We start from the raw sequence: 72,089 nt of genomic DNA, 5'->3' as shown, positions 1-72,089 counted from the left end.
GTATATACCTGTATTTTGAAGCACCAAACAAATAAGTATCTCAAGTAACAAAGTCCAAAAAATACAACAATTCAGGCGTTCGACTCCAAACGAACCCAAGCTCCAGGAAAGTCAGCCAAATTTTCAAATTTCAAGAGCCAATAAAAAGCTCTTCACCCCAGCAAAACACATCCCCAGCGGATCAATTCCGGGTATTCAAAATCCAAAATTCAAAATTCAAGAATTCAAGATTCAAAATTTTCGATGCCAAGCTCCGTCCTGAACCAAAGACGGAAAAGCAATACAAGTACAAATCAGAGTCGTCACAGCCGCACGGAGGTAGACTCTGTCCTTTTTTCTAACGCCTGTTTTTTGCAGGTACCGGCGTACAAAGAATGGTCTTGATTGCAGAAAATCTTGACCGTTCTCCGTCCCGAGTCGAAAACTTTAACTTGTGCTTTCCTCACCGGACGCTCAGTCAAAGTGGGGGCTTCTGTAGACACCTAAATCGTGTCTCCCCATTGGGATGATGACGATACCATTATCCTTGCTAGGTGGTTGGAGAAACTCCATGCATAAGTCCTAATTGATATAATATATCCCAAAATCCAAGAGGCAAAGTCCACTCCCCGAGACCGTTCCCATTCCCGAACTCGGTAAAAAATTCAATTTTCGAAAACCAATTTCAAAATCCAAGTACAATCTCACCCAATGGACCATTCCATTGGTTTTACAAGGCCTTTTCCAGTCGAAATGACACTAAGAAATCAAAATTCGGGTGCCGACCCACAAAACCGAGCAAGTCGGGCCTTGTCCCGTAAAACATAATTCAAAAACCGAAACGGCTTATTTTTAGACGCAAATCAAGCCTAAATCCCTAAGAAATCACTACGTGCCAATTTCGTACAATTCGTACAAAGGTACGCCCACTACAAGCCAAATACAAGGACGACATCTTCGTCCTTGTTTGGCAGCTTCTGCGCCACGTCAGCAGCGCCTGGCGCAGCTGCTGCCCTGGACGGTGGCGTCAGCTGGTGTTTAGCCTTTCATTTTCCTATTTAAACCCCTAATTTTCAGCATTTTAGGCAAAGAAATGAAAAATAGAACGTCGTAATTCAAAAATTGCCACTCAAATCAAAATACAAAAGCTCTTCAAAAATCCCATACAATCTCAAAGTTCTAAGCAATTGGGAGCTCCAAAAGGAATTCTAACCTAAACCTAACTAGGTAGTTCCGAATCCGAATCCTAATCTACTATGTTTCCTTGATTTCTCTTTCGAAAATGATTAGTAAAGTTGGCACGTTTATTCTTAAAAGTGTCACTTACAACAATCATACATTTTTACAAAATCCACACTTTATGTGGTTCAAATACAAAATTTCAAGATTCAATGATGTTTAAGGTTGTTTGTAATCACTTCCTTAAACTGGAATCATCTTCCAAATATGGAGTAATCAAAGGTGAGGCCTTTCTAATGTTTAAAGGTCTAATCTTTGAGATTCAAGACTCTACTTTTCAAATTTCAAGGTTCAATGATGTTTAAGGTTGTTTGTAATCACTTCCTTAAACTAGAACAACTTCAAAATTGGAGCACATCAAAGATGAAACCTTTTCAACATTAAAAGATCTAATCTTTGAGATTCAAGACTCCTCATTTCAATATTCAAGTACAAGTTTCAAGATTTAATGATGTTTAGGGTTGTTGTAATCACTTCCCTAAACTAGGATCTTTTTAAAATAGGAGCATATCAATGATAAAGCCTTTTCAACATTAAAAGGTCCAATCTTTGAGATTCAAGACTCCTAAGTTCAATATTTCAAGTTCAATATTCAAGTTCAATATTCAAGATCAATATTCAAGTTCAATATTCAAGTTCAATATTCAAGTTTAATGTTCAAGTTCAATATTTCAAGTTCAATATTTCAAGTTCAATTTCTATGTTCAAAATCTAGGACACTTTAGGATGAGCAACTTGTCCTAAAGTCGAGATTTTTGGTTTTGAATCCTTGTCGAACGCACTTATTCTTAAGGAGTCGTTTGGCGTTCGGATCTCATATGCCAAAGTTCAATTTCAATATCGCACCTTTCAATTATGCACTTCAATATCGCAATTTCAATAACGCTCTTTAATTACGCACTTCAATATCGCAATTTCAATAACGCCTTTAAATATTTCACCTTTCAATTCCTCACTTTCAAGTATGCAACTTTACTTGCCTAGTCCTTCTAGGCAATGTGGTTTCCCACCTAGTCCTTTTCTAGGTGGTGATGTACTTTACTAATTATGCACTTATTTTCTATTGTGATGTTGCTTTACTTGTTTATTGCTTTCATCACCTCACATGCTTAATAAAATAAAATACAAGGTTACACCACGCTTAACGAAGATAATTTCTTGGATAAACTGATCTTAGGTTCCCTTAAATTAAATCTAAAGCAAAGTGGTCACGATACAAAGTAGAAATTCTATTTGTTCAAGTACTAAATCCAAACCCACATAGTGTCATGACTAGGGGTATTCGAAAATGTTTTCTGCCATGCATTTGAATATAATTTCTAAAGCTCGCGGAATAAGCATCTTGTTCCCTTGCCCGGATCTCACCCATCCATTTCTAAGATTCAATGCCTTATCCGATATAGAGTCAACTTTGGTCTTTCCAAACGAGACCCCTAAAAAATTTTTGGTGACGGCTCCTTCAAAATCCAAAAATACAAAGGTTCTAAAGCCGCTCTCGTAGGGGAAATACAAAAAGCACGAGAGGAACCAAAATAACCCCCTACACACTTATTGACTCTTTTTCGATTTTTGTTTCTTTTTACTTTTTTTTTGACACAGTTGGATACTAGTCTCGTGGGCTCATTGGCTCGACTTATTGGCTTGGACTTGACTTTTCGGATTTTTCCTTGTGGGCTCATTGGCTCCACTTATTGGACTCTTTTTCAATTCTTAGAAATAGCTAGCTTAAAGGGATGCAGGAAGTGCACTAATGGTAGTTTTAGGTGAAAATTAGGAAATTAAAAACTTCCAAGAGAGAACAAGATAGACTCTTTTCAACACATAGTTTGACAGCCGGTAGAATTATCGAGTGCTTCATCAAGTAAGAACTCAAGCAACAAAGATTAAAATATCCCTAAGCGCCCTAACCCGCACATAAAAACATCCAATGGAAATACCTCTACTCATTCACCTGAATATCCTAAGTTAAGGAATCCACATAGTTTCATCTTCAAGAATCATTCCTTGGGCACGAATCAAAATATTTACGAAAAACTAACAAAACAAAAAAATGCATGAATAATGTGAAAAGAAAATGCACAACCATGATTGAATCCAAATATAAAACTAATTATCATCTGCACCATTTATTCTCAATTACACCAAATTCAACTCCCACAACTACAATGTATAATCACAACATTATATACCAAGTACAATGCACATTCTCCTCAACAAGCAACCAAATTTTGGCAAAAGAGGCATATCACTAATAGCTTAGTACATAGGGAGAAGAAAGAAAGAAGTATTAATTGATTTCACGCAAAATTCTTCTTCTTTTTGCATTCATATGATGTGTTTATCGATTTTTAGCAAAAACACCAAAATCTCTTGTAAAGCCGAAATTGGAGTGGAGAGATCGAAGGTACCTAATCGAGCATCGTATTCAAATGACTTGTTAGTTGAACTCATCATTAAACAATCTAAGTCAATGCATCTCAAATGAAATCATCGTTATTAATGCTAAAATAAATAAAAATAAACAAAGGAAAAGAAGAAATAAAATAGAAACAAACAAGAAAGTGCCTTTGTTTTCGGTGCTAGACCCTGGCTAGGAAATAATTCGACAAACTCCTAAGTAGCTTGTCAAATGCAATAGAACACATTTCAGAAAATAAAAAATAAAATATAAAAATAAGAATAAAATTTATGGTGAAAGAAATAAGGATATACATTAATTTATACAACTAGCTTTTGAGCCCGTTCAAAGAACGGGAGGTTTTATAGTGCTTATTTAGTCTATATTTTAAAGTTCTAATTTTATTGAGTTTGTGATTTAAGAGAGAATATTTGATTTACATAGAGGTAAATTTTGAAAGTTAAAAGAATACATTAATATTGAGTGTTAATCGGGAAGATGGAGTGAAAAATGTTGAATGGATATATTGGTGAATTGATGTTGTATGAGAAAAATGGAGTGAAAGAGGCAATTGAAATTGTATAATATATCAAACAACAAAGAAAAATTAAAATAAAATTCCAAATAGATGGAGGAAATAGTGGATGACACGTGTCATTTAATCAAATGTTTTGACACATGTCATCTAATCAAATTTGGTTTACCTTTTTAAATACTAGGTATAGATTTTCTAAAATAAAAATTAAAAGATCTAAAATGAGTCCTAGATTTAAAAGAAGATGGAAAATTAAAAGAAAAAGTATCAAAAGAGTTTGGGGACTCTTTTAGTAAATCAAAAATAATATTAACATCAAATTCACCAAAAAGAGAATTATTACTTGAAAATTGGTTATCCAGATCATGCATAGGAGTGCAAAGAGGTAAAGGTGAAGTGAAATTGGGGAGAGAAAGGGGAGGGAGGTTAGGATATGAGAGGATAATATCAAGAGTTTTCAAGAAAGGGAAATGATGAGGCTCAAAAAACAGATGCTTAAATGGAAAAGAATCATATATCTCCTCATTCTCAACTCTACATAACTCCAAAGAAGACTCTTTCTCTATTTCACAACCTTTTCCTTTATCTTCAACAAATTTCTCAATGTTTAAATTACTCTCCTCGACTTCATTTTCATTCTCTATAAAACTCAAATCATCATCTTCACCTACTGATTTAGAATATTGGTTCAAAGATTTCAAAATTGATTGGATGTGGGAATCTATCAACCTTTGTTGTTCGACTATTTCCAACAAACTATCATTAAAAGATTCAACTAACTTATCATTACGCTCGTTAATCTTAGTTTGTGCCTCTATAAAGGTTGTTAAAACATGTTCTAATCTTGAACCCGATGATTGAGGTTCATAAGAATTTTGAAAGTCAACTTGGGGAGAGGGTTCATGATATGACATATAATGCTCTTCATAAGAAAAATATGACAAATCATAAGAATTCATGTAAAAATTAGGAGAATTTTGATAATATGCATCACCAAAACTCGCAACATGAGGATCTAAAGTGTTATAGTCATACATCCCATCATGATCAAATGAACCATCTCCATCTCGGTTATGCCACTCCATGAATTTAATCAAAACCAACTTCAACCACAACTTATAATATGAAAGAAAACGAAATGAACAAAAATATTCACAAAACCTAGACTCATCAATAAATACTTAGTCAATGTCAACCAAAGTCCCCGGCAACGGCGCCAAAATCCTGATAGGGCCGTCGTCAAGCCTACCAAAAAATAAAAACATAACTTAGTCTCTCTAATGGGTAGAAAGGCAACCAAGGGTCCATCCACAAGGACAAAGGGGAGCACCGATAAAATATTGACTATGATAAGCTAGGCCAAGTCTTTTTCTTGGGGTGGTGATTTTTGGTTAAAATAAACAACAATTATAAAAAAGGCCTTGGGAATGGGTATCCACCAACACAAACCAAGCAATAAAAATGAGAAATACTAAAAGGGGATCAATTTAGGGGAATCGTTCATCCAAGGGTACTTTAAATACTCTTTTAAGCTAGTTAGATTGGCCTAATCTCCAATCAAAGACCTATTTTCATGGCTAAGACATTCAACTAAGCATTTACATAGACATGATGAACATAAACAATCAAAGAAAGTCCCCTAAACAATGTAGTCCCTATTTTCACGGTCCTCCAAATCTAATGATATATTTGAGGCAAACCCTTAACTTCATCTTTCGATCTTTCACTAAGGGTACCTAAATAATGTCTTTATGATGGCCAATCACGCAAGCATTCATGAAATACCAAATCAATCAACCAAATTCATTACAAGTGAAAACCCCATGTTCAATTTATAGGTTCATAATGCATCAATGGCTTCAACCAATTCCCAAGTAAAACAACTACTCACAAATCATTCTAAATAGCAAGAACAAAGATATTACAACTAATAACATGAAATCTATACTAATCTAAGACAAAAAAAAGTGATTTAAAAGTGAAATAATACAAAAATAAGTAAAATAAACAATAAAATAAGAGATAAAGTTAGAAGTTCTCATTGATATTGCATGGAGTCTTCATATCTTCAAGTTTCCTTCTAAGATTCTTCAAAATCCAAGCATTCAACAAGTTTTTGTCACTTTCTCTCTCTAGAAAATGAGAGTTTCTCTCTCTAAAAACCCTAACCTGAGCTAAAATCTTCTAATACATGGCTCCCCCCTTTCAAAATATCGTACAATGACTTTTTATACCAAGCAACATAGTAATATCCGTCAAAAGAAAGTGTTTGCAGAACAGGTCGTCGCGGCCGGGACGGGGTGTCGCGACCACGAAGGCGAATCTGGGAAAAAAATGCAGAAACTTCCAATAGAAAAATCCCGGCCGAGGTAAAAGATGTCGCGGCCGTGATGCTTTGTTGCGTCCAGAATGTAGCCTGGTCGTGGCCGGAATGGAACTTTGCGAAGAATCGTACATACCCTGCTTCAAACTGCCATAACTACTTCGTTTCTTGTCCAAATAACGCGTGTGACCACTCATTAGAAATCTCTTGAAATGATATTTCATCTCCAATTTAAATAACATGAAAATATTACGTAAGAAAATAGTAATGGTATTTTTAGTTTGGCTGTTGTGCACAAGCCTTGCAAAACTCTTCCAAATAGCTTTATTTCGCTCTGTTGTACCCTTTCATTCTTTGTGCTTAGCGTGAAGACTTTTAAGATACAAACCTACAAAATTAAACACAAGAGAGAAGTACCAAATCCTAGAATAGTGACAAAATTAACTTAAATTTACAAAAGACCTACAACTATAACAATTATCCAAAACTAAGCAAAATAAGGTAGAAAATATACAATTAGGATGAAAAAAGGATAAAAATGGGAGAAAATAAACACTTAATAGTTGAAAAAACTACCACTTATCACCAAATCAATTGGAACTCCCAAGTGAGTCGACAGAGTAGGAACTAAATCCACCTGAAAAGTACTTTTGAAAATTTGCCTCATCTCTAGAGGCGTGTTCGGGCTTACTTTGAAATGAGATTTCTGCAGATTCAGTTGTTGTCCCGAAATTTCATAGAACCTACCAATGATATTTTTAACCTGTATACAACTTGCCTCAGTAGCTTTGAAAAACAAAAGAGCATCGTCAGCAAAGAACATGTGAGACACTTGAGGGCATCCCCTTGTGATATTAATTCCTTGAAATTGATTTAGATCAGTTCCCATTTGTAGCATTCGACACATAATATATCCATGTGGAACAGGAATAGAAATGGGGACAAAGGATTACGCTATCGTATGCCGCAATTAGGCTTAAACTGTTTTGATGTATCTCCATTGATTAGTACTTTGTAAGAAACTGTAGAGATACACTGATGTATTAAATGGGAAGGAAACCCACAAGCCCTTAACAGTTTCAAGATAAAAACCCAATGAACCCTATCATAAGCTTTACTCATATCAATCTTAACTGTGGCAAGGTAACCAGAACCTTTCCTTCGATGATTAATCTTGTCAATTATCTCATGACTTACCAGAATATTTTCTGACATAAATCTTCCAAACATGAAAGCATGTTGCGCCGAGGAAATAATAGAAGGAAGAATGGATTTCATTCTTGTAACCATACATTTCGATGCACATTTATAAATTGTGATGCAAAGGCTGATCGGCCTCAAATGCCCCACTTCTTCCGAAAGTTGATTTTTTGGAATCATACCAAAAATAGAATGGTTCCATTCTTTCAGAAGATAACCAGAAGTAAATAAACTCTTAATTGCATCACAAACAGATCTCCCTACCTTGTCCCAATGGAGTTTGAAAAATTCCGCTGTAAACCCGTCTAGACCCGGTGATTTAGAATTCCCTAAGGAAAACATCGCAGACCTAATATCTCCATCCATAAACAGTCTGTCAAGCATAGTAGATTGAGCCTGCGAGATTCGAGGAAGACCTAACTCTCGAATAACCATATCGAGGTCATAGATGTGAATAATTACATTATTTGAATGAAATATTACTTTTCAAAGGTCAACCAGAAGACCCTTAACCTGATCTTGACCTTCAATCCAATCACCATCTTGATTCCTGAGTGTAAGAATTTCATTCTTTTTGTCTAATTTTGACTTCGGTATACATCAAGGAGATCGGAATATCATCATCCTTTATCCATCGATCTTTCAACCTTTGTTTCCAAAATTTAACCTTTAAGGAAGCTTGCGAAAATGCCTGATACACTTTATCAATATAAATCCTTGCCTCACTTAAATTTCCCACCAAAGCTCCTTTATTTAAGAGATTTTCATTCAATTCCCTCCAATTTACTCCCCATAATTTTTTGTGAAGCAAACACCATCGCTTAAATTTTGAAACGAATGGACATTAATCGCATGGATAAAACGTACATAGGCGACCCTTGGAATGGAGTTCTCCAAATATTATTGATCATGTCACACACCCCATCAAATTGAAGACACCAATTTTTAATTTGGTATGGTCTATTTTTCCTCAACTCAATCGAATCATTTGAAAAAACAATTGCAGCATGATCCTAGGCTACAAAAGAAAGGTTTAAAATTTTGCTATCAGGAAAGGACAAGAACCACTCATTTGACATATACTCGCGATCAAGTCTTTCCGAAATTAAAGTTGGGCCATGTCTGTCAAGATTTGACTTGGGAAATGTTTTTCGATGAAGGATCTAGGAGAAGTAGAGTACATACTGGGCATCAAGATCTACAAAGATAGATCTAAAAGGATGATTGGACTTAGTCAAAGCACTTATATCAATAAGGTGCTTGAAAGGTTCAATATTGATGACTCCAAGCGAGGCTACCTACCCATGTCTCATGGAATGACTATAAGCAAGACGTAGTGCCCAAAAACACTAGATAAGCGTAGACGAATGAGTGGGATTCCATATTCATCTTTGATTGGTTCAATAATGTATGCTATGATATGTACACGCCCGGATGTTGCGTAGGCATTCAGTGCTACGAGCAGATACTAGTCATACCTGAAAAGGCACAAAGATGATTTCTTGGTCTATGGCGGAGATGATGAATTAATTGTTAAAGGCTATACGGACGCAAGTTTCCAAACCGACAAAGATTATTTCAGATCATAGTCTGGGTTTGTCTTCTGCCTCAACGGATGTGCAGTAAGCTGGAAAAGTGCTAAACAGAGCACCATTGCGGATTCTACAACTGAAGCGGAGTACATTGCTGCACATGAAGCAGCAAAGGAAGCTATTTAGCTAAGGAAGTTCATAGGTTAACTTGGTGTAATCCCCTACATTAAAGGACCAATAGCTCTATATTGTGACAATAATGGAGCTATTGTACAGGCAAAGGAGCCTGGACACCACCAAAGAGTCAAGCATGTACTTCGTAGATTTCACCTTCTACGAGAGTGAGATAAGCAAGATTGGAACTGATGACATCATCTCAGATCCATTAACTAAACCTCTACCGGAAGCGAAGCACAACTCGCACACTGCAGCTATGGGAATCAAGCATGTTGGAGAATGGCTTTGATGTCCTTAATAAATGTTTTAAAGTTTTAGAGTTTAATACTTTGTAAAACGTTTTGGTTAACCATTCATATAAATGAATAGAATTCATTTTTCCATTTAATTTTGTGGTTTATTAAATGATGAGTCCTTTCAATTTGACGATATATTCAAGATAGACTGCCAGGACCAGTCATGTGACTAAGAAATGTCTATCAAGTGAACTTGAATGTCAAAAGTTGAAAATGGTCCCTGGTCGGAAGTTTTATATAAAGATGGACGCATAGAAAACACTAGACGACTAGAATGAAAGATGACTAGTAGTTTTGTTTCTTGAACTATGTGGACATGGCAATGTTGCAATAATTTGCATAGATACTTACTTGAGAAGATTAGTATCGGACAGACCTATGAAACTTTACTGTAAGAGATGAAAATCTGTCATAAGCAAATTTCATTACATTATTAGACATTAATCCTCAATACCTGAGTGATTTGAGATTACTTGTTTGAGAACTGGTTACTTTGACGTTGTCAAGCTTCGCACCGTAAAAGGAGACTATAATGGCAACGCTGAGGTAATCACCTATCAAACGAAGTATAACCTCAAGATCACAAGATTGGGATTTTCCTCCCATAAATCAGGATGAGATGCTGAAAGTTGTACAAGGCCACTGGGAGAGCTAGAAACTGAAAAATGCATGGCTGTGCTCAGATGAATCATATGCTATAATTATCTTTTATTTGATCAGTTGAACTCTGAAACTGAGAAATACCTCTAAACATAATAAGGATGACTACTCTTACCTTATGTTCATAAGCAGGCATAGAGCGACAAAGGAATTACGAAATGCACACTTGTCCTTAAGGACAAGTGGGAGACTGAAGGAAATAATGCCCTTGGTCCAAGTATACATTTAATGCTAAGTCTAATAAATGCGATTCAGTATTAATTAACAAGTTAATAATTCACTGAGATCAGGTGAACTGAATGCCTAGCTAGAGGCCGCTTCAGTTCAATTGGAATTAATAATATTAATCCACAACTTACTCTTGACTGAACCCGTAGGGTCACACAAATAGTACGTGAACGGATCAAGTATTTAAGTGAATATATTATTCATTAAGTACTCAATTTATAAACATTCGGAAACGACGGATCTCAGTTCTAGTGGGAGCTGAAATCGTCAAAAGGCAGAATAAAGAATACTCCGGAAATGAGATATTGTCGGAAACGGAAATATGGTTCATGACGGAAATATAAATATTATCCAAGTCGTAGATGTTGTCGGAAACGGAAACATGGCTCGTATCGGAAAATATTATCGGAAATAAAAATATTGCCGGAATCGGAAATATTGCCGGAAACGGAAATATTATCGGAATCGGAAATATTTTCGGAAAAAGAAATTATTTCCGGAATCGGAAATATTGTCGGAAACGTAAATATTTATTCGAAACGGAAATGTATTCCGAAATCGGAAAACGAATCGGAAGCTCGACGAGCGACAAGCCAGCAAGCGAGCCGGCCAATCGCTCGACAAGAAAAGGCAGCAGCCATGAGGCCGCGCCCTGCGAGCAAGGCCGCAACCATGAGGCCGCGCCAAGCTACAAGCAAGGCAGCAACCCCATGGGCCGCGCCAAGCTGCAAGAAAGGCAGCAGCCCCATGGGCCGCGCCAAGCTGCAAGCAAGGCAGCTACCCCATGCGCCGCGCCAAGCCTGCGGCAAGGCAGCAGCACATGGGCTGCACCCAGCTCGCGTGCAGCAGCTGCGAGGCCTGCGAGGCGTGGGCCGCAGCGCCGTGGGCAGAGGCAACTCGCGCAACCCACATGGGCCCTTGTGGCTGCGTTGGGTTGTTTCGTCTTGGGCTCCAAGAAAGTTCTGATTGCTTAATTCCCAAGTAATCTTGGATTAAGTATTCCTAGTTTTACTAGAATTCAAATAATTAAGACTTTAATTATAGTTGCAATTCTAATCGAATAAGAATTTCAATCCTATTAGGTTTGGTAATTCTATTCCTAGTAAAACTCAAATTCCTTATTTCCTACACTATAAATATAGGGCTAGGGCCTCATAATTATACACATAAATTGAATTGAAAACATATTCTTTTTTCCCATTGTGTTCAAGGGAAAACATAATACAAGCCTACCCGAATACATAAAACCTTAAGTAAAATCCTTATTGGTTGAACCTAAGGCGGATCCGAACGTGCTGTGGACTTTCCACGGAGGAGCAACATTTGGGGCTCTAAAGACTTGTTCTTGTTCGGTTCGGGAGCAGCTAGGGAAGGCACGCATCACATTGTATGTCACCTAAATTATGCTAATTGACTATGTGGCAATTAATTTGGATTCTGACTAACAATTTGGATACCATCAATCCAAACCTAACAATTTGGATACCATCAATCATTAATTTGGATTTTTCCGCATGAATTATATTGTTGTATTATTCATAACCTAACAATTTGGATACCATCAATCCTGGCAATAATAATATGTTTTTGTTTTTTTAAATTACCAAAAATGTTATAAGTCCAATTAGAAATGCTATCAAGAAAAACCTTTCTTCCATTTAGAAAACTATTATTCCGGAATTGACAAAATAATTAGAAAAGTCCGGATGGGACAACCAAACTTCCTTACATCTAAACGGGAATGGGCCATTAACAGTGGAATTAGTAAGAGTAATTAAAAGCGGGGCATGATCAGAATAAGTTCTAGGAAGATGATGAACCTTTGTGTGAGGAAACGACTCCATCCAAGGAAAATTCGCCAAAGCACGATCCAAACGTTCTAGAATTAGCTTCATTCCTTCTCTTGCATTGGTCCAAATACAAGGGCATCCGTTATAACCAATATCCACTAGCCCAACATCGTCTATAAAATTGATCAGATTTCTTCCTTAGGAGGAACGAAAAGGTCTACCTCCCATTTTTTCAGATTGAGAGGTAACCTCATTCATATCCCCTAAAACAAGCCATGAAGTATTGGGGGGTGGAAAATCAGATTGCATGTTCCTCCAGAATTGATTTCTTGCTGAGGAAGTACTCGGAGCATCCATGGCAGTGATAAGACCCTCTTTACCCATATTTTTAAAGTGAAATAGAGCATGCAAATAATTTGTATCTGCATCGAATAACACCATATCCACTGTGTTCTACTCGTCGTATTTGGTTTGGTATTGCTACCGCACATGACTTTCATTCAGTCATTTTACCCCTTCTTCATTCTTGGACTTTGCTTCTTAATATTGTGACTTTTCTATGCTGTGTCTTAGGAGACATTCTCACCTGTGGTAAAAATGGCTACAATCATTCCAAAAAATCCAGATACCTCCCCTTTTCTCCACTTGTCGGATAACTCTGAAATCATTGTACTTTAGCTCCATCTAACTTCCCTACCTCTTGGACCACCATATTTAGTTAATAAGAAAAAAAAATGTCTAGGTGCTGGTTGCTAATAATCTCCTTTGCATGATCCATAAACAAATTCCTGTTGGCTCGCCGAACATTCCACATGCACACCTTCATTCGTAAATCTGGTCTGGTAAAAACTATGTTGAAACGGACCGGATTATTGGGGTTTGATGGTTTTCGAATCAAGTAGCTCTCCCAATCCCTCCAAAAATGTGTCGCTTCTGTTAGATGAATATCCTCCAAACAAACCGGAGTGAGGTGGGTGAAAATTTGTCTTTGTCCCAGAACCGGATTCCAATACTTGGCTTGAATCTGCAACCCCACCACTTCCTCCCTCGTTACGTACATTGCTGTAACGCTGAAGGAAATAATGCCCTTGGTCCAAGTATGCATTCAATGCTAAGTCTAATAAATGTGGTTCAGTATTAATTATACAAGTTAATAATTCAGTGAGATTAAGTGAACTGTATGCCTAGCTAGAGGCCGCTGCAGTTCAAGTGGAATTAATAATATTAATCCATAGCTTACTCTTGACTGAACCCGTAGGGTCACACAAATAGTACTTGAACGGATCAAGTATTTAAGTGAATTAAATACTCCATTTATGGATATTCGGAATCGACGGATCTCGGTTCCAGTAGGAGCTGAAATCGTCAAGGGCAGATTATGAATACTCCGGAAACGATGATATTGCCGGAAACGAAAATATGGATCGTATCGGAAATATAAATATTATCCAAGTCGTAGATGTTGCCGGAAACGGAACCATGGTACGTATCGGAAAATATTATCGGAAATGGAAATATTGCCGGAATCGGAAATATTGCCGGAAACGGAAATATTTTCAGAATCGGAAATATTATCGGAATCGGAAAATAATTCCGGAATCAGAAATATTAAATATTTGTTCGAAACGGAAATTAATTCCGGAATCGGAAATATTAAATATTGTTCGAATCGGAAATGAATTCCGGAATCAGAAACTTAATCGGAAGCGCGTCGTACGAAATAAACATCGGACGAGCTTGCTAGACGCAAGGCCCAGCACGAAGCCAGGCCTGCGCCTAGCAAGCCCATGCGCGCAAGGCAACACAGCAAGCCAAGGCACGCAGGCCCAGCCAAGCAGCACGCAAGGCCAGGCCCAACGCGCGGGGCAGCTGGCGCGCCCAAGGCAATGGGCTGCGCAGCGCTGTGGGCCGAGCTACTCGGTGCGCGCGCGCGTCCAACACCGCTCGTGGGTTGTGCGTGCGTGTATGCGTAGAGTTCGTGCATACGTCGAATCCTTAATCAATTAGGATTAGATTAAAGATTAAATTTCCTAAAGTTACTAGAGTTAGTTGTTTAATTAAACAATTACTTATTAGTTTTAGTTAATGTCTAATTCAAATAGGATTAGATTAATTGAAACCTAGTAGACTTCTAATTCCATTATTCCAACCCTATAAATATGTGATGGCATTCACAATTTATAAACATATAATTCAAGTATTCACATAAGTTTTAAGGATTAAAACTAACATTAATTTGCCACAAATTATTCGAATAACTTAAAACCTTAGGTGCAATTCTAGTTAATTAAATCTAAGGCGGATCTGAACGTGTTGTGGACTATCTACGGAGGGACGACACTTGGAGTCCTAAACTTGTTCTTGTTCGGTTCGGGAGCAGCTAGGGAAGGCACGCTTCATAAGTATGTATCCTAAATTATGCTAATTGTTATGTGGCAATTAATTTGGATTCCTGGCTTTATGGTTTTTCTGCATGAAATATATTTGATTTATATGTATCATAACCTAACAGTGGTATCACGAGCCTCTAATTAATTCCATAATAAATTAGTTAACATGGTTAGATTATATAAATTTGCAATGAATTAAAGGGGTGATTAATTTCGATTTTTGTAATTAATTGCAAATTCGTGCGATTATTTAATTATATGTTCGCAGAATTTTTGGCAGTTTAGTCAATAATGGTCGGAATCGTATAATTTTATAGTGAATTTCGCATGTAAACGGCGTTTTAAAATTTTGACTAAAATCAAAGATTTGACGCCGAACCCAGAATTCCCAAATTCGAAGCCTAACTATGACTTTTCGGAGGTTTTAGTTTTTTGAACGCAAAATTTGTAATTTTTAAGATTTTAAATTAAATATTTGCGATTCTTGTTTGTAAATCTTGAATCTATGATTGACCTATTGTATATGTTTAACAAATTTAATGCCTAAGCTTGTTAATTATACAACCTAATTTGTAATTGTAATTAATTTGTTGAAATTCGAATAATTTAGAATTTGATTTGATTTTCATAATTAATTAGCAATTTAATTAGGAATCCGTGATTAAAACCACCATAAAATTTGTTAAATTTGGAAAATTTTAAAATTTTATGACCTAGATTTGAATCCATGAATATAAACTTAATTCGAATAATAAATTTTCGATTTTTTGCCCTAAATTTATGAAATTAATATGATTTATTAATTCGTCTTTAAATTTAAATTAAAAAGTTTTAATTTTTATGAAATCCGGTCATGAATCTTGCACGCACAAAGCAATGGACGTTAAGTGTTGTATAGTGCGGGCATACGACGACGAGCAAGGGAGCTCGTCGCCCATGCGGTACGTATGCAGCGAGCAAGCGAGTGGCACGCGAGCACAAGGAAGCAGCCCTGCCTTGCGCCGAGTGCTACGATGAGCCATGGGCAGATGGGGTGAGAGGCAAGGCAAGCGAGACAAGGCGTGCGCGCGCGAGAGCGAGAGCTGGCTCAACCAGCGATCGCTGCTCCGCGCCAACGAGCGCTGCCTCGCCCAGCGAGTGCTGCTACGCCACAGCGAGCGAGCTGCTGCTGTGCCTAGGCGTGGCTCGGCTTGTTACGTCGAGGCGTGGCTATTGCTCGTGCCTTGCTGTGCGACCAAGTCGAGAGGGGCGATGCTGCCTCGTGGACTCGATGGGGCATGGGCGCAAGCCCATGGCCTCGTCTTGACCCGATTGATACGCTTTGAATTTAATTTTGATTTTCAGTAGGAGAAACGATTTTAACTAATTTTAAAATTCGTAATTTAATTTTTTATCGGAATATAATTTGTGAGGGGGTCGAAAAAGCACGAGGCTAATGCATGACCTCGTCCCTCGTGGGCGTGACGTCGTCAGATCAAGTGTAGTTAGATTTCATGTGAGTTTACACCCAATCGACTAGTAATATAGGAGTCGCCATTCAATTTTTAACGACAATGAGAAAAACTGACAAAACCCGGTTATCGTGACATAAAGGGAGTGCAATTATGTTCGACCACGACGGCCATAGGTTCCCTTGTGATCCCTGGTGTGGGGATCGCTCAACGTACACCCGCAGGGCAGAGATTGAGAGTTCGGGGGACTGTAGCTACCGAGAAGAGTGCTCACCGATAATACTCCATAGGCAGGTTATCCTTACTAGTTCAGCATAAATAATCGAAGGGACATGCGTTAAACTTATTAAACTATTTTGTATTGATTTTAGCAATATGCAACACATAATACTAAATCGATCATGATTATCTTGTTTAGATTGATTTAAGGTACCTAACATGATAATTCAATTGTCCAAGGTAATATCTTATTAGGCGTGATAGATCAATAAATTTAGTAGTTTGACAATTTTATAAAAGGGTGATGAAAGCGATTAAATCATACAAGGGACACATTACAACGCACCCTTGAGAGGTGCGTTGTGGTTCTCAGAAAACTAACCACTTGGCTTTTCTATTTCTCCTTTTATTTAACGAATCTCGGGATTCTAAGAAATGTTCCAGTATTTAGGCTTAATTCATCAGCTACTAGGGGCAGGATGCATTCTGTTCGACTTTTGGGTCGATTGCGACAGAACGCCGGATCAAGTTCGCAGCGTGAGGCTAGGCTTAAGGCTAGAGTCAATACTCAGGTTATGGAATTGTGTGTGTCCTTTTCACGTCGGTTTTGAGGCTGTATTTATAGGAAAAGAGTGTGTGGAAAGATAGATTTTGAAGATACGAATCCAAAAAGAATCCTGAGATAAAACCGCCCCAGGCATTTTCAGCACCCAGGGCTGGGCGTTGAAAATGTGATATGGGCCGATTTCTTGTCAGATTTGGACTCTTAGAACGCGGAGCCTTTGAGATTTATCCGAGTATTTTAGTGCGTATTAACTTTATGACGGAATGCGTCTGGGCCCGTTACGAACTCTAGGTTCGTTAGGAATTTAATTAATACGTAACTCTTATTTTCGAATTATACCAGAAATGCAAATTCTATCTCTTTTAGGATTTATGTTGGAGTGCAACACCTAATTCTGAGAGGTTTCTTTTAACAACTACCTTTTACGGCAGTTACCATTCTTAGCAGGTTTCTATAAATAGTAGTTTTGGCTGAAATGAAAAGGGTGATTGAGATCCGTTATTTTTTAGGATATGCGTTGCCAAGTGGAGATTTATGTTCTCATCATCGAACCTTCCCTTTCGGGAATGGGGACAGAAGTAGGTGTCTACAGTTAGCCCCCACTTTGACTGAGTCTCGAGATGAGACGATGGTCAAAGTACTAGACGGAGTGCGTCATACAAGCCATGGTGTATGTGACCTGTTTTGCGAGGGTCTCACGAGCCCCCGAGTGATAACATTTGACTTAAGGATCATCACTTGAAGTGTTAACACATTCCTCACGTGTCATTGGAATTTGTTAACTGATAGTATAGAAACTTCCTCACTTTGTCATTGGAAGTATCTAAGATGTTTTCGAAATCAAAGCTATAAAGTGTAACTAGGCCTGGCCAAGCCCAATCACGAGGTAATAAGTTTAAAGATTCTCATTTTTAGGGTTAGCTAAACGAGAAAACCCCCTTGTTTTTATAGGATGTAAAACGAAGGAAAAGCCAGCACATCGCTCTTTTTTGGAAAAACGGAAAATCAATCCTTTGATTTTTAGAAAAGGGAAACCATCCTTTGATTCTTGGAAAAGGGAAACCATCTATTGATTTTAGGAAAAAGATAAACCATCCTTTGATTTTTGGAAAAGGGAAACCATCTTTTGATTTTTAGAAAAAGATAAACCATCCTTTGATTTTTGGAAAAGGGAAACCATCTTTTGATTTTTGGAAAAAGATAAACCATCCTTTGATTTTTGGAAAAGGGAAACCATCTTTTGATTTTTGGAAAAAGATAAACCATCTTTTGATTTTTGGAAAAAGATAAACCAGGAAAAGTTATCGATGCAGCGACTAAGGACCTGCGCGGTTAGTGGCGCAGACCCCGCCCGCTGAAGGTGGGCGAGCATGTCCGCTGAGGGTGGACGCGCCGTCCGATAGAAGTGGACGAATCTATTTTGATGTTTTGAAAATAAGGACCTACGCGGTTTGTGACGTAGACACCGCCGGCTGAAGATGGCGAGTCTTTTTTGTTTTTGAAGAATTTATTTTCTTTTCATTTTCGAAAATTGAGGACCTGCGCGGTTAGTGACGCAGACCCCGCCGGCTGAAGATGGCGAGCCTGTTTTTGTTTTTTGAAGAATTTATTTTCTTTCGAGGGATGCTCGGATTTAGTTGCAACCTGAATGTGGGTTGACAACGTGCTTAGACGGACCATTGTCTCGTGGTCATCATCTTTCATGGTTTTGAGCTAGTCTTTACGGCTCAATTTTGCCACTACCTGGGTCCTTGATCAAGGGACTATGTATAAGTATCAACGGTGACCTTTGTCTTGAGGTCGTAATCCGGTTTTATCTTTTGAGATTATCCAAACACGAGACTTCGTACAGCGTAGTCTGGGAATATTGTTTTAACTTTGCATACTCTCTTTTGAAATATATATTTGCTTTCGAGCCCCCAAGCACTCGTGCTTGACGGTCATTTCTTGTCAAAGAGGTTCCTTAGGGATACGCATTTTGTAATGTCCTTGATCGCGTTTGGGATCGTGCTCGTAAGTGCGAGCGATCTTTGTAGTGGTGTGCTACTCTTAACAAAGTCGTGAGGTGCGACTTTTAGTAAAGAAATCGGCAATTTTCTAGTCGAATGGATACAGCAGGGCCCTATAGAAGCCAGGGCTTCTTTTGGGCCTGTGCTCATTTTCGGCGCCCAGGCCTGGGCGTTAGAAATAATTCACGCCCAGGTGGGGCGTTGATAATATTGTTTGGTCTGGTCTTTTGATGACACAGTTGGCCTCCTGTTCGTTCGTTTATTTCACTTGGAAATTCTACGTATTCTCTTCTCTTTTGTTTTTCTTTATTTTTTGGAACATAGAATTTCATTAGAAATCACAATGAGTTGAGTGATCGTGACGATTTCTCGAGAAGCCGTAGCCGATTCGTGGACTACAGTGTTTGTGGCTTTGGGGCGATTATTTAAAGGAACTGTCACTCGTACAGTTATTGCAATAGTTGGGAGAGTCTATATGGCCCGAGGAACATATCTTGAGGCGTAAGACTTTAATCGTTCTTGTTGTTATTTTGAACGTATATTTTTTTTCTTTTGAACGCGTTCGTGAATGTTCAATACTTAGGATGATGATACGTATGTGAGAACGAGCGTTCATAGAATGGCCATTGCGTGCGGTCCATTAATCAGTTCGCTTGAATCATTTTTTTTTTGAGCAATGACTGATGTTGAATAGTTTGCTTAGAAGCTTGATAGGGTTCAGGCCCATGCATGAAGTGGGCTCAAGCATCGCGCCCTTTCGATCGTTCAAACACTTGTTTTGAGACTTTTTTTTTTGTTTTGCCATGGTCGTTTCGTAGCTTGGAGTCCCCAAGCATGCATGTTGGGATGCTTCCTTTTGGCGTACGATTTTTGTAGGTTCTTTCGTGAAAGATGCCTTGGGGTCCCGCTCGTGTAGGTGCGAGCTATCCCTTCCATGGTTGTGTGGCTTGCATTTTGAATTTGGGCGATAAGGAGTCTTTGCCTCTTTTACACATGCTCTTGGTCGTGCCCGCATTAGTGCAATATGCCTTACTCTTTTTTTTTAGACTTATACCGTGGGATGGTTGAACTTATGGTGCGACGTAGGCTTGTGTGGCCTAACAGTGTGTCTTAGAACATTCCTCCAGGTGTTGGGATATTATTATTTTTTGCATTGGAGTACTTCATCACGCCTCGTTCAGGTGCTCGAACAAGTGTAGCACCTTCCGCGTGGGTGTGCACGGCTTATTACTTCGTTCGATGCGAGGATTCATAGATGTTTCTTTCTTCTTTTTTTTTATCCTTGTTTTTTTTCTTTCGCTTTTTCTTTGGAGCGACGTAGACTGTGTAACGGGCGCTTGTAGGGCGAGCGTTATGTGCAGTAGTTTGATCGGAGTTTTGGTGACTCGCGATTTTCAGTTACCCTTGTTAGTGGGGTGACTTTATATATTCTAAGTAGCGCTTAGAATTTGGGAAGGGGTTGTAGCCATTCTAAGGTTCGTTTTACACGGTCAAACCTTAGGATTGAGCCCCTGTGACGTGTGTATAGCATTAGCGTCGAGAATTTGCGATAAACTCGTCATTTCGAGCATTTTTAGAGTGTTTTTCTCAAGCCCCCAATTGTAGCTACGGGATTGGCTTGGTACTATAATGCTTGGCATACGTTTTTATGCATTCATGGTGACATGGATCATGAATAGTTTGAACCAGACTCGTTTAGTGCGAGGTACGTTCGAGTAGTGATTTGCTACTTCTCTTGTAAATGTCGTATTGTGCGACATTTTCCATGGTCAAGGTAGTCACATGTTGAAGTGTGCCTTGACCAAAAGCTAGGTGCCTTTCTTTACCCATAATTATATTTAGAAATCTTTTTGACTCACTTGCAACATCGAGATAAACGCATACTTAGCTTAAACCAACGACACTTTATTATGTTCGAAGAAGTCTTTGAAAATTATTTGAAATCTGAGTCCTACTGTGTACACTCCGAGGTGTCCTAAGTAAGTTGACTTATAGAAGGGTTCGTACAGGATTACATGAGTGAATCAAAATACTGTTACGATTTTCGGAATGCTGTCTAAGGATTTGCTGGAAGCCAGGGTGCAGGCGTCAAGATATTACTTGTGCCCGTGTGGCACATGCTTTAGGCTTTTAGGGACATCTTTTCCAGTATTGCAGGAATATAAACCGCTTTCAAATTGACTTAGATTTACTTGGTGTATGTCTGCACAAAAGGTCAAGGTATACTTAGTTCTTTCCCTAGCTCTTTCATTTCAATTTTTAGCCCCCAGTTGCTATTATGTCTTCTCATTAATGATGCTTTCAGATTTCGATTTTAGATGCCCGTGTCATATGTCTGAGTAGGGTGAGCCTTGGTTAAGTGCCAAGTCCTATTGACAATGTCTGATTTTTTCAAAGGGGATTCGCAAGCATTTTAATTATCATGAACGGGTGCCCTGAGTTCGAAGGAACGATGGGGAAATGCCGTAGAACAATCCTCTTTATTGCAAGCTTACTGCCTTTACTACTTGTTGGCGATTATGACTGTGTCTAGTGGTGAAAGAAGGTCTTTAGGTGAGTTAGTTTGCTTTAGGGAGGGTCAAGTCGAGTACTTTAGAGGTCATGGACGCTCGCGCTAGCCCCCATTCAATTGAGTCAAAGCGATCTTTTGAGCATTGGCTAAGTGCCTAGGAGTGTGAGTGCACCTTCTGGCAAGGGTACGTGCCCTTATCATTTTTCGATGTGTGCTTCATTTTGGCATCTTGATGACTTGGATTCTTCTTTTGACTTAAATTTTCTTTCGACTTGGATTTCAAGTAATTAAATTTCAATAAGAGACTCTATTTTTTAATCTTGTTATTCTATAGGCTTTAACATTTTGCAAATTGGTTGGACCGAATCATGGATTGCCTACGTATCCGCCTTAAATAGATTTAATTTGGAATCAGGTCTTGCGCAGTTCTTAGCCAGAAGATGGTTTCTTAGAATGCCGATTTTAAACAAGTACGTTCGAGTGGAATCGTAATGTTTGAAATAGGGTAAAATAAGTGTACGAAAATTTTGGAGCGCGTGTATTTTGCGTATTTTATACGATCTTCTACCCCCAAGTGTTCGTTATTCTTCCGCATGTATACAGGAAGATATACGAACACTTTTAGGAATTCGGAGTAGAAAAGTGATAAGCAAGAACGGCGCCCAGGGCTGGGCGTCATTATTTTTGGCGCCCAGGTCTGGGCGCTGAAAATGTGTTATGGGCTGCCTTTTTGTGCTGCTCCTTTTCGTTTTGTGCCAAATATTTGCGAATCTTTTTTGTGCGCTAAATGCTTCTTTTTTTAAAACGGACTTTAAAGGCGTTTTGCAAAGTTTCTTTTTTTATTATTATTATTTCTTTTTTTCTCTTTTTTTTTTTTACATTAAGCGTAGAATGTACTTTTCATTTGTCCTTTTTTATTCGTGACTCAAGACGGCTTGAAAGATGGGTTGAATGAGATAGGATAATTTGTATAGGTGTTAGTCAAGCATGAGGATTGGAAAGGGTAGAAGACCGTAGAACTTTATGTAGTTTTTGTGGTATGATTTGGATTGGTTGACTCAATTCTTTTCCTTCGCTTACTTGGGTAAATTTCGCACTTTGGGAGGTACGGGCTAAGTATTTCATGGCTCATTTTTTTCGCTCTCCCTTTTCTCTTTCTCTTTTTTCCTTTTTTTTTCTTGGGATTTCCCCCCTTTTTATTTGGGCTAAAAGGTAGATGGTTGTGGTCTTTGAGTCACGAGGCGAGACTTGAGTGAGCCTCGTTTGGTAGGCCTATAGTGGACCTTTAATTTTAGTAGGCCTAGGGTGGACCTTTAAATTGTCTTACTTTGCAAGCGTATTTAGTCGTTTCTCAAAATGTGCAAATAGTGTAGATTCAAAATGGTGTTTTTACTTTATTAAAATTTAACGAAAGAATTACATCGAAAATAATTTTTTTGCTTCTTTTCAGATTCCAGTTTCCGGGATTTAATTGGAAGTTGTGATTTAGACTTGAACTTTCATTAATTTTTCTGATTATAACCCGTGTATGAGTACAAGGAGGTGGCCTAGACTCAAAATAATGACGAGGCGTAAGCTTATAATACTTGACCAAGCGACTTTCAGACTTAGGCTAATTAGACCATAACTTTCGTTGGTTAACACTTTAGATTTTAACCCTTGGGTGTTCGTTTGTCATGCGCCATTTTGCTTAGTGTTGGCAAGGTAGTTAGTTGGGGAGATCGAATTTTCATTTTTGCAAGACTAGAATCATTAGTGCGGCTTCCCTCTTAGTGTGTATTGCTTTACCCCGATGGTAGCCTTATGGCATGCCGATTTGGGTATTTTCATGGTTCGTCATGTTGCATTCATGGAAAATCTTATAGTCCGTACTTAGGAGTATTTCAAGGAGCGAGTGTCTCGAGAGGACTATGATAATCGTGACCCAATGTGATCATAAGCCTTGAGGCCATTAATTTTTTGCCAATGGTATTGACACCTTAGGTTCACTTTGGGGGTTGTGCGACTATGGAGGAATGATTTTCAGAATGTGACTGTTTCCATTTTGCAAATACTATAATATATTCTTTTTATTGGTGAGAGAGAGTATTGAGGCCGTAGATTCTTAGCAAGGGATGACAATTACATATGGGTGCTTATTGATTTAAATGTTAGGAAGGGAGACTCAATATGGTTTAACCTTTTAACTTGCAGAACGACACCAAGCATTAGGACCGATTCTATGTATAAGACAACTAAGACTTAGGATTTAGATTGTACTTTGGCATAGCCTAGTCTAGACTCGGATTTATTTATTTTTTATTCGAACGTTATTTTTCCTTGAAAACTTTATTCGAACATCATTTTTGAATACTTTGCCCATGTGACATTCAAGGTCATTTAATCAGCGTGCTCGGTTTTGGTGCCGAACATTGTCGTCATAGGAGGCCTAATGACGACACAAGGAGTTGTTTATTTTATAAGTCGTTCTTAGAATCGAGTGCCTTTTTTCCTACGTCCTCGTAGCAAATTTGTTACCAATTTTTTATTGCTACGTATATTTTATGCGCGGGTACCGAGGCTGCTGTGCCAGACTAAAAGGCCAGGCAGCAACTTCAGCGCCCAGCTCTGGGCATTGAAAATGATTGGCGCCCAGCCAGGGGCGCTGAAAATGCGTCCCTGACTGGTACTCGTATTCTGTTCGCGTATCCTTTTTTCGTATATACGACTTAATTTTGCGTGCTCGCCTAATAACGTCCTTTACGCGTTGTGCAGCGTTGTGGGTTCCGTTACAGGTTGTCCTGGGCGTCGCTTATTTTTGTGGCGATCGCCCGGGGCTACGGAACACGTATTTTGGTATAATTCTTTGGCCAATTGGTGTTTATGAATGTTTGGGCAATTTTTAGGGTCGTTGGTTCTCTAGTATTATTTGTCACACACAATCTCAACACAATCACATAATTCGCTACACATAACTAGCATTACAACATGAAGCAAGAATAATATGTCACGTAGTTTATGATAGGCTTCTATGGGTAATATTTGCGTCGGCTTGGTACCGCTTCTATCGTAGATCCAACACATTCCCCGGTCGAGGTAGTGCATTCAACAGACGAATTTCGTCCCAAGAGGCCAATCACGATGTAAGCCAAGGGGGCATGCACCAATGAGAGGGATCTAGTGGGCGAGCGATTGGGTTTGGGACAGGTGTACTACTAGCGAAAGTGCCGAGTGGACAACATTCGAAGCGTATGCACCCCCCGAGTGGCGATGGGTATCCTTAGTCCCAACTCCCGAGATGAAACACACCAAGAGAGCCAAGATTCGTTATGCGGTTCTGTCCGTTCACATTAATATGCCGATTTTCAGGTCGTCCCAACTTGATAAGGAAATAAACGCGGAGTAGGATCGTTTCACCCTTCGGCTATTTTGATTACCTACGAGCACGAGTATTTCATTAACGTTCCCTAGTGGAGTCGCCACTATGAGGGGGTCGAAAAAGCACGAGGCTAATGCATGACCTCGTCCCTCGTGGGCGTGACGTCGTCAGATCAAGTGTAGTTAGATTTCCTGTGAGTTTACACCCGATCGACTAGTAATATAGGAGTCGCCATTCAGTTTTTAACGACAATGAGAAAAACTGACAAAACCCGGTTATCGTGACATAAAGGGAGTGCAATTATGTTCGACCACGACGGCCATAGGTTCCCTTGTGATCCCTGGTGTGGGGATCGCTCAACGTACACCCGCAGGGCAGAGATTGAGAGTTCGGGGGACTGTAGCTACCGAGAGGAGTGCTCACCGATAATACTCCAGAGGCAGGTTATCCTTACTAGTTCAGCATAAATACTCGAAGGGACATGCGTTAAACTTATTAAACTATTCTGTATTGATTTTAGCAATATGCAACACATAATACTAAATCGATCGTGATTATCTTGTTTAGATTGATTTAAGGTACCTAACATGATAATTCAATTGTCCAAGGTATTATCTTATTAGGTGTGATAGATCAATCAATTTAATAGTTTGACAATTTTATAAAAGGGTGATAAAAGCGATTAAAGCATACAAGGGACACATTACAACGCACCCTTGAGAGGTGCGTTGTGGTTCTCAGAAAACTAACCACTTGGCTTTGCTATTTTTCCTTTTATTTAACGAATCTCGGGTTTCTAAGCAATGTTCCAGTATTTAGGCTTAATTCATCAGCTACAAGGGGCAGGATGCGTTCTGTTCGACTTTTGGGTCGATTGCGACAGAACGCCGGATCAATTTCGCAGCGTGAAGCTAGGCTTAAGGCTAGAGTCAATACTCAGGTTATGGAATTGTGTGTGTCCTTTTCACGTCGGTTTTGAGGCTTTATTTATAGGAAAAGAGTGTGTGGAAGGATAGATTTTGAAGATACGAATCCAAAAAGAATCCTGGGATAAAACGGCCACAGGCATTTTCAGCGCCCAGGGCTGGGCGTTGAAAATGTGATCTGGGCCGAGTTCTTGTCAGATTTGGACTCTTAGAACGCGGAGCCTTTAAGATTTATCCGAGTCTTTTAGTGCATATTAACTTTATGACGGAATGCGTCTGGGCCCGTTACGAACTCTAGCTTCGTTAGGAATTTAATTAATAGGTAACTCTTATTTTCGAATTATACCAGAAATGCAAATTCTATCTCTTTTAGGATTTATGTTGGAGTGCAACACCTAATTTTGATAGGTTTCTATCTTTTATGACTTTGCCACTTTTAACAACTACCTTTTACGGCAGTTACCATTCTTAGCAGGTTTCTATAAATAGCAGTTTTGGCTTAAATGAAAAGGGTGATTGAGATCCGTTATTTTATAGGAGATGCGTTGCCAAGTGGAGATTTATGTTCTCATCATCGAACCTTCCCTTTCGGGAATGGGGACAAAAGTAGGTGTCTACATAATTTTGAATAATTTAATTATTATAAATTTTATTTATACTAATTATTTTACTAAAATTAAAACCTTGATTAAGTTTAAATTAATTAATTTAGTAAACTGAAAATAAATTAAAGGATTCAAATAATAATTTATATGAGCTTTAAATTTTAATTAAATTTGTATGTTTCCGGTTAGACTAGGAAATACAATTTTATGTTTAAAATTAGTAAAGCATGTAAATTTCTTGGTTTAAGTGGGAGCATTTTAGTCATAAACTCTTAATTAGGTATACATTCCTTTAAGGTTAAAACAACTCGATTAGAATTAATAAGGATTGAATAATTGGTAGATTATTGGAAACCTTGATTAATTGCTGCAAATATTTATGTGATGCATAATATGTTCTACTAACCAGCTATGTGAGCCATTCATTGATAAATGAATGGGTGAATGGTATATTGTAAATGTACTGTTTTGCAGGTTATGGAAAGTGACTAGTATGGGCCCAAATAGGATAGAAAATATGGTCTACGTACCATTAATTTGAATGTAAAATTGGTCTAATGCACCAAAGTTTTTAATTTAAATATGGTCTGCGTACCATCAAATAGTTTTAATTAGTTTAAATTATAGCTTATCCTATTTGAAGAAAATGGCACCTTCCATGGTGAAATTCAAGACGGAGTTTCCAATCCATTTTCAAGACGGAGTTTGAAGTTGAAGCTTCAAGATGAAGTCGGGTCATACTAGATCACATATATATATCTTATGCATGCTTTAAGTTATTTATTGCTTTTAAATATGTCTTAAATATGCATGAGATTATGGCTTGATTATGTTGCATGATTAAGGATTTTAGTTCACTTAAAGTCTAACCAACATAGTAAGAGCCTTAAGTTCCAAACTTTAAAAATTGAGTTAAAAGGTGCCATACCAAAATAACACTTACTTGGACAACCTTTACATCAATCTTAGTAATAGTTTTCGCCTTAGCGAGGTGTTACTTATTGATCCTAAAGGCGTAAGGTACACAAATAATTGTGAGTACATGTTAGTTTTGGTGAAACGATATAAGTAAGGAGTCCTTTTATGTCGTGGCAAATGAGATAGGTTTACCTAATAAGTTCTTAGACGTACCTATCAACCAAGAGTAGTTTCTAGACTATTAGCAAAGGCTTTGCTTACCTAAAATATTTTAGAATTGAGTCTAAATACATAATTTGCTTAATTCTTCAATGATTTAAGGATCTTAGATTCATTTTATTCACACCTGCCGGAACAATAAATTCGAATAAAATGCCAATGACTTGTTCAAATTGCATGATTGCTTTAACTTTCAAGTTATTAATCATGATAAATGTTTAGACTTTGCATGCTTCAATGTATGTTTTAATTATTGTTTATAATTAAATATCTTGCACTGCAATAAATCCTTTTAGAAAGGTAACAGTAACTTTCCTCGATTGGTAGTGAATCCAAGAACGATTCACAGAAATGAGAGAAAATGAGTAATTTAAATGTACGTTTCTTATAGTGACTTTTATGGTTGTTTTCGAGTATCAAAGTCGAATGGAAAACCGATTGGTGCTTGTGCATTCAAAATACAATGTAGTTTTGAAATCATAAAGCATTGAGTTTAAACGCTCAGCTTTACCAATGGTTAACAACCTAATATCTTTATCCATTTAATTCTCGAATGAGTCTGGTCCTTAGACCTTCGAATAGATCGATGGTTAGAGAACTTTAGAAGCTTCTGGTAAGATCATCTAGTTGAAGGAAAATATTCAACATAAATTAAATGGTAAGAACCTTGTTGGAGTAACATTGGACATGTCTAACAAAGTATAAAAGTCAACACTAGATAATTCAATTCTTAAGACTATAAGAAAAGGTACAAGAAATAGGAAAACAAGGAACAAATGAAAGGAATTTACGATTCCGTTTCTACCTATAAGTTTATGTTTAAAGAGAAGTGTCCTAGCAATCAAACTTCCTTGGTATCATATACCGCTTGAGGTTCTGACTTCGGTAATAAATCAAACAATGGAAGCTAGGCTACACTAATGGCCTACAAGTGGGAAATGAAGCATGGCATTGCTACATTAGTTGTAGGGTCATCTAGTTTGTTTTAAGTCCTTTCAGGGGTGGAACTTAATGGCTATTTTGTTCCATAATCAGCATACCTAAATTTTTGTTTCCAAACACAGAAAGACTCACATCCAAGAAAGACAAAAACAATGTTTGTTTGTTATTTGAATGAAATGGTCATTTACGGGTTCAGTCAATATGCTTGATTAAAACAAACAACTCTTTCACAATAAGAACTTTACTAGGTTCAAATCAAACCCTTGATTTGAGTTCCACTAATCTTTGGCATTGTTGCTTAGACCATATCAACAAGTTAACATTCTAAAGCTTTATTTTGATGGACTTTTGAAAGTTGATTGATTTCTAGATCATTCAAGACAAGCTAGTCTTATTTGTTGAAAGTAACAAAAGAGATGAACTATTGTTAGAACGCCTAGACAATAGAGTTCAAAACTAAAGAAAGATTTTATGACTTTATTATATCACCTGGATTTGAGTGAATATTGGTTTATTTACTCAATGTGATATAAGTTTGAATCTGTTTGGCTAGTTCAAAGATTCAAAAGTATAAAATCCACTTGGAAAGAAATCATAAAGATCTAGGTAAGATCATGACGATGATTACTTTAAATGATCATCAATGATTGTGTGTTGTAATTTCACAATCTAGCTCCATAAGATATGGCATATCTACGTTGGAATGATCGAAGTCAATTGGTACTTGATTCGATCAATGATGAATCATAAAGACTTTTCCTATAATTTCTAAACAAAATGCTCAACTACCACCAAACTTAACCAAATTCGTCAAAGCTATTGAAAAGTAATTTCAGAATATTTTTTCAATAATTATATATATCTATATATATATATATATATATATATACTATATATATATATATATATATAGATATATATATCTAAAGAGTTGCTAAACTCAGTGGGAGCTTAGTGTTTGTTATTCGACAAACTAAGGCCCAAACATAGATATATGTTTAATTGTGATTTGTTCAAATGAGACACAAAGGTATTGTTTCTACCACGAATTTTTGAGAACATAATGTTTGTTTGCTTGAAATAATGTCCTTTTGGAGATTCATTTCCAAAATGACAAGTGGGAGAAAATAGACCACGAAAATCTTCGAGGCGAACAACAAACATAAACGGACATTCCGGAGGATTTTCGAAGTTCTTCAGAAAACCCAAACACCTATTCTTTCAGGACTTTAGAAGTGGCTTTAAAGAATAGACATCTCTTAGAAGACTTTACAAGTTCTTCAAGGAGAATAGAATATTCAAAGGACTTTCAAGTGTCTGTTGATATTCTATTGTTTGATGTTCTATACCCAAGTAGGCATAGAGTTCAAGTCACTGAAACATGAGATTCTTCTATTAGATAGTGAAGAAACATAGAGTTCGGATCACTGAAACTATGCGATTCTTCTATTAGATAGCGAAGAAACCCACAACTTGCAGTCAAACTGTTATCATGTAGATTAATGAGTTTGTGACTTGTAAGAAAGCTATGACGAAACCTAGATTCCCTAAAATGGTTAGAGGCCATATATAGACTTAATGTTTAATTGGTTAAAGGCCATAAAACATACTCAATGTTTTGATGACAAAATTGAAATTTTGTTGATTTGCAAGAATGATTTACATCTATTGGTTGCAAATTGGTTTTAAAGATAAAAACCATCAAACATGGAATTGTGTTCACAACACAAAGCTAGATTAGTTGCTAAAGGTTACAAGCAAATTCACGATGTGGATTGTGTTGAAACCTCATGCATAATCATAATGCTCAAGTCTATAATTTAAGCAATGATTGCATATTGGTAAATATAGCAATTGGATGACAAAACATCTTCCTCAATCAAATGTTGGAAGAAACTATGTACATGGCATGTCATAGGATTTGTGGATTCAAATAAATGCTTAAAAAAGGAAAGCTAGCTTATGAAATCTAAGTACATATTTAAGCAAGCAATTGGGAATTGGAATTGTATTTTAGTGAAGCTAATAATTATTTTAGTTTCATAGAATGTACATGATTCTTATAGATATATAAGAAGTTTAGCGGGAGTACATAAAACTTAATTGGTCCTATGTGTATCATAGACATATCTCTGTATTATGAAATAACATTCAAATGCTAATGACTTAGATTTAAAATTATTCATCAATGATGGACCAAGGCGAAACTTAGTACATAATGGGAATTAAGATCTATTTACAAAGATCTTATAATCACTACTACAAAAATGGGCAAAGAGACCCTTAATAAAAGATCTGTTGGTCGACATAACGGGTCTCTTTAATATAATAGATCTAATATTATAGGTAACGACTCTCTTATGTGTCAAATGGCCCACTTAAAATTAGAGGGAAAAATACAAGAGACCGGTTATCTAATTTAACGGGTCTCTAGTATATAAAAATGGTCATTTCCTTCATGAAAAATAAAATAAGAAAAACAAGAGACCCTTTATTTAAGTTAACGGGTCTCTTATGCATCAAGGACCCACCAATCTCTTGTTAAAAATAATGTAATAACAAAGACCCGTCATTTAACCTAACGGGTCTCTATTTTCATTCTTTTGTCTTAGCGCCAAACTTTTGCCAAACTCAATTTGGCAATTTTAACCTAGCTATTGTTCTTTGCCTCTTTCTTCTTCCCTGGACATACAAGGGCGACATAACCATTGGCGAACTCACCAGTCACCATCACCGACGAATCTACCACCGGAGAACTACGTTACGATAGACGAATTCACTACCACCGGAGACCGTACTATCATGGCTAGCGAACTACACATTTAGGTTTTTTTTCTCATCACTCTCTTTTTCCCTTCAATTTTTTGTTTCAAATTTCTGAATTTCGTGTGGTTTATTCGATTTTCGAATTGAATTTGTAATTTCTGCTACAAGTTAGGGTTTTTTCTGAATATTTCAACTCCATTTTCAACCACGAAGCTTGGTTTTTTCCCCTGAATTTCTAAAGTTTCAATTGATGCGATTTTGTGCGTAAATGTTATGTAAATAAAACTTTGGGGGTTAGGTTTTCCAGTTTTATGGGGAAAGTATGATTTTTTCAAGAGCACACTCGTCTTCTTAGCTGATGTTGACAGTGGTAAACTTTTAAGAATTTTATCATTCAGAATAGTTGGCAGGTTGCTGATCAAATATTGGTTAGAATGGATGAGAGTTTGTGTGTAAATGTTCAGGAATGTTTTTTTTAGTAGATTTGATTTGTTGGTAGAGTTTATTGACGCCATTGTGCACAACTAAGAGATTGAACCAGAAATTTGGCTAAGTTATATTATGAGAGAAATATGTAGGTAATACAAAAGGTGCAAATAATTATTATGATCAAACTGTTCATCTTTAACTATCATCTTTAACTATGATGCAAATGAATGATGTCCTTATTTTTCATATAATCAGAGTCCTGCTCAAAAGTTAGTGGTACTTTCCTTCACAACCAGTAGTGTACTGGGGAATTCTGAAGTTACTGAAGGTATGCTTGTGATATTAATTGGTTTTATTGGAATAATTTTGTGCTATATCATGAAGAAGGCATGAAGAAGCTGGAAATGCCAGTCATCTTTTGCCTTGTTATTTCTCACTGTAATTATTTACATCACTAATTAGAGAAGAAACGGAAATGGTGATGGTGCTAGCCATGGGCTATGCAGAGTAAAGGGGGTAAAAAAATGTGTTTAGGCAATGGTCATGTGTTGTAGTTAATTGATTTACAGTGTTGATGGTTGTTATTCAGATTTTTTTGGGTTTGAGGCGGTTCATGTTTTTGTTGCCACATCATTGTTTGCTAATTTAACGACTCTGTGTTATTTTTTTTAACCTTTTGAGGGTGAGTGGAGGTTGCGGTTTATGTTTTTTTGTCATGCTTAATTTTGTTAGTTTTATTGTTTGATTTAAAGTCTACTAAAGTACTAATTCCTTATTGCTACTGGTTCTACAAATGCTGGATTTGTACCCAGCTTGAATCAAACGGAACTGTTTTGTTGTATCCTATAATGGTCAAATGCTGGATGATTTTGTTTCCAATTCCCTAACCTCTTTTACCAGGAAGTGTATTCTTGTTTCATGCCATCTTGTTGAAATGTGTTTGTTAGCTTTGTAGTTTTGACCTCTAAAAGAGCCTTGCTATTTGTTTTTAGTGATCATGTGCAGCTTCATAAAAATGTTCAAGAATACAAAAAATAAAATTTTGGTTTTTCTTGGAAATGTTAAATCGAGTTGCTAAACTGAAGTGTATGCAAACACCTAGTTACCTCCCTGTATTTTGATGTGAGGTTGATTACAAATATTTGAAATTACTTCAGTTTTAGAAATGTAGTTTTGGTGTCATGTGATCATGTCTCTGGTTATTCCTACTGAGCATATCGTCCTGAGTTAATGCAGCTTGAAGAGAATAAAGTGGAGAGTATATAGAAGGCAGCAACTGAAAAGTTGCTTCAGGAAACGATTGAAAAGCACCAGACAGAGCTCGCAGGTCAAAAGGAATATTATACCAATGCTTTGAATGCAGCAAAGGAATCTGAAGCTTTAGCAGAGGCACGGGCCAATAATGAAGCCCGAGCTAAGTTGGAGGGATGTCTAACGGAATCCGTGGAACGTGAAACAATGCTTGTCCAAACGATCGAGGAATTAAGACAGACATTAAGCAGTCAGGAGCAGCAGGTTATTTCTTAACATCATTATTAAGTTTTCATCTACAAGATGATAATTATTGTCTTTGCCATTTGATATTGTTTGAAGATAATATGTTTGTTTTTTCCTTGTTATATCGTTTAGGCAACCATGAAGGAGGACATGTTACGCAGAGATATTGAGGACCTTCAGAAACGTTACCAGGTGTGCTATGATTTATTTTTTACACTTTTTCTTGCTCATGTTAGTGTCGTTTACTGGCCTAATTGGAATGTCTGATAATATTGTCTGATTGTTCTTAGGAAAAGTGAGCGCCGATGTGAGGAACTTGTTTCACAACTGCCTGAACACTTCAATCTCGGCTTCAGGTTTCTATTCATCTTCTACATTTGTACAAAAATTTATTGAGCTTTTTCTTATGAAGCTTGTTGTACAGGAAGTAGAAGCCAAAGCTGCTTCTGCAGAGGAAAGACAGCTATCAATAAATGAGCGTTTATCTCAAACTCTTTCCCGGATCAATGTTCTTGAAGCTCAGGTAACGTTCCTATATATTACTATAATAAAAAAAATATGCGTAGCCTTTTGCTTATCATGAATAGAAAATGGTGGCTTATGCTATTAAAACTTGTAGATTTCGTGGCTCAGAGGTGACCAGACACAGCTAAATAGGTCTCTTGAAAAAGAAAGACAGAGCGCAGCTAAAAATTGGCGAGAGTACCTTGCAGCGAAGGAAATAGCTGATACTCACGAAGGTCGTGCAAAATAGCTTGAAGAAAAGATCAAGGAGCTTAAGAGAAAACACAAAAATGAGTTGCAAGAATCCCTTGCCCACAGTGAACTTCTACAGCAGGTTTACTTCTGGTTATGATTAGCATGTACTCTCATTGCATCTTTAGTGGTGTTGATCACAATCAGTTGTGTTGATGTGTTTATGGATTATAATAGGAGTTCGATCGGGAAAAGACATCTAGATTAGATTTGGAAAAGGCTGCCCATGTACAGTCTTCATCCGTGTCATATCACAATCCAACATTGAAGAACAAATCGACACATGAAAATGGTATTATGCTTTTATTTATCCGTAAAATAGTGTCCGGTATTATTTGTTTTCTAACATTGATTATTTCTGCAAGGAAGTTGACACGTAAACTTTCAAGCGCTAGCAGTGTGGGCAACATGGTAGAAAGCTTCTTCTTGTAAGCTTCTCTAGACTCTTCTTCCTCTTTCCTAGAACGGATAAATTCTGGAGAGTCTACCATGAATCCTTATTACCTGAAGAGCATGACGCCAAGTGCCTTTGAACCTTCCCTTCGACAAAAGGAGGGAGAACTTGCATGTTATATGTCTCGCCTGGTATGAGTTCTACGAACCAGCATTTTTTAGTTTTGTACTATTTTCCTTTTTTCCCTCCCATTTAGTGTTGCAGATATCATCTTAATATGCTTGGGTTATTAGATCTTGAATCATGTCTTTTGGGCTCCTCATACAGTCACAATAATGCCACATTATCTTGTTTTATACAGTACGATTTCACTGGGAGGTATAATTTAGTAAAGTTCATCAAGGAAGTTCAAGCACAAGGGTTATACATTTGCCTCAGGATTGGCCCCTACATCGAAAGTGAATAGAGTTATGGGTCTGTATATACTATTTACACATCTTGCATTAGCAAACTGAGAAATTCTGTGTTTTTTCGGGCTAGAAATGGATGCATTGTTGTGATGTTGCAGGGGATTTCCATTTTGACTGCATGACATCCCTGGAATTTCTTACAGAACAGACAATGAGCCGTTCAAGGTACTTCCGAGTGCTGATGCTGCTTGTTTTCAGTCTGAAAAAACTATTTTGATCAGTTGTCATTGGTATTTTTCACTTACAATCTGTTAATTATCCTGTCTGTAGTTCTATATGCAAAATTTTACTATGAAAATAGTGAACCTTATGAAATCAGAGAGTTTATATGCTTAACAAGGCGGCCCAATAATACTGTCACATGTAATGCGTTAAACTAGCATTTCTGATGATGAGTTTTTGTCTAAAGTTACCTGTAAATTTACAGAATATAAATCTTTAAATAGATTGAAAATGAATATCAAAATGTTGAAGGAGATTTTGGCAATAAAGGGTGTTCTTATGTACGCTGGCGTATGGATGTTGGACTTCGGACTGGTGTTCCTTGGGTGATGTGTAAGCAAACCGATGCTCCTGAAGTCCTGATCCCGTGGTTAGTGTTTTTCATTGTCAATAATTCTTGTCATTTATCCTTGTAACGAAGAGAAGAATTTGATTGTCTTGTTCATGTTTTGAATTAGCTTGATCATTTTAGAACGAATTTTTACTTAACAGATCAATACGTGCAATGGGGTGAAATGTGGGGAGACATTTACACGACCTAACTCTCCAAACAAACCATCAACATGGACAGAAATCTGGACATCTTTGTATGTGTAAATTGTGAAACTCGATTAGTTATTTTGCTTCTTCTTTTTGTTAGAAAAAGGTATACTTGTGATAAAATTTCTTATTAACTACATAAACTAACTGTCACTGAAAGCCTGCTCAGTAGTTTCCACAAATTTTATTTTACACTTGAGGTAGAGATGTTGGCTTATGCTAATATTCTGAATTTTGTTTCGTTTTAAAATTCTGATTCCAATTTTTGTTCTGACTTTAGGAATTTCTTTTCCTGCTTGCTCTATATGTGGATTACCATTTGGCTTTATGGTACATGCTGGAATTTTTAGGTAGGTCTTGTAATCTCTGGTTTTAATTAGCGTGTAAGCTGAATGAGTGTAAGTTTGGACGAATAAGCTGTTTATGAGATCATGAGCATCAAATGAGTGTCGGTTCTCTATTTGTTGTGTGTGTTACTCCCTCTTTTTCTTTTTTTTCCGTTTCTTTTTCTAAACTTGGAACATATGATAATTTGCCTACCTATATTCCTATACCTACAAAAACTTGTCAAGTGTTTTGGAGGTTATCATTTTCTTAATGTTTTCTTTTAAACTGTGTTCTTTGTATCACCGCCTGTGTGTACATATCGCCTTTCGGTAACGGACATTCTATTTTAAGTTATTGTTAGAGGCTCGGAGCTTAGGCATTCATGCATTATTAAACAAGAGTCTAGCTCGAGTGACATATAACATTTTGATGCTTTTTTTGCATCAGTCAAGATACTTAATTGGATTTGTAATTGCGGCTAAGCCTGGAATTACTACGTCTTAGAAGTTTTCGTTCAAAATTAAGTTGGTCATCACATCTGTCTGGTACAATTTGGCGATTTCTTCTTGTAGTGCTATATATACTAGCACAACAACCTGCATTTCCAGTAGATTTGCAGAAGAAGTTCTACCATGGGGTTTGCAAGCAATATCTTTGGCCTCTCTTTCATTACATGTTGCCTATGTCCCCTGATCACGGGTTCCATTTTGAGTGAGGGCCTTTGGCAAGCCTATGTTTCAACAAACAAGAAGTTTGCCGACAAGGTCTGATATATTTAACCTTGAGGATGACCTTGTTTCGGTTCATGAATACCATCTGATACTGCTACAACTTTTTTGGTCTTCTGATTGCACCTTTTCACTTATTCAAGTTTCTAATTTTCCTCAGGCAAATCATGCCAGTGCATCAGAAGCTCACAACTGCATGACAATACTTAATATGGTGTTCGCTCCTGTTTCCTTGCAAATGTAAGATGCAACAAAGGGGTGTATGGATATCGATTCAGATTAGGTAATTCTTCCTCAATGTATTTGCCAACTCGAGGAGTATAAAGAATGTCCTATGTTTGGACATTGTTTGAATATGACAGGAGTATTAAACATGTTATATTTGCACTTGCTTCAGGGTTGCTCGAATGCTAGTTGATGATATTGTAAGGTTACCAATTGTTGCAGTGCTTGAAGGATTCAAACTGCAGAAACAACCCCATGGAAACAAGTCAATATTAGATTGTACATTTGATGCCTTTCCTCAAGCTTTGTGTGGGGCCCTGTTGGCTGAAGTATTTTTCACTACCATAGAGTTTCGAGGCTGGTCAGTTCTTGTATTAGATTACAGACTTGCAGAAATTTTATTCTGTGGTAATTGTATGAATAATTTTGGAATTACCAAATTGTTTAAATATATGCTGATTTTTTTTAGGCCGTAAATGGTCTGTTTATGCTGATTTTTTTTTAATTAAAATTGATGAAAAAGACCCGTTAGGTATAAAAAGGGCTCTCTCGAGTATATAATAAAAAATAGTAAAATATTCAAAGAGACCCCCTATCTAACATATGGGGTCTGAAATTGTTAATTATAAAAATGTTAAAAAATTCAAAGAGACCCCATATCTTACATATGGGGTCTGAGCTTATTCTAAAATAAATTAATAAAAGGTTCAAAGAGAACCCTTTTCTTATATATGGGGTCTTAATTTGTTAAATTAAAAATATTAAAAAACTCAAAGAGACCCCATATCTTACATATGAGGTCTGAATATTTTTAACAAAAAGATCTCACATCTTACATATGGGGTCTCTTTTCCATCTAAAATGTTTTCTGCCAACTTTACGTAAGAGACCCCTTTCCTTATATGAAGGGTCTCTAACTTTTAACAAACAGACCCCCTTTCTAAGAGGGGGTCTCTTTTAGAGGAGGTCTCTTTGCCATTTTGGACGGGTCTCATATGCCATTTTGGACGGGTCTCTTTGCCCATTTTTTAAGTAGTGAATATTGTTTTAGATTAAGTAATGGCATTTACTAAATCAAACACGAAATACTCCATTGGAGATATTCGACCCATATGAATAAATCTAAGTAAAGAATGTTTTAACTATGTATAAGCATTTACTAAGTTAAACATAAAAGGATCTAAATGAGATTCTTCCGATATTATATGTCAAAGAATTTAGCTGGATTCAGTATCTACTGAAATTGAATGAGCTAAAGTTACATGAATAGAATTCAATTGGGAATTATTCTGCAAAAGAATTTATCATGTATAACATAATATGAGGATCGCCAAAAACTTATCGTATGACTTTAGGCATGACAAACATATACCAATCTCTATTGGTCTAAGTAAAGATCAAGTAGATTGAGATCAAGAAGAACTTATGGTACTTGAAAAGGTACATAGGAATAGTTCTTGATTAAAGGAAATAAAGATATTATAAATATTGATGATACACGCATAAACACTGGTAAAGGATCAAGCAAGATCCCTTTGGAGTTAACCATTGGCAAGAACTAGCTATATGCATCGTGGTTTGAAATGGCAACATGGATTGGAGACCATGAGTTGTTGCGTGGGAAATTAAAATATTAATTTCTATGTTCTATGATACAGTTGGAAAGTCTTCCACATATCCGTCAACTGCTTGGATAAGAAAATCCAAACAAAGCATCACTAGCAACCTATACAGTTGAAGTAAAAGTAATTGTTGCCTAAGAAGCAATGAAACAGAGTTGTTTATGTTAAAGAGTTCTTCATTGAACTTTGGTAGATCACATGTCTGCTGGCTTGATGGTTCTTCATTGAAAAATGCGTAGAACCACTCTTGAAGCAAGAAAGAATAGATCACAAAATAAACATACTCAAAAGATCTGATCATCCTATCTCAAAAGTCATTCGATGAAAACGATATTAAGATTGGCAAAGCATGATAACTAAACCTATGCAACAAGTGAGAAGCAACACTCACATTGTAGCACTGGAAATCAAGCATAGCTTTGAATTCCATGAACTGTTTTAAAGATGGGTTTGAGGCCCATGGTTGTAAAACATTAGGGTTGAACATTTATCATATATGAAATGTATTTTCATATTCCATTTAATCTTGGTTTAGTATTAAATGATGAGTCCCTTCAATTTGACGATATATTCAAGATAGACTGTCAGGACCAGTCATGTGACTAAGAAATGTCTATCAAGTGAACTTGAATGTCAAAAGTTGAAAATGGTCCCTGGTCGGAGTTTTCTATAAAGATGGACGCATAGAAAACGCTAGACGACTAGAATGCAAGATGACTAGTACTTCTATTTCTTGAACTATGTGGACATGGCAATGTCGCAATCATTTTCATAGATATGTACTTTGAGAAGACTAGTATCGGACAGACCTATGAAACTTTACTGTAAGAGATGAAAATCTGTCATAAGTAAATTTCATTAAAATTATTAGACACTAATCCTCAATACCTGAGTGATTTGAGATTACTTGTTTGAGAACTGCTTCCTTTGACGTTGTCTATCGTCGCACCGTAAAAGGAGGCTATAACGGCAACGCTCGGGTAATCACCTATCAAACGAAGTCTAATCTCACGATCGCAAGATTGGGATTGTCCTCCCATAAATCGGGATGAGATGTTGAAAGTTGTACAAGGCCACTCGGAGAGCTAGAAACTGTAAAATGCATGGTCGTGCTCAGATGAATCATAGGCTATGATTATCTGTTTATTTGATGAGTTGAACTCTGAAACCGAGAAATACCTCCGGACATAATAAGGATGACAACTCTTACCTTATGTTCATGAGCAAGCATCAAGCGACAAAGGAATTAGGCAATGCACACTTGTCCCTAAGGACAGACTGAAAGAAATAATGCCCTTGGTCCAAGTATGCATTCAATGCTAAGTCTAATAAATGCGGTCTAGTATTAATTATACAAGTTAATAATTCAGTGAGATCAAGTGAACTGTATGCCTAGCTAGAGGCCGCTGCAGTTCAAGTGGAATTCATAATATTAATCCACAGCTTACTCTTGACTGAACCCGTAGGGTCACACAAATAGTACGTGAACGGATCAAGTATTTAATTGAATTAAATACTCCATTTATGGATATTCGAAATCGACGGATCTCGGTTCCAGTAGGAGTTGAAATCGTCAAAGGCAGATTATGAATACTCCGGAAACGATGATATTGCCGGTAACGGAAATATGGATCGTATCGGAAATATAAATATTATCCAAGTCATAGATGTTGCCGGAAACGGAAACATGGTACGTATCGGAAAATATTATCGGAAATGGAAATATTGCCGGAATCGGAAATATTGCCGGAAACGGAAATATTGTCAGAATCGGAAATATTATCGGAATCGGAAAATAATTCCGGAATTAGAAATATTAAATATTTGTTCGAAACGGAAATTAATTCCGGAATCGGAAATATTAATTATTGTTCGAATCGGAAATGAATTCCGGAATCGAAAAATTAATCGGAAGCGCGTCGTACGAAATAAACATCGGACGAGCTTGCTAGACACAAGGCCCAACACGAAGCCAGGCCTGCGCCTAGCAAGCCCATGCGCGCAAGGCAACACAGCAAGCCAACGCACGCAGGCCCAGCCAAGCAGCACGCAAGGCCAGGCCCAACGCGCGAGGCAGCTGGCGCGCCCAAGGCAATGGGCTGCGCAGCGCTGTGGGTCGAGTTGCTCCATGCGCGCGAGCGTCCAACGCCCCTCGTGGGCTGTGCGTGCGTGTGTGCGTAGAGTTCGTGCATACGTAGAATCATTAAGCAATTAGGATTTGATTAAAGATTAAATTTCCTAAAGTTACTAGAGTTAGTTGTTTAATTAAACAATAACTTATTAGTTTTAGTTAATGTCTAATTCTACTAGGATTAGATTAATTGAAACGTAGCTAGTAGACTTCTAATTCCATTATTCCAACCCTATAAATATGTGATGGAATTCACAATTTATAAACATATAATTCAAGTATTCACATAAGTTTTATGGATTAAAACTAACGTTAATTTGCCACAAATTATTCGAATAACTTAAAACCTTAGGTGCAATTCTAGTTAATTAAATCTAAGGCGGATCTGAACGTGCTGTGGACTATCTACGGAGGGACAACACTTGGAGTCCTAAACTTGTTCTTGTTCAGTTCGGGAGCAGCTAGGGAAGGCACGCTTCATAAGTATGTATCCTAAATTATGCTAATTGTTATTTGGCAATTAATTTGTATTCCTGGCTTTATGGTTTTTCCGCATGAAATATATATGATTTATATGTATCATAACCTAACAAAGGCGATCTTGATGCCCCATGTCTTGACCTTGTGTTTCGAAATGCAAGTTTACTATGGGAACCCCTTTTGAAAGAGGCGGCAATGGCTGTCTTTGAGTTACCGGAGTTCGATTTGTTGGAATAAACTCCCAATTCCTTCGACCCATATTTTTCCTTGGGCCCACAGCTATCGGAGTATAAGGACCCTTCGCCTTGCTGAATTTCTGCGGATGAGGTGGAGATGAAAATGGCTGGCCTTGTTAGTTCAATGAGTTGAGGGTGGTCAGACCGCTCCTTAGTTCCTCTAAAGTCGCCGGTCGAATCCGAGTTATAGTGCATGCATTCATCGGAGATGTTGGAAATAGGTTTAGGGTTCGTGGAGGTTTCATCCCCCAAGGATCTTCTGGTAATTTCTCCGGTATATTCACCGGTATTTGACAATAATCCTTCCTTTTCCTGAGCTGAAACGGCCGCCGTTGATAAGTGGTTATCTGAGTTTCTGATGACTCCATGCATGATATTTTTTGCGGAGGATTGGGATCCATAGGGACAGATACAGTAGAAGATGAAGAAGGATTGTGAGCAGAGGAGAGAGAAGAAGTAGAAGAAGAAGTAAGAGAAGGAGAGAGAGTGGAGATGAAAGCAGTGTCTATTGAAGAATTTAAAGGCACCTTAGAGGAAGTTGTAGGGTTTAAAGAACAAACACCCAATCATGGAGAGGCCATTTTCTCCGAAACTTGTGCCACGTGTGATAAAAAACCTTCCCCCTTCTCGCTGCAGTTCCTTGTTGAGGTAGACAAAAAAAATTCTTCATTATTGTGCTGTTGTTCAATCTGAGAGGTTGGTTCTGAAGTGTGTTGTGATTGGGTAGAATCCGAAAGCAAGGTTCCTTTCCCATGCGATGGAGCATTAACCGAAAAATGTCTTGAGCCATTAAAGCCCGTATTTTTATTTCTTCCATATTCATTATTACGCGAGTTGTTCAAAATTTCTCTACTAAATCTTCCTCTAGAATTATCTACTCTTTGTCTATTGTTGTTGGAAGTTCTCTTATTGACCACCAAGGTCCTTGGGCCATAATTTTGATTATCTATTTGATTTTCTGCACTTTCATTATTATCATTGCTTGTATAAAAATTGGGCACTCTAATTGGACTTTGATCTCCACTTCTCCCTATTTCGATTCCACTAATCTCTTTAGATCCTTCTGAATGTGAAGGTGGTTTTGTGAGGGGGTCGAAAAAGCGCGAGGCTAATGCGTGACCTTGTCCCTCGTGGGTGTGACGATTCTTTTTATTCAATCAAGTGTAATTGGATTTCCTGTGAGTATACACCCAATTGACTAGTAATATAGGAGTCGTCATTCAGTTTTTAACGACAATGAGAAAAACTAACAAAACCCGGTTATCGTGACATAAAGGGAGTGCAATTATGTTTGACCACGACGGCCGTAGGTTCCCTTGTGATCCCTGGTGTGGGGATCTCTCAATATACACCCGCAAGGTAGAGATTGAGGGTTCGGGGGACTGTAACTACCGAGAGGAGTAATTCGCTCGTCGATAACTCCAGAGGCAGGATATCCTTACTAGCTCAGCATAAATAATTGAAGGGACATGCGTTAACTATTAAACTAATCGGAGTTGATTTTAGCAATATGCAACATATAATACTAATTCGATCGTGATTATCTGATTTAAATAGCATTAAGGGACCTAGCATGATAATCCGATTTCCCAAAAATATTACATTCGTTAGGCGTGATAGAACAATCATATTAGGTTAGTTTAACAGTTCATAAAAAGGGCGAGGAAAGCAGTTAAATCATCGAAAAGGAACACATTACGACGCACCCTTGAGAGGTGCGTCACGGTTCTCAGAAAACTAACCACTTTGACTTTGCTATTTCTCCTTTTTATTTAACGAATCTCGACTATGGGACAGGATACGTTCTGTTCGATTTTTGGATCGATTGCGACAGAACGCATGAACAGTTTCGCAGCGAGAGGCTTAGGCTAAGGGGTTTAGAGTCAATACTCAGAATATATTATGTGTTGTTGTCCTTTCACGTCGAAACTAAGGGCCTATTTATAGGGAAGAGTTCGTGGAAAGATAGAATTACAGAGTTCTAATCCGCAAAGAATTAGGAAAAAACACGTCCCAGGTAATTTCGGCGCCCAGCTCTGGGCGTCAAAGATTTCGGCGCCCAGGGCTGGGCGTTGAAAATAGAGATCCATGCAATTTCAGCAGCCAGGGCTGGGCGTCAAAGATTTCGGCGCCCAGCTCTGGGCGTTGAAAGTGATGTCTGGGCCGAATTCTTTGTTAGATTCGGATTCCTGAAATCCGTAGAGTTTGAGATTAATTCGAGTCTTTTAGCGCGTATCAATTTTGTGACGGAATGCGTCTGGGCCCGTTACGAACTCTAGGCTCGTTAGGATTTCAATTAATACGTAACTCTTATTTCCGAATCATATTAGGAATAGGATTCTCGCAGTTTTCTATCTCATTTAGGATTTATGCTGGAATGCAACACCTAATTCTGACAGGTTTCTATCTTTTATGATTTTGCCACTTTTAGAAACTACTTTTTACGGCAGTTACTATTTTTAGCAGGTTTCCATAAATAGCTGGTTTCGGGTGAAATGAAAAGGGGAATTGAGATTCGTTTATTTTATAGGAGATGCGTTGTCAAGTGGAGTTTTTATGCTTTCATCATCGAACCTTTCCCTTGCGGGAATGGGGACAAAAGTAGGTGTCTACAGTTAGCCCCAACTTTGACTGAGTCTTGGAGTAAGACGATGGTTAAAGTATTAGACGGAGTGCGTCACACAAGCCATGGTGTATGTGACCTGTTTTGCGAGGGTCTCACGAGCCCCCGAGTGATAACATTTGACTTAAGGGTCATCACTTGAAGTGTCGACATATCCCTCACGTGTCATTGGGATTTGTCAACTGATAGTATAGAAACTTCCTCACTTTGTCATTGGAAGGATCTAAAGATGCGTAGAAACTCCCTCACTTTGTCATTGGGAGTAATTACAGATGTTTTCGAAATTAAAGCTGTAAAGTGTAATTGGGCCTGGCCAAGCCCAATCACGAGGTAAAACGTTTTTAAAGATTCTTATTTTCAGGGCTAGCTAAACGAGAAAACCCCCTTGTTTTTATAGGACGTAAAACAAAGGAAAATCCAACAAACCAATCCTTTAATTTTTGGAAAAAAGGAAAACCAATAAAAGTTATCGCTGCAGCGACTAAGGACCTGCGCTGTTAGTGACGCAGACCCCGCCCGCTGAAGGTGGGCGAGCCTGTCCGCTGAGGGTGGACCCCCCGTCCGATAGAAGTGGACGAATCTGTTTGATGTTTTTGAAAATAAGGACCTACGCGGTTTGTGACGTAGACCCCGCCGGCTGAAGATGGCGAGCCTGTTTGTAACACACCCAAAATTTGGACCTTTTATATAATCAAAAACCCTGTTTTTATATCATAAAACAATCGTCCAAACCTTGGGAGTGTCACTGCTACATTTATTCTCCATAGAAAATAAATGCAAAGCAACAAAACAATTTAGAATCATTAAAGTCAAAATTAACTAAGTGGTCTAAAAGGTGCCCCATAAAAACTACAACCAATTCCCATAAAATGAATAACAAAAACCAACTTAAACTTAAACTGAAATAGAAATTGTCTCTTGACTAGGTGGTTATTCTAAGCGTCTCCTCACTCGTAGCCAAGTACCTTTACCAACCTGCAAAAATAAATAGAAAAGAGACAAGAGAGACGAACTCCCAAAAATCAGATAAACTGAGTAATTCCAACTCCATCCCGTAAAATAAATAATTTTAGTTTGAAAACATTTTGAGTACATAAAATAGACAATTAAACAACAAGTACCAATTTAATAACTCCATTATTAAACTTATCACATAAAGATCAATATTAATTAAGTGAGGGAAAAAGAACGCTAAGGGTCGCGCGTAACCCTTGAGAATGGCCAAAGTAAGATGAGTACAGAATGTCCCTAGTGTGCACACCCCTCACTAATTGACTATGGGTCTCCGCGACCGCGCACCAATAGAATTAGGAGGAAGACTAAGCAGAAGGTTTAATACAGAATAATAGAAACCTACTAGAAGCCTACCGGGTCTCCACTAAAGTGCACCGATAGAACAACATCTAGAAGGGCAACCTGTTCCTTACCCTTACGGGCTTTTCCCTCGGAGATTACACTTTACGTAATTAATATTTTAATAAGGCCAAAACACATAATACAAGAGAATTATTACCGATATCGCAGTCCAACATTATCACTTCGTTCGACCAAAATAGACTACATGCTAATACAATTCTCAACAATAACGTCTATTCAAATTTGTCCAAGCGACGAACTATATTAAGGGATTAATATGTTGCAGCAGCTCATCACGACCATCAATGCATACCAATAACATATGTCTGAGTTAACTAATACAATGCATTCTGTAAAACATGACCACTAACCCATTTTTTTATTAACGTATTTATGGTTTTTTTTTTAAATTACACTTATAATAATACTAGTACTATAACGCATGTCCATAAATTTTAATCGTATAGTTTATATAAACAATAATTAGTCTTCCTAGCACATAATAGCACGTAGATATATCCAAAATATTTTCCTGACGGGATATAAGGATGATGGACATCGAAAATTACCTTTAAGGTGTGTACTCCGTACTAAGAATATGCTTGAGTGAGCCCTATGTAGCATTCGTCTACAAGAATCCTATCAAGAAATCCTAAATTAGTACGCGACTATTACTCAAAACAACAATTCGATTTAACAGTAACGTTCCTATCTTGCTCATACAGTCCGATTGCCAATTCCAATTCGAAAACGACAACCCCACTTAATCTTTAAACAATATCTTTTTCTTTTTTTTCTTTTTTTTTTAAGATCAAGTACAAAAAGAGTAAATTTCAAGATGTAAAACATTTGTAAAATGAAACATGAAAGACGTAAGCAAAACTAATGATGATGGTTTACAGAGGTTAATTATTCATGGCTGCTATAGTCATATTAATTCATGATAGAAATTAAGTTGAAAGAATTATCATGATCTTACCCACAAATCAGAATTTACGATTGAAGGAGGATGGAGATGATGATGGTGCTGAGGTGATGATGAGTTGATGACGGCAAAAACTTTGAGGGAGAAAGGTTATGTGAGAGTATGCAACACAATTTTGGATATAAGAGTCTATTTATACTTTAGGTCAATATATATTAGGGTTTTAATATTCTTAATTAAGTAACTAAATAAGTACCAAAAATCAGTTTATAAATATAAATATGTTACTCAACTAAAATAAGAAAATCAATTTAAATTACTCAATTTTTTTTATCAAAATACACAAAAATTTGGGATATTACACTGTCCGCTGAGGGTGGACCCCCCGTCCGATAGAAGTGGACGAATCTGTTTGATGTTTTTGAAAATAAGGACCTACGCGGTTTGTGACGTAGACCCCGCCGGCTGAAGATGGCGAGCCTGTCCGCTGAGGGTGGACCCCCGTCCGATAGAAGTGGACGAATCTGTTTTGAAATTTTATTTTGTTTTTTTTGAAAATAAGGACCTACGTAGTTTGCGCCGTAGACCCCGCCGGCTGAAGATGGCGAGCCTATTTTAAATTTGAAGACTTTATTCTTCGAAAAACTGAGGACCTGCGCGGCTAGGGACGCAGACCCCGCCCGCTGAGGGTGGGCGAGCCCATTTTGAATTTCTTATTTTGCCTATGTAGAAGAGCTTTTGGTGATTACAACCTGTTGGTGGGTCGTAATATTTCCTGATTAGATGTGTCCTGTAAGTGGGTCCACACTGTGTATATTTTTGTTTAATATATTTTTTTAGATATCCAAACATGATATGGTGCGTGGTGCAGTCTGGGAATGTGATTTTGATTGCGCGCTCCTTGTTGGAGTCCCCTTTTTTGCGAGCCCCCAAGCGTTGGGGCTCGTCGGTTATTTTTGCATCTTGTAATCATGTTTGGGGTCACGCTCGTATGTGCAAGCGACCTCCTATAGTAGTATGCTATTTTTAACAAAGCCGTGAGGTGCGACTTTCAGTGAAGAAATCGGCAATTTTCAAGCCGAATGAATATGGTAGGGCCCAAAAGAAGTTAGGGCCTTTTGAGCCTGGATTCATTTTCGGCGCCCAGGCCTGGGCGTTGAAAGTGTTGTTTGGGCTGGTCTTTTGATGACACAGTTGGCCTCTTGTTCATTCGTTTATTTCACTTGGAAGTTCTATGTATTCTCTTTTCCTTTTTTTTCTTTTTTTTTAGAACGTGATGATTTTCTTGAGAAGTCGTAGCCGATTGGTGGACTACGGTGCTTGTCGCTTTGGGGCGATTATTTTAAGGAACTGTTGCTCTTAAGGTGTACAGTTATTGCAATAGTCGGGCGAGTCTATATGGCCCGAGGAACATACCTTGAGGTGTAAGACTTTGATCGCTCTTATATTTTTTTGAACGTGTTCGTGAATGATGATATGTATGTGCGAACGAGCGTTCATAGAATGGTCGTTGTGTGCGGTCCATTAATCAGATTGCTTGAATTGTTTCATTTTTTTTGAGCAACGACTGATTTTGAATAGTTTGCTTAGAAGCTTGATAGGGGTCAGGTCCATTCATGGAGTGGGCTCAAACATCGCCCTTTCGATTGTTCGAACATTTGCTCCGAGATTTTTTTTATTTTGCTATGGTTGTTTCGTAGCTGGGAGCCCCCAAGTATGCATGTTGGGATGCTTCCTTTTGGCGTACGATTTTTGGTAGGTTCTTTTGAGAAAGATGCCTTGGGGTTCCGCTCGTGTAGGTGCGAGCTATCCCTTCCATGGTAGGTAATATTTTGCTACTTTTAATCCTTAATGTAGAAGTCTTGTGTCTTGCATTTTGAATTTGGGCAATAAGTAGTCTTTGCCTCTTTTACACGTGTTCTTGGTCGTGCCTGCAATATGCCTTACTCTTCTTTTAGACTTGTACCGTGGGGCGGTTGAACTTATGGTGCGACGTAGGCTTGTGTGGCCTAACGGCGTGTCTTAGAACATTCCTCCAGGTAGAGCTGTCAAAAATCGACCCGACCCGAAAACCGACCCGAACCCGACCCGGAAATACTGGGTCCTGAACAAGATTATGTGACCCGTAACCCGATTTTATCCGAACCCGAACAACCCGAAAAGGAATGGGTCAAAACCCGACCGAACCCGTTTTAGACCCGACCGATTGAAAATCATTGTATTTATAGTAATAAATGAGATTATGAGAAAATTTAAGCATAAAAGACACGTTGTTTTTACTATTGTTCTGTGTAATATGATTTTAATTTGAATTATACGCCATTTTATGATTGAATTTGACAAAATATAAACTTTCGTAGGAAAATTGTTAACTTGTGCCAATATTTTGTATATTTTTCACCTAAATTAATGAAAATATAATGCGCGTTTTAAAATCTCTCAACCCGTTGGGTCGACCCGAACCCGAAAGTTCTGGGTCTTGAACAAGCATTTGTAAACCCGAACCCGAAAGTGACCGACCCGATTCAACCCGAACCCGAAAGTAAATTTTTACAACCCGACCCGACCGACCCGTTTGACAGGTCTACCTCCAGGTGTTGGGATTTTATTTTTTTGCATTGGAGTATTTCATCATGCCTCGTTCAGGTGTTCGAACAAGTGGAGCATCTTCTGCGTGGGTTTGCACGGCTTATTACTTCGTTCGATGCGAGGATTCATAGGTGTTTCTTTTTGTTTTTTATATCTGGGCAAAACTTGGCTAGCAGAAAGATTCAGCGCCCAGGCTGGGGCGTTAAAGATATCGGCGCCCAGCTCTGGGCGTTGAAAATGATTCCTGTGCAGAACTTTGACAATATTTTTTTCTTTCGCTCTTGCTTTGGAACGGTGTAGACTGTGTAACGGGCGCTTTATAGGGCGAGCGTTATGTGCAGTGGTTTGATCGGAGTTTTGGTGACTCGCGATTTTCAGTTACCCTTGGTAGTGGGGTGACTTTATATATTCTAAGTAGTGCTTAGAATTTGGGAGGGGTTGTAGCCATTCTAAGGTTCGTTTTGCACGATTAAAGCTTAGGATTGAGCCCCTATGACATATGTATAGCATTAGCGTCGAGAATTTGCGATAAAATCGTCATTTCGAGCATTTTTAGAGTGTTTTTCTCAAGCCCCCAATTGTAGCTACGGGATTGGCTTGGTGCTATAATGCTTGGCATACGTTTTTATGCATTCATGGTGACACGGATCATGAATAGTTTGAACCAGACTCGTTTAGTGCGAGGTACGTTCGAGTAGTGACCTGCTACTTCTCTTGTAAATGTCGTATTATGCGACATCGCCATGGTCAAGGTAGTCACATGTTGAAGTGTGCCTTGACCAAAAACTAGGTGCCTTTCTTTACCCATAATCATATTTGGAAATCTTTTGACTCACTTGCAACATCGAGATAAACGCATACTTAGCTTAAACCAACGACACTTTATTATGTTCGAAGAAGTCTTTGAAAATTATTTGAAAATTATTTAAAATCTGAGTCCTACTGTGTACAATCCGAGGTGTCCTAAGTAGGTTGACTTATAGAAGGGTTCGTACAGGATTACATGAGTGAATCAAAATACTGTTACGATTTTTGGAATGTTGTCTAAGGATTTGCTGGAAGCCAGGGTGCAGGCGTCAAGATATTACTTGTGCCCGTTCGGCATGTGTTTTAGGCTTTTAGGGCCATCTTTTTCCAGAATTGCGGGAATATAAACCGTTTTCAAATTGACTTAGATTTACTTGGTGTATGTCTGTATAAAAGGTCGAGGTGTACTTAGTTCTTTCCCTAGCTCTTTTCATTTCAATTTTTAGCCCCCAGTTACTGTTATGTCTTCCCATTAATGTTTTCAGATTTCGATTTTAGATGCCCGTGTCATATGTCTGAGTAGGGTGAGTCTTGGTTAAGTGCCAAGTCCTATTGACAATGTCTGATTTTTTTTCAAAGGAGATTAACAAGCATTTGAATTACCACGAACGGATACCCTGAGTTCGGAGGAACGATGGGACGATGCCGTAGAACAATCCTCTTTATTGCAAGCTTACTGCCCTTACTATTTGTTGGCGATCATGACTGTGTCTAGTGGTGAAAGAAGGTCTTTAAGCGAACGACTATGTCTAGTGGTGAAAGAAAGTCTTTAAGTGAGTTAGTTCGCTTTAGGGAGGGTCAAGTCGAGTACTTTAGAGTTCATGGACGCTTGCGTTAGCCCCCATTCAATTGAGGCAGAGCGATCTTTTGAGTCTTGGCTATGTGCCTAGGAGTGTGAGTGCTCCTTCTGGCAAGGTACGTGCCTTTATTATTTTTCGATGTGTGCTCATTAATTTTAGCATCTTGGTGACTTGGATTCTTCCTTTAACTTAAATTTTTCTTTCGACTTGGGTTGCAAGTAATTAAATTTCAATAAGGGACTTCTATTTTTATTCTTGTTATTCTATAGGCCTTAATATTTTTGCAAATTGGTTGGACCGAATCATGGATTGCCTACGTATCCGCCTTAAATAGATTTAATTTGGAATCAGGTCTTGCGTAGTTCTTAGCCTAGAAAATGGTTTCTTGGAATGCCGAATTCGATAAGTATGTTCTGAGGTGGAAACATATCATTTGAAACGGTAGAATAAGTGAAGTTTATTATTTTAAATCTGCTGCCTTGCCGTAAGCCAAAATTTTGTTTTATATATTTTTTTTGAGTACATGTATTTTTGGTGGTACGTATATCTGAATACGTGTTGTACCCCTCCAAGTGTTCGTTATTTTTCCGTGCATGTGCGGATAAAATGACGAGCCCTTCTGGACAAAATTTGGCAAGCAGAGAGAATCAGCGCCTAGGCTGGGGCGCTAAAGATTCCGGCGCCCAGCTCTGGGCGCTGAAAATGATGTCTAGGCAGATTTTTTGGTTTTGTGCCAAATATTTGTGAATCTTTTTTTTTTTTGTGCGCTAAATGTTCTTTTTCTTTTTAAATGAATTTTTAAAGGCGCTTTGCAAAGTTCGCTTTTTTATTATTTATTATTTTTTGTACTTTTCATTTGTCTTTTTTTTATTCGTGACTCAAGACGGTTTGAAAAACGGGTTGAATGAGATAGGATAAGTTGTATAGGTATTAGTCGAGCACGAGGATTACATCAACTAAGGACAATGAATAGCATGGGGACAGCTCAAGGGTATAGGATGTGTCCACACAAGTTATATGGTCATTATGCTAATGGTGGCGTAAGAACAGGTTCGGGCTTTGGAAATAATGGGTATGACGCACGTGTTAATGGCCGTGCATGGTTTGCGGTTGACAACAAGTTCAAGAACAAGAGTCGAGGTAATGGTTTCTTGGGTTATGGCGACGAGAACATGGATGGGTTAAATGAGCTGAACAGGGGCCCCAGAGCGAAGGCGTCTAAGAACATAAGGACTGGAAAGCGTAGACATCGTAGAACTTTATGTAGCTTTTGTGGCATGATTTGGGATTGGTTGACTCAGTTCTTTTCCTTCGTTTATTCGGGTAAATGTTGCACTTTGGGAGGTACGGGATAAGTATTCTATGGCTCGCTCTTTTCGATTCCCTTTTCTCTTTCTCTTTTTTCTTTTTCGCTCGAGATTTCCCTCCCCTTTTTATTTAGGCTAAAAGGTAGATGGTTGTGGTCTTTGAGTCACGAGGCGAGACTGAATGAGCCTCGTTTGGGAGGCCTATAGTGGACCTTTAATTTTAGTAGGCCTAGGGTGGACCTTTAAATTGTCTTACTTTGCAAGCGTATTTAGCTGTTTCTTAAGATGTGCAAATAGCGTAGATTCAAAATGCTATTTTTACCTTATTGAAATTTAACGAAAGAATTACATCGATAATAATTTTGGCTTCTTTTTAGACTCCAGATTCTAGGATTTAATTGGAAGTTGTGATTTAGACTCAAACTTTCATTAATCTTTCTGATTATAACCCGTGTATGAATACAAGGAGGTGGCCTAGACTCAAAATAATGACGTGGCGTAAGCCTATAATATTTGACCAAGCAACTCTCAGACTTAGGCTAATTGGACCATGACTTTCGTTGGTTGACACTTTAGATTTTAACCCTTGGGTGTTCATTTGTCATGCGCCAATCTGCTTAATGTTGGCAAGGTAGTTAATTGGGGAGATCGAATTTCCATTTTTACAAGGCTAGAATCATTAGTGAGGCTTCTCTCTTAGTGTGTATTGCTTTTACCCCAATGGTAGTCTTATGGTATGCCGATCTGGGTATTTTCATGGTTGGTCATGTTGCATTCATGGAAAATCTTTTAGTCCGTACTTAATAGTATTTCAAGGAGTGAGTGACTCTAGAGGACTATGATAGTCGTGACCCAATGTGATCCTAAGCCTTGAGGCTATTGATTTTTGCTAACGGTGTTGACACCTTAGGTTCACTTTGGGGTTTGTGCGACTATGGGGGAATGATTTTCAGAATGTGGCCTTTTCCATTTTGCAAATACTTGAACTAAATAATATGTTCTTTTTATTGGTGAGAGAGAGTATTGAGGCCGTAAATTCTTAGTAAGGGATGACAACTGCATATGGGTGCTTTATTGATTTAAATGTTAGGAAGGGAGACTCAACATGGTTTAACCTTTTAACTTGCAGAACGACACCAAGCATTAGGACCGATTCTATGGATAAGACAACTAAGACTTTAGGATTTGGATTGTACTTTGGCATAGCCTAGTCTAGACTCGGATTTATTTATTTTCTATTTGAACATTCATTTTTTTCTTGAAGACTTTATTCGAACATTTATTTTTTGAATACTTCGCCCATGTGACATTCAAGGTTTAATTAGCATGCTTGGCTTTGGTGCCGAACATCGTCGTCGTAGGAGGCCTAACAACGACACAAAGAGTTATTTATTTTTTAGAAGTCGCCTTTAGAATCGAGTGCTTTTTCATACGCCCTCGTAGCAATTGTTTTTACGAAAAGTTGTTTTTTTTTGCTACGTATTTTTTATGCGCGGGCACCGAGATTGCTGTGCCTGACCAAAAGGCCAGGCAGCAACTTCAGCGCCCAGCAGTGGGCGTGAGAAATTTCGGCGCCCAGCCATGGGCGCTGAAAATGCGTCCCTGGCTGGTTCTCGTTTTCTGTTTGCGTCTACTTTTGTTTATGCGACTTCGATTTTGCGTGCTTGCCTAATAACGTCCTTACGCGTTGTGCAGCGTTTGTGGGATTCGTTACAGGCCATCCCGAGCGTCGCTTATTTTGTGGCGATCATTCGGGTTTGCGGAACACGTGTTTCGGTATAACTCTTTGGCAAATTAGTCTATGAATGTTAGGGCAGTTTTTAAGGTCGTTGGTTTTCTAGGATAGTTTGTCACACACAATCACATATTTCGCTACACATAACTACATTACAAACATGGATTTGAGAATTAAATATGCCATGTAGTTTATGATAGGCTTCTATGGGTAATTTATCTGCGCCTGGCTTGGTACCGCTTCTATCGTAGATCCAACACATGCCCCGGTCGAGGTAGTGTCTTCAACAGACGAATTTCGCTCAAGAGGCCAACCCGCAAGTGCAAGCCAAGGGGGCATGCAGGCGAGAGGGACCTAATGGGCGAGCGATTGGGTTCGGGATAGGTGTACTACCTGCACAAGTACCGAGTGGGAAACATGCGCGGCGTATGCACCCCCCTATTGGCGAAAAAAGGTATCCTTAGTCCCAACTCCCGAGGGAGCCGAGATTCGTTATGATGTTCTGCCCGTTCACATTAATATGCTGATTTTCAGGTCGTCCCAACTTGATGGGGAAATAAACGCGGGGTAGGATCGTTTCACCCTTCGGCTATTTTGATTACCTACAAGCACGAGTATTTCCTTCACTATCCCCAGTGGAGTTGCCACTGTGAGGGGGTCGAAAAAGCGCGAGGCTAATGCGTGACCTTGTCCCTCGTGGGTGTGACGATTCTTTTTATTCAATCAAGTGTAATTGGATTTCCTGTGAGTATACACCCAATTGACTAGTAATATAGGAGTCGCCATTCAGTTTTTAACGACAATGAGAAAAACTGACAAAACCCGGTTATCGTGACATAAAGGGAGTGCAATTATGTTTGACCACGACGGCCGTAGGTTCCCTTGTGATCCCTGGTGTGGGGATCTCTCAATATACACCCGCAAGGTAGAGATTGAGGGTTCGGGGGACTGTAACTACCGAGAGGAGTAATTCGCTCGTCGATAACTCCAGAGGCAGGATATCCTTACTAGCTCAGCATAAATAATTGAAGGGACATGCGTTAACTATTAAACTAATCTGAGTTGATTTTAGCAATATGCAACATATAATACTAATTCGATCGTGATTATCTGATTTAAATAGCATTAAGGGATCTAGCATGATAATCCGATTTCCCAAAAATATTACATTCGTTAGGCGTGATAGAACAATCATATTAGGTTAGTTTAACAATTCATAAAAAGGGCGAGGAAAGCAGTTAAATCATCGAAAAGGAACACATTACGACGCACCCTTGAGAGGTGCGTCACGGTTCTCAGAAAACTAACCACTTTGACTTTGATATTTCTCCTTTTTATTTAACGAATCTCGATTATGGGACAGGATACGTTCTGTTCGATTTTTGGATCGATTGCGACAGAACGCGTGAACAGTTTCGCAGCGAGAGGCTTAGGCTAAGGGGTTTAGAGTCAATACTCAGAATATATTATGTGTTGTTGTCCTTTCACGTCGAAACTAGGGGCCTATTTATAGGGAAGAGTTCGTGGAAATATAGAATAACAGAGTTCTAATCCGCAAAGAATTAGGAAAAAACACGTCCCAGGTAATTTCGGCGCCCAGCTCTAGGCGTCAAAGATTTCGGCGCCCAGGGCTGGGCGTTGAAAATAGAGATCCATGCAATTTCAGCGGCCAGGGCTGGGCGTCAAAGATTTCGGTGCCCAGCTCTGGGCGTTGAAAGTGATGTCTGGGCCGAATTCTTTGTCAGATTCGGATTCCTGAAATCCGTAGAGTTTGAGATTAATTCGAGTCTTTTAGCGCGTATCAATTTTGTGACGGAATGCGTCTGGGCCCGTTACGAACTCTAGGCTCGTTAGGATTTCAATTAATACGTAACTCTTATTTCCGAATCATATTAGGAATAGGATTCTCGCAGTTTTCTATCTCATTTAGGATTTATGTTGGAATGCAACACCTAATTCTGACAGGTTTCTATCTTTTATGATTTTGCCACTTTTAGAAGCTACTTTTTACGGCAGTTACTATTTTTAGCAGGTTTCCATAAATAGCTGGTTTCGGGTGAAATGAAAAGGGGAATTGAGATTCGTTTATTTTATAGGAGATGCGTTGTCAAGTGGAGTTTTTATGCTTTCATCATCGAACTTTTCCCTTGCGGGAATGGGGACAAAAGTAGGTGTCTACAGGTTTAAGATTATTGCAATTTTGTTTCAAATGGTCTATCTTTCCACATTCAAAACATAAAACATTTATATTTTCGTAAATTATATTTTTCCAATCTCCTCCTACTCAAACCTTTGTAATTAACGGTTTCCCAAGATCTATCTCAATACAACCACGAGCATATCTAGCTCGGGTTAACTTGTCCGTAGCGTTATCTACCCTAATAGGTTTACCTGCAATTTTAGAAATACTAAACAAAGCATCCGTATCATAATATTCAACCGGAAGCTCAACAAATCTAACCCAAATTGCCATTTTGTCAAAAGTGCTAACCGAAGATCTAAAGTTAGGTCTCCAAGTATTAATCATTATGTAATGATCCAAAATAAACCATAGCCCTCCAAATAAGGCTCTTTCATAATATTCCTCTAAAGAAAATCTATAGAAAAAAAACTCATTTTCCTACATCAATAGTTTCCAAAGATCCTTTAATCCTCCACATAGATCTAACCTTAGTATCCATATAGGCTAATTTAACATTAATTCCCAAACATTTTCCCATAAGAGTAAGTTTCCATGGAGACCTTAACTTTGCTAAGGTATTCTTATCAAAATTAATAACTAAATTACTGTCAGGAGCAATATCCTCTTCTTCCTCATTCCATTCCTTCGATGTTATTACAATTTTTTTTGCTTCTTCAAACCATTGTGTAGATTTTGAAACCGCTTCTCGAAAAGAGTTTGAATTTACCTTATTTTCTATGGAGGCAATAGGCTGATGTTCCTTTGATTTTGAGCTCTTGACATCATTCACTGCAAGATGAAAATCTGTGTTTGCTACTGCTTCCCTTGGTTCTTGCATGTCTTCATCCGGACGTTGACTATAGTTTGGATTTGGGGACGGCGTCTCCTCCATTTTTCCTAGGGTTGTGAAGATCACAAGAGTGACTTTGCTTTCTTTTCTCTCTCAATACTTTTCTCTCTCAAGAAATTTTTTTTGCTCTATAATACTAATAACTAGAATTGTACATTTTGGGCCTTTTCCCTTCAGGGACCCTGGGCGGCCGCCCCTCCATTCACCTCTCAGGGTCGGGCTTAATTGGCCATGTCTAGTTCACCTTAATTACTTTAGAACCTTATTATTATTTCACATCAGATTAGATCAGAACAGAAAAACTATATTCATATATATCAGATCAGAAAAAATAAGTCCAGATCAGATAAGTTCAGACCGAATTATTATTATTATTATTATTATTATTATTATTATTATTATTATTATTATTATTATTATTATAAAATAATTAAATCGTTTACGTAAAGTTCGATGGGAGCCTAACAACTAACTGAGCTCCGACACCTTATTATTGTTGTTATTATTATTATTATTATTATTATTATTATTATTATTATTATTATTATTATTATAGGAAAACACCAAAACGTTACAAGCTTAACAAGCTACAAAGATCAAGTGAACTACAAGAAGTTGGAGGGGAGCCGAGATACAATCTGGGCCCCCACTCCTCTAGATATGGCGAACCCGATCCTGCTGAAAATGTGGGCAGCTGCCCGTGCCCCAATGTCTTGAGCCCTGGAGTACGTCTGGACCCGCTTCAGCAACGAAACGGCCCCTTTCTCTAATCCCCAAAAGAAGAGGAGGAAAAAGGAAAGAAACCGTAACCCAAAGCCCTACATCATGCCGCATACTTATCCTGCTTCCGCTGCGCTGCAACCGCCACAACCTGACCCGGAACGAAGTCTGACAACCCAGATTGCGTCATAGGGGAAGACCCAGTCAAGTCAACAGAACATCTAGACCGCCATCCCATGAATAAAGCAATATATCTGCAGGACGAAGAGCTCCATCACTCTCACTAGTCAGCCCAACATCAACCTCCTTGCGAGTAGAAATCCCCGACCGATAGCAAATATCCAAAAGGGTATCACGAACAACATTATGTCGATGTTTAATACCCACAATCCCAGCACAAGACACAACATGATCCCCATAAATGTCCCCATCGAAAACCCGAGAGCAAGCAGAACACGGCGTCGAATCAGAGAACAACGGAATACCCAACCGATAACAAAGAACCGAACGATAAGTCTTACCGTTCATAGTTATTAGCATGTTCGGTTTTGGTGCCGAGCATTGTCGTCGTAGGAGGCCTAATAACGACACAAAGAGTTATTTATTTTTATTTTTTAGTCGCTTTTAGAATCGAGTGCCTTTTCATACGCCCTTGCAGCAAATTTTACGAAAAGTTTTTTTTTGCTACGTATATTTTTTTTACGCGGGCACCGAGGCTGCTGCGCCTGACCAAAAGGCCAGGCAGCAACTTCAGCGCCCAGCGAAGGGCGTGAGAAATATTGGCGCCCAGCCAGGGGCGTTGAAAATGCGTCCCTGGCTGGTCCTCGTCTTTTGTTTGCGTATATTTTTGTTTATGCGACTTTTGATTTTGCGTGCTTGCCTAATAACGTCCTTTACGCGTTGTGCAGCGTTTGTGGGATTCGTTACGGGCCATCCCGAGCGTCGCTTATTTTTGTGGCGATCATTCGGGTTTGCGGAACTCGTATTGTGGTATAACTCTTTGGCCGATTGGTTTATGAATGTTTGGGCAATTTTTAAGGTCGTTGGTTTTCTAGCATTATTTGTCACACACAATCACATATTTCGCTACACATAACTAACATTACATCATGAGGCAATAATAATATGTCATGTAGTTTATGATAGGCTTCTATGGGTAGTATTTGTGCCGGCTTGGTACCGCTTCTATCGCAGATCCAACACATGCCCCGGTCGAGGTAGTGCCTTCAACAGACGGATTTCGCCCAAGAGGCCAATCACGATGTAAGCCAAGGGGGCATGCACCAATGAGAGGGACCTAGTGGGCGAGCGATTGGGTTTGGGACGGGTGTACTACTAGCGAAAGTGTCGAGTGGACAACATTCGAAGCGTATGCACCCCCCGGTTGGCGATGGGTATCCTTAGTCCCAACTCCCGAGATGAAACATCCCAAGGGAGCCAAGATTCGTTATGCGGTTCTGTCCGTTCACATTAATATGCTGATTTTCAGGTCGTCCCAACTTGATGGGGAAATAAACGCGGGGTAGGATCGTTTCACCCTTCGGCTATTTTGATTACCTACGAGCACGAGTATTTCCTTCACTATCCCCAGTGGAGTCGCCACTGTGAGGGGGTCGAAAAAGCACGAGGCTAATGCGTGACCTCGTCCCTCGTGGGTGTGACGTTTCTTTTTGTCAAATCAAGTGTAATTGGATTTCCTGCGAGTTTACACCCAATTGACTAGTAATATAGGAGTCGCCATTCAGTTTTTAACGACAATGAGAAAAACTGACAAAATCCGGTTATCGTGACATAAAGGGAGTGCAATTATGTTTGACCACGACGGCCATAGGTTCCCTTGTGATCCCTGGTGTGGGGATCTCTCAACATACACCCGCAAGGTAGAGATTGAGGGTTCGGGGGACTGTAACTACCGAGAGAAGTACTCGCTCTTCGATAACTCCAGAGGCAGGATATCCTTACTAGCTCAGCATAAATAATTGAAGGGACATGCGTTAACTATTAAACTAATCTGAATTGATTTTAACAATATGCAACACATAATACTAGATCGATCGCGATTATCTGATTTAGATTGTTTTAAAGGACCTAGTATGATAGTTCAATTTCCCAAAATATGATCTTTACTAGGCGTGATAGAACAATCAAATTTAATAGTTTAACAATTTATAAAATGGCGACGAAAGCAATTAAATGATGCGGAGGGACACATTACGACGCCCCCTTGAGAGGTGCGTCACGGTTCTCAGAAAACTAACCACTTTGGCTTTGCTATTTCTCCTTTTATTTAACGAATCTCAAGTTTCCAAGCTTAATTCTTCAGCTACAAGGGACATGATACGTTCTGTTCGATTTTTGGATCGATTGCGACAGAACGCGGGATCAATTTCGCAGCGTAAGGCTTAGGCTTAGGGGTTGGAGTCAATACTCAGAATATGAATTGTGTGTGTTCCTTTCACGTCGAATTTGGGGCTATATTTATAGAAAAGAGTTCGTGGAAAGATAGAATTTTAGAGCTCTAATCCAAGAAGAATTAGGAAAGAACGCGTACCCAGGTAATTTCAGCGCCCAGGGCTGGGCGCCGAAGATTTCGGCGCCCAGAGCCAGGCGTTGAAAATAGGGTCTGGGCCGTATTTCCTTGTCAGATTCGGACTCGTGGAATACGGAGTCTTTGAGACTTATCCGAGTCTTTTAGCGCGTATTAACTTTATGACGGAATGCGTCGGGGCCCGTTACGAACTCTAGGCTCGTTAGGATTTTAATTAATACGTAACTCTTATTTTCGAATCATATTAGGAATAGGATTCCTCTTGCAATTTCTATCTCATTTAGGATTTATGTTGGAGTGCAACACCTAATTCTGACAGGTTTCTATCCTTTATGACTTGCCACTTTTAACAAATACCCATTACGGCATTTACTATTTTTAGCAAGTTTTCATAAATAGCAGGTTTCTATAAATAGCAGGTTTCGGGTGAAATGAAAAGGGTGATTGAGATTCGTTATTTTATAGGAGATGCGTTGCCAAGTGGAGATTTTATGTTCTCATCATCGAACCTTCCCTTTCGGGAATGGGGACAAAAGTAGGTGTCTACACTCCCCAAAATACAGCCGCGCTGGAGAAGAGTAGCAGAATTCAACCCAACGCGAAAGAGCAGGACAATGTAGCCGAACCTCACGCAACAAAGCCGATCGATTAACTAAATTGAACGCATTCTGAAAATCCACCAATAACATAGAGAGGCCAACATCGGCCCCACGAGCCTCAACCAAACGATTCACAGCATGGAGAATGGCCTCACCACCTGCTAGAACCCCAACTCCAAACTGAAGCCCTCCTAAGTAGTTTCCTAAACGCGGACCAATCAAAGCAGCCCCGACCTTAGAAACAAGGCACCTCCAAATAGTGCCCACAGTAATAGGCCGAATACCACCACCAGGCTTAACAAGTGGCGTAATAGGAGCACTAGCAATATATCCTCCAAGCTCAGCAGGACACTTTCTAGCAAGAAAGAGATTAATTACCTGAGTGATAGCATCCACCAACTCATCAGAAACAGCTACAGCAGCACCACCCAAGAAATCCAAAAGATGTTGAGCACGCAAGCCATCTCTACCACACGAAGTACCACGCGGAAAGCCCCTAATCTGCTCTAACACAACAGCGGAGGAAGCAGTAAGATGATGATCAACAGGGATATCCGGTAAGGTAGGGACCGGAACGGAAGGGTGCTTTGCTTGCAAATCTGCAAGAGTAGCATCATTGTAAGGGGCAAGACCTGAGGACGAAAGAACTCTAACGGCAGCAGTGTAGTGACCGTCAGAAATCTTTCCCTTGCATTGCTTAATATTGCGCTCCGCCAAATCATGGTCTTCGTCAACATCCAATAGAGGGGGAGACACGCTAGCCAATGTGTCTATGACAAGTTGCTCAGAACCACCAGGCACACTCCAAGAACGAATAGCAGAGGTGATACCCTCTTCCTGTCGCCGCCTCCTAACACCGGAGGAACACTCACGATTACTTCACGGAGAAAAAGTCTTGAGGACACAAAGAGGTAACACGAGCAACTGAACCCAACAAGCGATGTCATCTGGTCTGCAAATCACCTTATCAAGCGCCCCTTTTAGAACTCGCGAAAAACCCAAACGGCATTTGGGAGGGATGGATTTCACAGAACGCAACCGCTTAGACCATAAAGTGTCTAGATGAGCAACATCAAAGGAAAAATGATGTTCTCGAGGCCCATCAGAAGTAGACAGCTCGGAAGTAGGAGCTTGCGGTTTTTGATACCGTAGAGAATAAAACAAATAATTCCATCCCCAGAATCAGGTGGGTCCACAAAAACAGTACATTATTATTATTATTATTATTATTATTATTATTATTATTATTATTATTATTATTATTATTATTATTATTATTATTATTATTACCAAGTTTTTGGATTTTTTTGAGGGGTACGTATTATTGTTGTTGTTGTTGGTGGTGTTGGTGGTGGTGGTGGTGTTGTTGGTGGTAGTGGTGGTGGTGTTGTTGCTACTGCTGCTGCTGCTATTGTTGTTGCTGCTATATTTTATTAATATTATTGTGTTTATTGTTCTTGTTATTGGTGGTGGTGTAATATAATTGTGATCTACTCCCTCTGTCTCTTAATAACATTTCATGTTTTTTTTTTCTAATTGGGCATCCCAAAAACATTTTCTGTTTCATTTTTTTTCTATTTTAAGCCATATAAATTTTCTCATCATACCCTCATAACAACAACTAAATATCTAAATTCCCAACTTTTTCAGAAATTTGTGCCAAAAAAAATAATAATAATAACTAAGGAGTATTTTTCTTTCTTACACACATGTTTTTTTTTTCACACACTTATTTTTTATGTTTTAACACACATTTCCGACAATGTTGCTAAAAGATGTCAAAAATCTCAAAATATGCCCCATTTTGTTTTTTAAAAAAATTCTCAAAATATGTTGGATTTTTAAAAAAAAAATGAATATAGCAGAATTTTCAATTTGAAAAAAAATTATTTCTGTTTAATAATGCACTGATTTAAAGTTTGGAAAATCGATTAAGGATTTAAAGTTAGAAAATAGAATAAAAATTTAGGGAAGAATTAAAAAGAATAGGGCACATGTGGACAGATTTGATTAAAGAATAATATCTTCCACCCAAAATTTTGCTTGGATGATTTAAAAAGGGGCAATAATGAAGGTGTGCGCACAGTTTTGAGATCAGAAATGTATGTAAAGGAAGCACCAATTATTCATCATACAAGGCATAAACTACTAAAGGAGGTAACTTTTGCTTTAGACCTTTAAGAAGTGGTGGCAAATAAACGAAGCATTTACGTACTACATCTTTTTTATTCTTTTGTTTGTTGTGACTATCGTAGTGGAGGCCAGAATACTGAAATCACACAAATATTTTCTTGTTTCTTGTTTGAATGATTTACAATAGCAATATTCACAAACAAAGATGGGATACTTTTTGGGTATTGTAGAAATTAAGAAATGATATAAATATAGCCGAGAGTCGATTAAGGTTTTGAGTAACATGCCATGGTTGCCATCGTGAATGTTTTACCAATTAAATTGATTTACATGCATCCATGCATAAGTATATTATTGATAAAATTTTCTCTGTTTATATGCACAGAAAAGCAAAGTGATAAAATTTCTTCTTTAATTTGTTTCATTCTATGCAAAGAAAAGCAAAGTGTTGATAGCATAATTATATGTTTCTTTGTTTGTTTGCATAAAAAAGTAAAGTGAATGGCATAATGGTTGTTATTGAATTTGACATAAGAAAACAAGAGAATCTAGGACAACACCAAAAGTTTGTTGAGAAAAGAAGAAGATGATAATCGATCAAGTATGTACTGTATCAGTATGCCTTTTGTTTAGGTGAACTTTCGTCACTGATTGAACTACGTGATCGAGGATGATGATACACTGTTCAAAAGTGATTGATAGTGTTGAATTCATCGATTGCTATTGGGAAAGAGTGTGCTAGAAGTTATGTAAGAAAAAGATATTAACTCGAATAAGAAATACTCCATAATACTCTCACTAGATTAGGTCCCGCGAACGCACGGATTCGAAATTTTTTCTTTTACCATCCTTTAAAAAATTTATTTAACGAAAATATTTATCTCTTAAAGCTAATGCGTAATTAGTAATCATCATTTAATCATCTAATATGTAATTTTCTCCATAACATACTTAATACGAAGTATATTTTATATGTTTAATATGATTATTTGACCGAAATATCCATATGCTTGATAAGTTAATTTGAGCAAAATATTGAGTAAATATATTTTCTATTATTGATATGACGATTTCACTAAAAACATTATCAAAATCGTATAATATTTTCATATTCCATAATCATATATTTTTTCCATACATAAACAATTCATGCAAAAGGAGATCGAGAAAATAATAAAACTAGAAAATAGATATGTATGTTTAGGAAGAGGTTTTTGACGGAAAAGTTTTGCACCAGGAAGTGTCATGTGTCATTCTTGGTGTTTGGTATAATGCGATAGATATATATGCCGAAGCACTCTATTTTAGGAAGTTTGAAATTAGTCATGTATTGTAATTGATCTTATATCAGTATCAGTATGCCCTTACTATAGTTGAGCGTAGGAGTCAATTGCATGTTGGTTAAGTGGTTATTGGGTTGAACTTGGCAGGGCGGACCGTATGTTCAATCTCCCGGCAACAATAATTGAGAGTGGATTGGAACTTATCCACTCAAAACTCGTCTCGAATTCGGATTAGCGATAAGGGTAAACCAGATGGTAACACAAAAAAAATAGTTGAGCATAGCTGCATAGGAAAAGTATATACGGCAATTACCGATCCAAGTCCAGTTATTATAACCAAGCAGCGCCTTGCCTTATTAGAAGATGTGACGAACTACAGAGTACATTGACGCAGGCCTAGGACAAAACAAACAGCTGAAATTACGAACCAAGGAACGAGTCAAGTTATAACCTAAGTTTCCTACCAAAAAACACAAAAAAAAAAAGAAAAAGAAGAGATGAGCAATAATGGATTTATAAGATTTTACTTAACTAAGGTGTTTTGGGTGAAATGACCAAATTGATACTCCCTCAAGTTCCTAATTATTTGCCCCATTTTATTTTTTGGGTCAAACTTTAATTAAAAAGTTTAACCATTAATTTCACTAGAATAATATAGTCATGTAAGATCTTGTATAATTTTAGAATTTCAACTTTTATAATTTTTAATTATATATATAGAATTGAAGATGTTTACGTTTTAAGTCCCGTAATAAACACCATAAAAGTCAGATGAGGCAGACATTTAAGGACGGAGGAAGTATTTATTTCATGTAACTTCCACGCTCACTAAACGTCTAGAACCCAATCATGCAAAATTGCAAACGCAACAAAAGATACGTACTTTGATTAGTTAAGTGCATATGTTCTTCATTTGATTAGTATTATTATTGTGTTTTTATATATTAAAGGGCTTTATTAATTGTCTGTTGGTTCAGTGGTAATTGAGACTGAACTCGATAGGGAGGATCGTTGTTCGATCCCCGTAACATGTAATTAGGAGAGAACTGGAACATATCTAATCAGAACTCACACCAAGTCCGAATTATCCCTATGAGTGAGCCGCGTGATAACACAAAAAATATATTATTTGAAGGCCTTTAATTTGTAAATTTTGCTTTCTAGAAACACATGGTGATCGAGGTGTTGACGCACAACCTTAAAGTTTTAGTGACTTGAAAAGTGCTACATGTCCCACCAGATCAGGATGTTGCCAATAATTATATTATTAATTATAATATGTACAATGTTTTTCTAACAGGCTAAGTAGTTTTTGTTTCCGGATAATATCTTATTACTATGTAAACAATTATTACTATGTCTTTATGTATAACATTTAGTCGATTAGGTCCTATGTATGAATGAATGTTCTAAAATTATTTGAAAATTTTTTAAATATATTTCCTCCGTTTTGGAAATATCACACCATTTGTTTTTTACACTATTCACATTATGATTTTGGCAATTTTTTGTGATTCGTACGTAAGGAAATTTTAGTCATGGGGTCCACGTTAGATTCGTATCGATATATATTTTCTAAATATTAATTTTTTATAATTTTTACTTGCACACGATTTGAGATATTAAGAGTCAAAGTAATAGTTAAAGGAATAAAAGTCAATCATTATGCTATATTTCCGGAACGGAGGAAATAATATATTTGACTGAAACGTTTTTCACCCTAAATATTTAATAAATCTTGAGCGTACTCATTTAATAATCTAATACGGAGTATGCAATTCCATCCTACTCCGTATTACATATTTTAAATACTTGATACACTTTCTCAAAATATTCGATATACTAATATTTCCATTTTACCAAAATATCGAGTTAAAACATTTTCATTATTAATATTATGATTTGACTAAAATATTACGAAAAATATTTTTAAAAAAGTATTATGTGGCATATATTATTTCCATAATTTATAAACAAATTATTTTCCACATGCATAAACAGTTAATTAAAAAAAAATCAGGGCAATTTTTTTTTTGGCAGGAAAATTTTGCACCAAAAAGTGACACGTGTCTACAATTGGTATGAATCAAACATATATTGGTGAAGTGCCTAGTAATACCGGCAATATAACAATACTCTCTTTTAAAAAAATCATGAGAATGAGTTTTGAATGTTATTTTTATTCCAGTTTTTTTATATATAAATACTTCGTATAAGTTGTTAAATGTCCGGTTTACTGTCATTTAACTAAAGTTTTGTATTGAATTTTATTAAAATAATTTGAATAGAAGTAAGTTCATTATAGAAAAAAAAAATTCCATATTATTGATTGAAATTTAGCAACTTTGAAAATACGTTTTAAAAATTTTCAATCCATATCTTTTTTTGTTATTCAAGTTTTCAATTTAAAAATTTGAAGACATATGTCTAAATTTTATTTTATTTTTTTAAAAAAAAAGAAATTATTACATTTTCTTAAATAACAGTGTATGAGAGATGGGGATTTTGAAACCCTCACATTCTCTACCACTCCTCTTTAATAATATTGATTTTGGGAAGAATAACATTTGATTGATTTTTGGTGTGTGCTTATTATGTATGCACTGCTTCTCACTGAGGTGATGAATCAACTCAAATTTTTACTTAGTTATTTTGTAGAGGAGAAGAAGTGGGTTAGGGGGCTCTTTAACGTTTAAAGAGAAAAAGAAATATTCAGGTCAGCAATTTTCCGCAATAATTTCACCAGAAAATATGTTAATTTGGGGATTAAGTCTTGTTCTTTTAAACCGAATTGAACTGAACTAAATATAACTTAATTGAAATAAATAATAAATAATTATAATCTTTAATTAATTACTAAATAATAATAATAGATAATAAATAATAGTAATTAACAATAAATTAATAGTAAATCATAAGTTATGCATAATAATAATAATAAATAATATAAATAATATAAATAATAATGTAGTAGTAGTAAGTAAGTAAGTAAGTAAGTAAGTAAGTAAGTAAGTAAGAAAGAGAGCGAATGTAAAAAGGTGGATGAGTTTAAAAAATTATTAAAATAAGACAAAGTGAGTAGAAATGTGTAAATTTTGTGGTGGTAAAAGGATAAGATGATACATTTTCACGTCCAAAAATAGTATAATAAACAATTTAAAGAAACAATGTAACAGACTAAAACAAAATGTAAAAATCATTATAAAACAGATGTAGTAGAATCAAAGTTAAGGGGTCAATTTACTATATTCACTATGTTATACATTGAATTGAATTCAATTCTCCTATAAATGCAGGGGCGGACCTATGTAGGTCCGGAGGGGTCCAAAGGGACCACCATTATTTTTGCAAATAAACTGTAAAATTGACATTGAGGTAATTAATTTCTCTTGAAATAATTAACTTACGTTAATGATAATGAAATATACTTGTAGCATAATGGTTGCTTGAATACCGATTGCATGTTGGTTCAGTAGTGATTGAGGCTGAACTTGGTAGGTAGAACCCCGCGCGTGTTCGATTCCCCGTAACAACAATTGGGAGGAGACTGAAACCTATATACTCATAACTCGCCCCAAATCCGGATTAGCCCTAAGGGTGAATCGGGTGGTACACCAAAAAAAAACATGGTTGCTTGAATGCTATGTTACACAGGGTGTCTGGTTCGAATCCCCCTGGAAGGATTTTAAATATGATTTCCCCCCCCCCCCCCCCCTTATTTTTGTCTTTTACTTATCATTCGTTGATCATCTAAATTTTCGTGTTTATTCTTTTCTTTTCACTTTGCAAGCCGTTTTTCCTTCATCGCTTTTTTTCCCCTATAATGGTTCATGATTTTGCTTTTACGAAAACAAAAAAAGAAAAAAAATAGTAATGTTATTTTTCTTCAATTTGTGTTTTTGTAATTTTCATAAGATAGACTTATATTCCACTTTTATAGACTTATAGTTGCATGTTTCTTAGACTTAGAGGCTTAATTAATTCCTTTGTATATAATAGCATAATGCCCAATGAGCGTTAAGAATGATGTTCCTTTTTTTAATTAGTGTCTTTGTGTACTATTTGTTAAGTGACAATTATTGTAATAAATTAAAACTCCTTCAAAGATGAAACGCTCATCTTTTTCCATTTTAAATTGAAATCATGTTAAGTTATTGTTGCAATTTGGACTAGGTCTTTAGTTTTATTGTTATGAAAACAAAAAGAAAAATAGTTCCTAAATCCTCAATATATTTTATTATGGTATTTTTAATATTTTGACTACTTACTTCTCAACTTTAACCCTTTTGAAAGGAGCAAATATGAGATATTCGAAAGCAGATCATAATTTTTTGTTTGACCCCCATTTGTAAATTCCTGGATCCGCTCTGTATAAACGAATGGATATTAATGGTTTGTTTGGTTAAATAATAATAAAAAGCATCTCAATTAGTTGGTAATTGGTACTCGTAAATCGTAATACATCTCAAATGACATGCCATGAGTTCTAAGAGCATGAGTAGTGGTAAGTCACTACCCACTTACTCACAATCATACATTATCTTATCTCTCTTCCACATCATCATCCACTATCTTGAGCCACTATTATGAGTCACCTCATTTATTTTTCTACAATGGTGAGGTTGCCCACCACTCTCTCTCCTAATTTTATCAATACCCCACCATTTATTCTCTCTCTTATGTATTACTAATTATTTTTAGTTATTGAGATTACATAATTAATTAATAAAACTAATGACATCTTTAATTATTATTTTTTAATTAAATCATATTATTATGTAAGCCATTTAATTTATTTATTTTGAATTCGAAATGAAAATTAAAATAACATAAAATTTAGATCACATAATTTATAAAACAACGAAATGCATTAACATTTAAAGTACAATCTACATTAACAACGACTTTGGTCTTCTTAATCTTTTCATTCGTTGCCGAAACGACCCCAAAACTATATGAATATTAGGCTCTATTTATAGATAAAATAACAAGAATCCCGTTGGTGTAATTATTTTTTTGAAAAAAATTTAAATAAGTTATCAAATGGAACGTTATAAAATTAATGAGTGAAAAAATAGTTGTTGCATTGTGTCAATATTGTTTCAGCAATGTTAACGTTGAAATCAAATAAACAAAACAAAAAGATTCTTGCAATGCACACTTGGAAAATTCTGGTTGGACCTCCAAACATTGCTGACGTGCGTCAGAATTTTCAGTTAATTTTTAAAAAAAAAATTCAGCGATTAACGGCTAGGATTTAAGATGGATGTAACGTGGATCCCGCGCGTCAGGTCCCCCTTCAGAAGTTGCATCCCCTTGCTATGGTCTTGTTGTGAGTCACCCTCCTCAATAGTGAGCTAACTCACAACTAGGAGAGAAGGTGTTGTGAGTTAGAAGCAACTCACCATTGATGGTGCTCTAAGCTTCACTAACTCTTATTTTTATGAAGAAGATTTGACATATCACATGTGAGGTTGTCAAATCACCGTCAATGTTGCATTATGTCAACTATGGGAAGAGGGTGACATTGATGACAAATGTTTTCCTTGGGATTTAGGAAGTACTCTGTTTTAAATTTTGTGTAATGACGTATTTCAATCGTAAAGTCGTTTCTATTAGATAGTGAAGAAACCTACAACTTGCAGTCAAACTATTATCATGTAGATTAATGAGTGACTTGTAAGAAAGCTATGACGAAACCTAGATTCCCTAAAATGGTTAGAGGCCGTATATAGACTTAATGTTTAATTGGTTAAAGGCCATAAAAACATACTCAATGTTCTGATGACAAAATTGAAATTTTGTTGATTTGCAAGAATGGGTTAACACCTATTGGTTGCAAATTGGTTTTAAGGATAAAAACCATTAAACATGGAATTGTGTTCACAACACAAAGCTAGATTAGTTGCTAAAGGTTACAAGAAAATTCAAGGCATGGATTGTGTTGAAACCTCATGCATAATCGTAATGCTCAAGTCTATAATTCAAGCAATGATTGCATATTGGTACATATGGCAATTGGATGACAAAATATCTTCCTCAGTCAAATGTTGGAAGAAACTATGTACATGACATGTCATAGGATTTGTGGATCCAAATAAATGCTTGAAAAGGAAAGCTAGCTTATGAAATCTAAGTACAGATTTAAGCAAGCAGTTGGGAATTGGAACTGTATTTTAGTGACGCTAATAAGCATTTTAGTTTCATAAAATGTACATGATTCTTATAGATGTATAAGAAGTTTAGTGGGAGTACATAAAAACTTAAATGGTCCTATGTGTATCACACACATATCTCTCTATTGTGAAATAACATTCAAATGCTAATGACTTAGATTTGAAATTATTCATCAATGATGAACCATGGCGAAACTTAGTACATACTGGATATTAAGATCTATTTACAAAGATCTTATAATATTGTTTTGGATTAAGTAATGGCATTTACTAAATCAAACACGAAAGACTCCTTAGGAGATATTCGACCCATGTGAATAAATCTAAGTAAAGAATGTTTGAACTATATAAGCATTTACTAAGTTAAACATCAAAGGATCTAAATGAGATTCTTCACCTATATTATATGTCAAAGAATTTAGCTGGATTCAGTATCTACTGAAATTGAATGAGCTAAAGTTACATGGATAGAATTCAATTGGGAATTATTCTGCAAAAGAATTTATCATGTATGATATAATATGAGGATCGCCAAAAACGTATCGTATGACTTTAGGCATGACGAACATATACCAATATCTATTGATCTAAGTGAAGATCAACTAGATTGAGATCAAGAATACTTATGGTACTTGAAAAGGTACATAGGAATAGTTCTTGATTCAAGGAAATAAAGAAATGCTAAATATTGATGCTACACGCATAAAAACTGGTAAAGGATCAAGCAAGATCCCTTTGGAGTTAACCATTGGCAAGAACGAGCTATAGAGCATCGTGTTTTGAAATGGCAACATGGATCGGAGACCATGAGTTGTTGCGTGGGAAATTAAATATTAATTTCTATGTTCTAAGATACAGCTGGAAAGTCTTCCACATATCTATGAACTGCTTGGATAGGGAAATCCAAACAAAGCATCACTAGCAACCTATACAGTTGAAGTAAAAGTACTTATTGCCTAAGAAGCAATAAAACAGGGTTGTTTATGTTAAAGAGTTCTTCACTGAACTTGTGTAGATCACATGTCTGTTGACTTAATGGTTCTTCATTGCAAAATGCGTAGAACCACTAATGTAGCTAGAAAGACTAGATCACAAAATAAACATACTCAAAAGATCTTATCATCATATCTCGAAAAACATTCGATGAAAATGATATTAAGATTGGCAAATCATGATAACTAAACCTATGCAACAAGTGAGAAGCAACACTCACGTTGTAGCACTGGAAATCAAGCATAACTTTGAATTCCATATATGAACTGTTTTAAAGATGGGTTTGAGGCCCATGGTTGTAAAACATTGGGGTTGAACATTTATCATATATGAAATGTATTTTCATATTCCATTTAATCTTGGTTTAGTATTAAATGATGAGTCCCTTCAATTTGACGATATATTAAAGATAGACTGTCAGGACCAGTCCTGTGACTAAGAAATGTCTATCAAGTGAACTTGAATGTCAAAAGTTGAAAATGGTCCCTGGTCGGAGTTTTCTATAAAGATGGACGCATAGAAAACGTTAGACGACTAGAATGCAAGATGACTAGTAGTTCTGTTTCTTGAACTATGTGGACATGGTAATGTCATAATCATTTGCATAGATACTTACTTTGGGAAGACTAGTATCGGACAGACCTATGAAACTTTACTGTAAGAGATGAAAATCTATCATAAGTAAATTTCATTAAAATTATTAGACACTAATCCTCAATACCTGAGTGATTTGAGATTACTTGTTTGAGAACTGCTTACTTTGACGTTGACCAACCGTCGCACCGTAAAAGGAGGCTATAAAGGCAACGCTCAGGTAATCACCTATCAAACGAAGTCTAATCTCAAGATCGCAAGATTGGGATTGTCCTCCCATAAACCGGGATGAGATGCTAAAAGTTGTACAAGGCCACTCGGAGAGCTAGAAACTGTAAAATGCATGGCCGTGCTCGGATGAATCATAGGCTATGATTATCCGTTTATTTGATCAGTTAAACTCTGAAACCGAGAAACACCTCTGGACGTAATAAGGATGACAACTCTTACCTTATGTTCAGGAGCAAGCATCGAGCGACAAAGGAATTAGGAAATGCACACTTGTCCTTAAGGACAAGTGGGAGACTGAAGGAAATAATGCCCTTGGTCCAAGTATGCATATAATGTTAAGTCTA

The 72,089-nt window shown here is 37.4% G+C and overlaps 1 pseudogene; it reads left to right on the top strand.

Moving 5' to 3' along the window:
* The first annotated feature begins 32,896 nt into the window (after nt 1–32,896).
* On the top strand, nt 32,897–37,301 carry LOC110787019 (golgin candidate 5-like; annotated as a pseudogene).
* The last annotated feature ends 34,788 nt before the right edge of the window (nt 37,302–72,089 follow it).

Source organism: Spinacia oleracea, chromosome 6 (assembly GCF_020520425.1).
Source record: "Spinacia oleracea cultivar Varoflay chromosome 6, BTI_SOV_V1, whole genome shotgun sequence".
Classification (NCBI taxonomy): domain Eukaryota; kingdom Viridiplantae; phylum Streptophyta; class Magnoliopsida; order Caryophyllales; family Amaranthaceae; genus Spinacia; species Spinacia oleracea.
This window is presented reverse-complemented; position numbering and strand designations above follow the sequence as displayed.